Genomic DNA, 72,089 nt, shown 5'->3' with positions numbered 1-72,089 from the left:
TCCAAAGTGCTCAGAATTCATCCCCTTCCAGGGGCGGCAAGGGAAAGAGAGTAGAAAGCATTATGCCCATTTCTCACTTGATAATCCCGAGTTTCAGAACATGAGAGGAAGTAAGGGGCATGGTACAGTGGAATCTGGAGTCAGGGGATCTGGGTTCCATTTCTAGTTCTACCATTTTATTGTTGTCATTCAATCATCTTTCAGTCATGTTCGACTCTTCATGACCCCATTTGGGGTTTTCTTGGCAGAGATACTGGAGCGGTTTGTCATTTCCTTCTCCAGCTCATTTTACAGATGAGGAAACTGAGGCAAAAGGGTTAAGTGACTTGCCCAGGGTCACATGGCTAGTAAGTGTCTAAGGTCAGATTTGAACTCAGGAAGATGAGTCTTCCTGACTCTAGGCCTGGTGCTCTGTCCACTGTGCCACCTAACTGCCTCTTCTATCACTTACCCTGGGTTCAATGAGTCTAGGCCTCAGTTTCCTCATTTGTAAAATGAAGAGGGTGTACTAGATGACCTCTGAGGCCCCCTCCAGTTCTAAATCTGTCAACTATGAATTTACCCAAGCCTTCAGAGCACTAGCCTGATGCCTGCTGCTTTTTGACAGGCTGTGGTGGCATTCTTGGCGGACATGGCAGATATTGTGCTAGTTACTAAGCTTTGTCCTTGCTCTTTGGCAGTTAGTACCCCCTGGTCTGGCCAGTGTTCCAAGCTCCCAGCTTAGCAGGGAGCTGTTTTCCTTCAATAGCTCACTTTATCAGGGCTCCTTGTAGCAAAGCGGGAAGGTGGGGCAGATTTCATGCATTTTCTTCCATTGAGAAAATATCCTCTAAACACATTTTGAAATCATTTCAAAACCCGTGGAAAACCCATGAGATATCCTCCTGCTTCAGTCCTGCCATAATCTATGAGAACACAGGAACCAAGAAACAGGGGTAAGGGTTCATTCACTCATTCATTCCTTTAAGTATCTACCATGTCCAGAGCCTTATGGTAGATGGTGAGAGAATATACAAATAATCACTTACGGCGACATAGTGCTTCATGGTTTGAAGAGCACTTGATGTGTACTATCTTATTTCATTCTCATAAGTACCCTGTGAAGTAGGTGCTGTTATTATCCCCCACTTTACAGAGAAGAAAACTGAGGTATTAAAGAAGGCAAGTGATTTGGCCACAGTCCCACAGCCAGTCAGTGTTTAAGGCGTGATTCCTATCCAGGTCTTCCTGGCTCTAAGGTCAACAGTGCTCCCTCCACTGGGTCACAATGCCTGTGTAGAAATAGAAAACTGAGATTACACATTGTCCTTCCCTAGTGGAGCTGGCAGATGGCTATTAGGGCCAATCATGTCAGGCATCTGAGAACTGGAAATCAAAGTGAGAGTTGAAAATCCAAGTGCAGTGTGAAAAGAGGTGGGGGAGAAGCTGGGGACCAAAACACAGGGAAGATTGTTTTCTCCGATGACTTAATCTCCTAACATATGGTTTTAGAATCTCTTGCCATCTGGAGTGGTTCACTGATTATCTTACTCATAGAATCACAGCATCTCAGAGTTGCAAGGGACCTTAGAGGCCTTCTATTCCAACTCCCTATCATGTGCAGGAATCTCCTTCACCTCATTCACGGAAGGTGCTTATGTAACCTGCTGGAACGCTCCTAGTGATGGGGAACTCATTGCCTCAAAAAGCAAAAAAAAAAAAAAAAACTTTATTTTTTCACAACTCTATGGGAAGATCCTTCCTGGTATTAAGACAGACTCTGTCTCCTAATGACTTTGCTGGAATCTTCTCCCTGAAACAAGGGCCTATCTTTTGAACAATAATACTCATCTGCAGATTCTCTATGAGTCCTGGAATATTACCATCTCTAAGGGATTGAAGTTGAATATGGACCAAAAGGCAATGGAGAGATGTATGGTCAACGTAGGCAGCTAGGTGGTACAGTAGGTGGAGTGCTGGGCCTGGAGTCAGGAAGACTCATCTTCCTGAGCTCGAACCTGGCCTCAGACACTTACTAGCGTGTGACCCTGGGCAAGTCATTTCACTGTTTGTCTCAGTTTCCTCATCTGTAAAATGAGCTGGAGAAGGAAATGTCAAACCACTCCAGTATGTTTGCAAAAAAAACCCCAAACAAACAAACCCAAATGGGGCCATTAAGTTAGACAAGACTAAGAGACAACTAAATAACAACATTGTGAATGACAGTAGGTTGCAACACTTGCAACACCCTGGTGTAAAAGATGGCACCAGAGACATATATGGTCTGATTGTATTTCCAGATCAACAGCTAACCTATGTATGGTCTACTGGAACCCCTTGCTGTTGAGGGAAATTAAGGATCTCCCTCCCCAATCCATCATGGTGGAGCCTCCCCTAGGGAGGATTTATGAAGGGACAGAAACATAAAATGACCGGGAGAAGAGGACACAGACCAGTTGTGATCTGCTTGGCTAAAGAGAGAACCCATACCTCCGAAATCACAGAAACAGTGAAATGTGGAAGTAAATAACTTCCACCCACTCGTCAAAGAAATAACTCTATGCTCTGCATTTTCCTGGCTTAACCAAGTAATTTTTATTACAAGGGAAGAACTGAATCATGGACACATAAAGTCTCACAGTCTTGTTCTTCCCCTAAGTATGGTAGGGCAGATGATTTTATGGTCTCACAAACTAGGTACAGAAGGGATAGGGACAAGATTTGTGATATCGTTGGCATAAGGAAATCCCAGGGAAGGAAACCCCCTCCACTAATGTAGGTTGACACTTCTGCAATATACAAAGGGAATTGCCCAGAGCCCTGAGAGATTAAATAATTACACCCTAGAGATAGATAGATAGATAGATAGATAGATAGATAGATGAGAGAGAGAGAAAGAAAGAGAGAGAGAGAGAGACCATTTACTATTTACCAGGCACTGTACTAAGGACTGGAAATACAAAAAGGAGCAAAAAGAAAGACATTCTAAAGAGGGTAGACAACACACAAAAGGGAGCTGAAAAGAGGGTGGGGGAGATGGAGACATGAGCTCCATCTCCAATGGAGAGAGAAGTGGTCAAAGGATATGAACAAACAGTTCTCAAAAAGAAGAATTTCAAACTATTCACAACCATATAAAAGATCTTTCCAAAACACTAATGCTAAGAGAAATACAAATTAAAGAACTCAGAGGTTTCACCTCACACCAGACAAATTGGAAAAGATTACCCCAAAATGGGGGGAGGGGCTGAAGAAAGCCAGGAATGCTGATATACCTTTAGGGAAACTGTGACTTGATCCAAACATCCTGAAAACAATTTGGAATTGGACTAAAAATGACTCAAATGTCTATTTCTCTTGGCCCAGAGATCTCATTACTTGATATACAACCCAATGAAGCCAAAGACAAACCAAGTCTTCTATCAATCAACATTTATACTATGTGCCAGCTACTGTTCTAAGTGCAGGTGTCTTCTGACTCCAAATCTTGCCTTCTTTCCACTGCACTACATTGTCTCTCCTTCTATAATTCTGATTCTATGGTTCTCAATCCTCCAATATTCTAGATGTGGTCTAATCAGGGCAGCCATCTTGCCATTCCTCATACAAAATATTCCATCTCCTCTTTCCGTGCTTTTGCGCCAGCTGTCCTCTATGCCTGGAATGTTCTACCTCTTCGGCACCGCCTCTGAGAATATCTGGTTTCCTTCAAAGTTCACCTTCTCCCTAAAGTCTTTCTGGGTCTCTTCAGCTGCCAGTGCTCTCTACAGCACCCCCTCCAATTATCTTGTACTTATGTATTTATTTTGCAAATGTCTATGGATATGTTGTCTACCTCCAATAGAAGGTACGTTCCTTGAAGGCTGGGACTATTTCATTTTTGTCTTTGATTCCCCCCACCCAGAACAGTCCTCGACACATAAAAGGCACTTCATAAATACTTAGACTATTGATTAATATTGTACAGTGGGACTATTACCTTGCTCGTTCTGAACATTATACTTCTCTAATGAAACCTCAGATTACATTAGGATTTTTTTTTTGGCAGCCACATCCCATGTTGACTCCTGTTTGGTTTTCAGTTCACCAAAAGCCTCAGGTACATTTTCCCCATAAAAAAAAAACTCCACATACCTAGCCATGTGTCCCCCACCCTCTGCTTCTACAGTTGATTTGAACCAAGGTATGGATGTTTGTACTTATTCATATTAACTTTTTTTGTTAGTTTTAACCCATCGATATCTCTCAAAATCTGACTCTTGTTATTCGACACATTATCTGCAAAACAGAGAAAATATTACTCATATTCATATGTAAGCAAAATATTCATATATAAGCAAAAAAGTGAGTCAATATAAAGTTAAGTAAAGAACAAATGAGATAATATAAGCAAAAGCATTTGTAACTATGAAGTGCTATATATATGTGTGTATATATAGTATATAGTACATATATATAGTGTATATATGTAGCAGTACATTACCCATACTACAGTATATGTGTGTATGTGTGTATATATGTATATGTGTACGGACATAGATAGATATAGATAGAGATAACCAGTGAGCATTTGGATAACATTTTGTAAGGTTTTGCCAAGTACTTTACAAATATCTCACTTGATCCTCACAATAACCCTAGACGTAAGTGCTATTATTACCCCCACGTTACAGATGAGGAAACTGAGGTAAACAGAAAGTAAGTGACTTGCCCAGGGTCACACAGCTAGTAAGAGTCTGAACCAAAATTTGAACTCAAGTCTTTCTAAGTCCAGCAGTCTCTCCACTGTGCCGCCCAGCTGCCCCACAATGGGAGCAGAATGTTGCAAATACTGTCAGACATATTCACTATATTAACTTAATTGGGATTTTTTTTGACACAAGTTATACTTCGGTGCTGGAGACAGGAGGGCAGCTGTATCTTGAAATGACTATGACGTAAAAATAGAAAGTATCCCACCAATCGAAGAATGATCAAACATGAAGGCTCAAAGAAAAGATGACTGCAAAACACTGAGCAAAGTATGCAAAAACTTACATGTACTGATGCACTGTGGGCAAGCCATTACGTGTGAGTGAAGTCAGCAGAACCATATACTGCAAAACAATATATTATACTTGGGAGTGTGCTGGTGAATGTTTAACTACAAGCTTTTGGGTGGCGGGGGCAGGGAGGGGTGGGATGTATCCACAACATCCTTTAAATTTAATCTGCATTTTTTTCTATCACTTTCTTAGGTCTAGACCAGAGGTGTCAAACCTGGAGCCTGTATGGCCACAAGCACCCACACTTCTGAGATTAAAAATGTAATTGAGAAATACTTAACAAAATAAGTGGAAAATACAACACAATGTAGATAATGTCAGTTTGTGGTTTTCTAATTCAATTGTGGTGGCAGGGATCTTTTTCTATTTGAGTTTGGCACCACTGGTCTAGACAGCCATAAATCAAGCCCTGACTTTGCCCATTTCCAAGATGTACATGCTCACTCTGAACATTTAACAATCAGCTCAGGAAAATAGGTTTAAACTGTCTCCAGCATGACCACTACAATATAAATGTAAAGAACATTTTTTTAAGCAAAGATGTACATTAATAATGACCAAGTTCGACTCTGGAGAGTTTGAGAAAAGGTACTCCCCCACCCCACCTGCTGATATACCTTTGGGGAAACTGTGAATTGATTCAAATATTCTGGAAAACAATTTGGAATTGGACTAAAATGACTAAAATGTCACCCTGCTTTTTTGCAGAGTTAGAGGAATACTGGCATAGAATGTTATGTATTCTGTCAGACATGCTTGATATGTTGCTTGGTTTTGCTAAACTGCTTTTTTCCTCTCTCTTCCTTTGTTAATCTTTGTTAAAGAATGGATCACTGGGTAGGGGAGTAGGGAGAGAAATATTCAGAAGCAAAAGTGATTTTTTTAAAAAATCAAAGCAATACAAATGAGAATAAGGTAAATACAAATGGCATCAACAAACCATTTTAAAAACAACGTGCTTGGCAGACCTAAAAAATAAAATAATAAAAAGGAAAAGGGGATGGAGGAACATCCTGGGACAGAGGCGGTGAGTTAAAAGGCTTTGATTCCCCTTTTCTCCTTGGGCTGAAATAAGAAAGTTCACTCTTCTGGCACTATGCCACAGGAAGTCTTTTTCCATGCTGAGACATCAGCGCATCAAATTATTGCCTACTGTGATGAATGATAGGGTCCCCAGAAGGAGCATTTATCTTTGAATTCCAAGCAGCTCTTTTATGGCTTACTCCTCACCTAGGGCTAATCCTTCTACCTGTGCCCTTGATGCCATCCTTCCTCACCTACTCCAATCTGGAGCTCCATCCATCAATCACCCCCTCTCCTTCATGTATGTTTCATCTCCGTCTCCACCAATTCCTTTCCATCTGGCTACACATATGCTCAGGTCTCCCCAAACCTAAAAAAATCATTCCTCAGATTCTTCCACTCTTATCTAACTCCTGTTTCATCTCTCTCTCTTCTCCTTCACTTCTAAACTCCTGAAAAAGTTGTCTACACCTAATGCTTCCATTTCTTCTCCATGCCTTACAATCTAACTTTTCCCTTGACCACTCTCCCAAAGGTCACCAGTGATCATCTGATAGCCAAATGCTACTGCCTTCTCTCAATCTTTATCTTCTCTGTACCATTTGACACTCTTTAGCCATTTAATCTCATCTTATTCCAAGTTCCTTAAGATGGTGTAACCTGGGTTTCTATCCAGACGCTCATAACCGGTGGAGGGAATGTTGAGATACTGAGGTGAAGGCCAGTCCTTTGTTATTGCCTGAGGGGCAGAAATGGCATGAGAGCTTTGGAGAGGATGGACATTGTTTATTCTTTCTTGATTCATACTTTATTCCAGACTGTCTTCAAGGAGACACACATGAAAAGAGAGAGACTTTGGAAGTAGTAAACATATAGCATAACCCAGCTCCTCAACATGTCCCTAATTTTCGAGACTTTAGGGAGTGAGATCAGTACCTCTCTCTTGGATAAGGAGAGATCTCATCTTGCTCTCAAAAGAGCTCATTTACCCTTGTGTATTTTCTGGTATTTTCTAATCTTTAGAATTCCTCTGATTTCTTGCTTGGGTAAGTTACTTGATATTCACTATTTGTGAAAGCTTTTTCGTATCACAAGCATTTGACAGGATGGGGCCAAGCCTGCAGGTCTGGGGTAACATTCCCCTACCACCACCTTTTAAGGAATAGTGGCCAGGAAGGTGGCTTTGCTCCAAACTGTTGTATGCTCACACAAGCAATATCTTGGGATGGGGGCAGTACTCTGCTCAGAGACTGTCGTATTGAGTGACCAGCCTCAAGATGCTCCCAGGCTTGCCTGATCCTCTGCCATAGCCCTTGTGTTGGCTCTCCTCTTCTCCTCAGAGGCAGTGCAGACCTCGGATCATCTCCATCCACACATCCCTAAAAGCCATGCATCTATATGTTTAAACCAGAGGTTGGAAAACTATAGCCCACCGGCCAGATCTGGCCTGCCACCTGTTTTTGTACAGCCCACAAGCCAAGAATGGTTTTTATATTTTTAAATATGATAAAATTTTATTTAAAAATGTAAAAAAAAAACATTTGTGCAGATTGAAGGCTATACAAAAACAGATGGTGGGTGGAATTTGGCCTTCGGGCCATTTGCCAACCCCTGGTTTACATAACCCATGTGTGGACCTATTTACCTTACATGGGCACACATAACTTAAAGATGGTGTCCACCAAGGTATTATCCTTGGTCTTCCTCTCTTCTATGTCTAAATGTTTTCCCTTGGTTATCATATTTAACTCAGTGATTTCAACTATAGCCTCTATGTAGATGATTCCCAAAACTTTATCTATAATTCTGGTGTCTTTTCTGAGCCTCCAGACCCATATTTCCAAATGCCTACCAGACATTTCTACTTCGGAGCCTCAAAATCAACAAGTCCCCAACCGACTTTATCTTTCTCCCTAAAAGAGCACCTTCTTTTGATTTAATTACTTCTGATTGTGCAATGGCACTGTTCACCTGATCTTTCGTTTTTGTTACCTTGAGATTATCTTTGACACCCCTCTACTTCACCTCACATATCTGATAGGTTGCCAAATTCTATTGATTTGACATTTACAGTGTCTCCTATTTCTACTCCTCATCTCTATTCCCATAGCTGCCACCTTAGTTCAGGCCCTAGTTACTATTTGCCTGGCCAATTGCAATATTCTGCTTAGAGTCTTTTCCCATTCACTCCCTTGCCCATTTCATCCTTCTTACCTTTGCCAGAAAAAAAAAAATTTGCGAATTAATCTGATCATCTCACTCCTTTATTCAAAAATCTTCATTTGCTCCCCATTAAATAATAGAATCTTAGATGTGGAAGGGTCCTGAAAAGTCATCTAGCCCAGCCCATACCTGAACAAGAATCCTTTCTGCAAAAAATGTGAAAAAAATGTTCATCTAACATTTTCTGGAAAGCTAGAAGACCTCAGTGAGGGGTAAGTTGCTACTTCCCATGGCAACCTATTGAGAGAAATGATTGTTTTTCCATTATATTAATAACTAATTATTAAATTAGGATTGAAGTTTTTCCTGTCTATTTCCTCATTCAGGAACCAGTCCCTGTAGGTCATTCAGCCAGTCTCTGAAGGACAAGCCTGGTAGATGAGATTGGCCAAATCCTCTGGATACATGCTCTGCAATCTTGGGCGGGACCCCACCTAACTAGAAGACCTTACTTCTATTTAGAGTGATCTACAGAATCTAATCTAGATATATTCCAGCCCTAAAGCACTGAGTCCATGCCCTTGCATCCCTCCATTGCAGTCTAGGGGAACTCAGCTCATGAAGGAGGAAATCAACCACAGTGGTCTGGGTAGAGATGGATTCCTTTGTCCAGATTGCTGGAGGCAGCTAAGTCTCATGATCAAGTCACATTCTCAGCAGGAGGAGCAGAAGACCGTTAACCTACCTCCTCATTAACATGTCTACCGCCTCATTAATTGTTCACCAATTAGGGTTGATTTTCACCTGCCAAGGGCACCTCCTTTTCCAAAGGTATTTAGGCATTTAGAGATCTCCATGGTTTTGTCTTTGGTTGCTGAGAGAAACCACTGAACATCAATTTATTGAGTATCAGCTAGCTTAATTAATGAGTTGATTACTAATTACCCAGAAACTCTGTCTCTCAGGCTTTTTATTCTTCTCAGTATTCCAGCTTTGGATATCTCCAATCCTCAAGAAGTTTTCCTCATATCAAACCTTACAGGTAAAAAGTTTTTTGTGGTCTGGTCTGGAATCCTAAGCCCCATTTTATGTGGTTTCTATGGGAAAATACATTACATATTAGAAATAAATTGATTTACAAGCGAACTTCTGGAGCATGACCTGTTTGTAAACTACATAGCACCTATCCAAGTAATAAAATGAATTCATGCCTCTGGATTTTCAATAATGATGGCTTTAAAAAAATTTTCTCTTTAGCCAGAAAATTCATCTCACCTAAATTCCCCAGGCCCTCAAAGCATCTGACTAATGTAGACACAGCAATAAATACATCTTCTAGAGAGGAAGCACAAAGTTGATAGGATTTAAAAAAACAATGACAAAAAATCCTTTTATAAATCACTTGAAGTTGTATGGACAATAGGTCAGCTCACTGATAGACAACTTGCCCTTTTCTGATTTTCTTTAAGAATCAAGTTGTAAATAACCTTGAGCAATTCTATTCAGATCACATCTGTAAAATGGGTATAATTACAGCAGCTAACCTGATAGGGTTGTTGTGAAGATCACAAGATATGAACTGGATAAAGGGCCTTCTAAATATTAAAGTGCCATGTAAATGTCAGCTATTATCATTATTATTTTTAGGACAGGGAGCTAGGGAGAAGAGTCAGGCTGGAGAAAAATCCATTCATTGCTTCCTAACTCATTGCCACAGCAAGGTCCATGTGATGTCCTTTGTGCCTCTAAACCCTGGTACAAAAATACCAACCACAGGATGATCTCCGGTGACAGGCGACTGAGCTCTGTCATAAAGAATAATAGGTGTAGTTCAGAGGCCAGATCTACAGGACACCTCCACATTGCCCAGATCCCATCATAGAGGTCATTCTGTGACTTAACTTACCAGCAGTAGAGGTATTTTTCATGGACCATAAAAGATTCAGGCAGGCCAGGGCCATGTGCAACACCAATGGAAGGTATTTGGGATATGATGCTAATGTAACTGGCCTTGAATTAACCTCCACACTCCCACACCCCCAACCAGAGCTGTTGTGAACCAGGATGATCTGGAGCAAAACTGTGGCAGTTTGAGTGAACTCTGCCTCAGGGCAAAACTTTGGCCTGGTACCCAGCTATGGGGCCCTTTGGGCAAAGAGGATATAGATGGCTATAGCCCTCTCGAAGGTAGCTCCTTAAAAACTGTTTTTACCATCCTGAGAATGGCTTTTACATTGAGGTCAAAGAATATATTTTTATTAAAGAAATTTCATATCTCAACCCCTAGGCTCTGAGTGGTCCATTAGACCAGATGTGGAGCCAAAAGTAGGACAGGAGGGAAAAGTCTTGATCCCCCATAGCCAAGGTTCTGCAAGCTTCTCGGAGCCTGGTCTACCAGCCACTTCCTCACCCATTCTCTCTCATTGCACTGTAATTCTTGCCCTAATATCTTTTTGAGATCAAGACCTGCCTCTTCAACTTCCATTAGCTTTTCAGTTTCAACATTTCCAAAATAGAACCAATCATCTGTTCCACCAAACCTACTTCTCCTCCACATTTCCCTATTTCTGTTGAGGGCAAAATAATCCTTACCATTACTAGGGTTGGTAACCTTGTCATCCTCAAACATTTCTATCTCTTGCCCTCAAATAGCCAATCAATTGCCAAGTCTTGATTCCATCTCTGCACTGTCAGTCATACTATTGTATCTCCCCTTCTTTTGTTGTTATTGAGGATGCTCTCTCCCTTCCCAATTTACTTTTTTTTCTATTTTTATAAGAATATTTCCTCCAGTTGAATGTAAATTCCTTGAGGGCAGGAATTGTTTTGTTTTGTTTGCTTATTACTTTTATATATTCTCAGCACTTTGCACATGATAGTCACTTAAGAAGCACTAGTTGAGTTGAATTGATTGGCAGATCTGACTAGGGTTCACTAGGACTGAAAGCGAAAGACATCTGCCTCAAACACATTCTCCTTTCCTACTAAGTATGGGTAGATTGATTCTGATTGTGATCTCTAGTGAGTGGACCAGTTGAGTTCTTCTTCCTTCACACTAATTACTAATATGCCAATGCAGAAAATTAGGTCTGCATAAAAGTCATGCATATAGTGTTTTATCTAACTCACATAATATTTGGCATCAGGTTTTTAAAGTTAAAATTCACTCTAAGATACTTAGTTTATGTTTTCCAGAACATTTGTTGTTATTTTAGTTGATATTTCTATTTCTGTACCATAATGCACCTTTTCTGTTGCCCTAGAAGGCATCTGTAAGCTTCCCATGTAGTGGTTATTTCTGGTAACAAAGTTTCTGACAACAAAGTTTGTTGCTGGAGTGCATCCTTTTCATTAATAGAAGTATTACTCGGCTGGGATCTGAGTGCCTGAGAGCCCTGACCACTTCTAATCCAGACAGCTTGCTTTGGCTCCCATAGCCTATACCATAAAATTCATGTATACCCAGAGGTAACTTACAGTATCATCTTTAGGATGACTTGCTCAATCTATTCACCACATATCTGACTCAGGGACAAGGTCTTTGCACAGGTAAAGCAGATAATTCTCCAATCTGCTTGCTATACTGTGGGCTGGATATTAGTTCAAAGAAAGCCCTAGAAATTCCCACCCAGTGAACGTTTATTTCCTATAAACTGCATATTGCCTAGCATCCTGGGAATTTGTCTGACCTATCCTATAGCAATCACCCTAGAATGCTACCCTATAAACCATTGATTCTTCCTTATTCCAAAGAGAAAATAACTGAACAAAGACCAGAGTACGGTGCTAAAGAATTAGCCCTTCTTACCTAACTATTCCCTACTCCATTGGCTAGACAGAAATGCAGGACCTCAAGTCCACATGCAGCCCTCTAAGTTCTCAAGTGCGGCCTTTTGTCTGAATCCAAACTTCACAGAACCCCTAAAATAGAGGATACATAAAGACAAGAAGACATGGTGGGAATAAGAGCACAAAAAATTTAGCTCCCCAAATAGTTCTCAAATCTCATTTTTACTACCTCCTTCAACTATTTTGCCCACTTACTTTTTTGCCAGAACTGATAATTATCATCAATGATGCTTTTAGTTTCACTGCCTTTCTCGGACCTCTCCCCTCCTTAGCACCTCCCATCCCACTGGAAATTCCAAAATGTAGTGAAATGGCCCCAGAAAGGCTACATGGTAACCTTCGGCTACTCTAGAGATGCTCACTGTGCTTGGGTTGGCCATGATTGCTTATATTGACCCCCATTCAAGAATCAGAGAGAGCATAGGTGTTTGTAGGGATAGACAAACTCTAAGGGTGGCTTCTCTGAGGTGTACTTTGTTAACCTAAGACAAAAAATATAGTGTCATTATTTTAAATTATACTCTCTCTAACTATAAATGGAAACCAGAACCATACTCATAATTCACACACACACACACACACACACACACACACAAGCGCGCGCGAGCACAAAATGTACCCATAGGACAAACGTTGTAGTAGAAAGAATTCTAGACTTAGTATCAGAAGACTTGGATATGAATTCAAGCTCTGTTCATTTCCAGTTGTATGACGTTGGGCAAGTCTCTTAACCTTTTTTGAACTTTAATTTTCTCATCCATAAATTTTGGGCGCTAGACTCAATTATCTCCAAGGTCCCTTCTAGCTCTGACATTCTATGACTCCATTGCTATGGAAAACTCTATATGACCCTCCAAATTAAATCAGCATATACTCTAATACTCAGTAACTTCCATATGAAGGAGAGAATAGGTGAAGAATATATTAAAATATAGATATCAGGAATAAGGAATGAGAGAGGTCAATGACTTGTAGACTACACAGAAGCCTCATGCTTATATATCAATAATACTTTCTTAAAGAATAAAGAGCTGACAGACATGGCAAGCACCAAAATAACTTGACACAAATTGAAATTGATTTTAACAGTCAGGAAACAACTAATTACTGATGGGGGAGTTATCCCTATATCAACTTCCTATGTATAGACTCAACTTTTGGGATGGAGAACAAAAAGAGCATAAGGCTAGAAGAAAATATAATTTAAAAAAGGTAGGATATGAAATTAAAAAATTGCACCCTTACCTATTTAAACAAATTATTGATAATGAAAAATTGGGTATGGACAAAAGAAGGGACATAGACACTGACTACATTATCATTCAGAAGTTTAACCAATATAAGTGAATTGTCAAGATAAAGGCAAAATATTCTTTAAAACCATTTCAGTCACCAAACACTTTAAATACAGGAAATAGCAGCTAAGGTCAATAATGGTTTAAGAGATAAACTCTTTTGCAAAATCTTATGAAGATTGATGGTAGATTATGAGCAATATCTTCTCATAAGACAGAGAGAAGCAGTGCAGAGTAAAACCCAATTCAATTTAAAGAAAGCTTACCGAGATAGGCAATTAAGAAAAAATCATCTCAGTGGTGAATTTAAAGATGAAAATGAGAAAAGAACAAAAAAAGAGAAGGAAGATGGAAAATATCATTCAAAAATTTTTATTACAAACTGTTTTCACCATCAAAGGCAGTAGGGTCCCTATTCTTGGACTGTAACATCATGGTTCTGTATGTGATTATAGAAGAGGTAAAACAAAAGTCACTAAAGAGGAAAAAAAGTGGGAAAAGTAGCTGGTTTATTCTTTTTGTGGTGGCAAAGAATTGTCAACTGAGGGAATGAATCAGCTGGAAAATGAATACTCCCAATCAATTAGGGAATGGCTAAACAAGTATATGGATGTGATGGAATACTATTGTACTATAAGAAATGATGGAAATTTTGAGAAAAACCTGGGAAGACTTATATGAACTGATGCAGAGTAAAGTAAGCAGAACTGGAAGAATAATTTATACAAAGACAACAATATTGTAAAGAAAAACAATTTTGAAAGATTTAGGAAATCTCATGAGCACCATGACTAATCTCAGTTCCAGAAGACTAATGATGAAACATACTACCTACAAGGTAGAGAAATAATAGAGTGAGGATTGCAGCATATTTTTTCTTTTTGGACATGGCTAATGCAGGAATTTGTTTTCCTCACCTATACACTTTTGTGAAAGGTTTTGGTTTTTTTTTTCTTTCTTTCTCAGTGGGTGGGGAAGGGAGAAAAGTTGGAACTAAAAATAAAATAAAATTGAATTTTTAAAAAAAGGAAAAAAGTGGCTGGTTTAAACTGAGAGGAGATCTGTGCTGGTAGCAACACCATTGTTAAGGGCAGTGCAGGATTGACTGACTTACAAATAAAGGAAAGAGGAAGATAACAGAGACTTGGGGGAAAAAAAGTCTTAGTCTTTATTATACAGGCAACTAGGTGGCACAGAGTGTAGAATCAGGAAGGCCTGAATTCAAATTCTACCTCAGGCACTTGCTAGCTGTGTGATGCTAGGCAAGTCACTTAACCTCTGTTTGCTTCCATTTCCTCAACTATAAAATATGGATAATAACATCACCCACTTCCCAGGGTTGTTGTGAGAGATAATATTTGTCAAGTGTTTAGCACAATTCCTGGCATATAGCAAGAGCTTAATAAATGCTTGCTTCCTTCCTTCCTTATAGTGGTTTTCAGACTTTATATAATGATACCTTCCTATTTTTTACAAGAAAAAAATCACTCCCCACACATTTTTAGAGACAATAAAAAAGTTTAATACAATTAAATTTCAGTATAATTGTTAAAATTTTCAGATGATTTTAAATGTTCTCAAGTTATTTCCATTTTTAAGTTGCAAGAAATATTTTTTAAAATTAGCTTATTATATTATTCTTACAAAAATGAAGGATGCTAAGAAATATAACAGCTATTATGAAACTTTTAACTTGCACACAAAGGTTATTTAGCTCTGAGTTTACACACCTCAGGTTCAAATACAGTAAGCAATGTGATGACAATTCATCTGTGTCACCAACTGGCAATGAGAGTATCAGATCATGCCCATTTCAGGGTTCTAACATGTACCAACTCTTGTTTGACCTTGTTTGCATGAACTGTATTTAGACAATTGCTATATTGCATTCAAGATTAGTTGGAGCCAATTCTTCATGCTAATCTCTCTTTTGTGGATTTTGATTTAAATTTTGTTTTCACTGAAAAAAGTGAGTATATTTATGCAACAACTATATTGAAAAATATCCAAAAATTTTGGCCATTGCTTCATACCATCCCAGAGGATCACATGCCCTACTTGCAGTGGTATACACCACAGTTTGCCATTCACTTAGTTCAGGGGAAAAGTCAGCACCTTAAACTTAAGAGAAAATACAAACAGGAATTACAAGCAGAAATTATACAAACAGAGCAAATACAAATAGCAAAGACCAACAGACAGGGCTTCCAACTATCTGACCAAAAACAATACATACAGAGTTACCAGAGAGAGAAGCACCAACATCTGGGTTTTTCAAAGCTGGGGGGCTCCTTAACGCCTACCCACAGTGCCATCTGGCTCCATCACATGAACACCCTTCCAATGACTGAGCCCCAAAGCAAAATGCCAACCTCAGAGTATATATACACTTCTTCAGAGTCAGAGGGCATAATCCTCGTGACCCAGGCTCATGTGACTCACGCATGCAACTTAGGCTTCCATGTGACTTAAGCAGGTCACACGGGCCTATTAATGGATGGGAAAGATCTTCCCAGTAAGCAAAAATACATTAACAACACAGGGACTTTCTCTTATATTTCTTTGTATCCCCAGAACTTAGCACAGTACCTGGCATATAGCAGACAAATAATGAAAGCTTGTTGACTGACTGACCTCTCTAATGAATGGATGGATGATGAAATAGCATTTATCAAACACCAAAAGGGATAATTTTGCATTAGATCACAATGAATCAAGATCGAAAGTGTGAATCTCTTCTAATATTAGTACTGCTCACTTAGTAAGCTGTTAATAATTGCTTCTGAATGAATGTACAATTCACATTACTTCATCTTATCCATGAGGATATCACAAGAGCCTTTATCAAATACCTTCCTGAACTCCAGGTATACCTTGTCTATGGATTTTCCCTAATCTACCAATTGTTTTCAGCCATGCAACCAAGAATATGGGGTATCCACTTGGTTCAATGTGTGAGCTGCATACCACTATCAAGTCATGTTTATACCTATAGGCAACTCCCCCACAAAGTAATATAGCAGTTAGGTAAATTCATAGCTAGCTGAACCTGAAAAATGCAGTTTCATGTGGAGACTGCTTATGGGATATATAATGTAGCCAGAGCTGAGGGCTGGCATTCATTCCACCCTAGCAAAGTTGAGTGAAAGAGAGATGGGGCTAAGGGTGTGTGTATGGTGGAGAGGGAGACAACAGCAGCAGTTACATGACGGCTCCCTCAGGAAATTTTGAAGGCTCAGGCATTTATTGTCTAGTACGTACAAGGCACTTTGCTTGGTCCTAAGTATACAAAGATGAAGAGTAAATGGTTCCTGACCTCATTGTACTGGGCCACTGCAATATGGGCATACATATATACACATAAATATAAATACATATAAATGTACACACATATGTGTATGCGTGTGTGTGTGTGTGTGTGTGTGTGTAATTTTGTAGAGCCAGGGCCAGAGTAATAATGTCTGGGTGGTTTGGGAAAAATCTCCTGTGGGAAGAGGCACCTGAGCTGGACCTTGAATGGTCAGTGTTTTAGGACGTTGGTCTTTTCCTCCTTATTATTGTGGGTGTTTTCTGTGCCTCTGGGGTGTAGATGACAGTGGGTTGCATCTGTGTCCCTGTGGACAGTAGCTATCAGGTCTTGCTACAAGTCTTATCTCTCTAAGACTGCAGATGCAATCAAGGAAACCAGTATCACAAAAGGAAATCTGCCTGTGACATAAGAGTTGCCCACTGCTTTTGCAAGCACATGCTGCCTGAGATACCCCGCTCCTTCTTAGGTAGATCCTACAGCTAATGTCCCAGGCCACCATTCTAGTCACTTCCAAATAAGAATATGAGGTTTGCTTGGCATGACTTAGGTGGCAAGGTGATATAGTGATTAGGCTTTGTGTTAGGAAGAGCTAAGTCTGAATCCTGCCTTAGACACTAGCTGTGTGAAACCTGGGTAAGTTGCTTAATCTTTTTCATCCTCAGTCTCCTTATCTGAAAATTGGGAAAAATACCAGTACCTACCTCATAGCCTTATTGTAAGGATGAAATGATATAATATATGACAAGGGATTTGCAGATCTTAAAGCGCTATATAAATGAGTTATTATTATTATGACTTTTCCATAATAAACTAGGACTGGCTTCTAGCGATCACTATTTTCTACATACTGTATTCACAGACTATTTACTATTCCATCCTTGGATTGTGTCAGGGATTGATATGAAATTCACCGATCTGTTGATGTCAGGGATTGGTATAAAACTCACCAATCTATTGATGTCAGGGATTGATATGAAATTCACCGATCTGTTGATGTCAGTGATTGATATGAAAGTCACCGATCTGTTGATGTCAGTGATTGATAAGAAATTCACTGATCTGTTGATGTCAGTGATTGATATGAAATGCACCAATCTGTTGATTCTGGAATCTAGCTTTTCCCCCTTTTAAAAATGGAAACAATTGTCTATCTACAATCTCTTGGTAATTCTTATATTCTACATTTTCTAAGAGATAAACATCAGCCATTTCCCGCTCAAACCTGCAGATTCTTGATCGTCAACTACACACAGAAACCAGATATTTGACGCCTGAATAATCCAAGCACTGGCTCTTGTGAGACCCTGGGAGCCAGTAAATAGGATGCAAGGCACTCTCAGCTTCTTGGAAGAAGGATGTTGTGTACATTCTAGTTATTATTAGCATTATTATAAAGATAGACTTCTTATTGCTGGGATATTTTAATTTCCCTAGGAAGGCTTTCTAAATTTGCTTTCACATTAGGTATATGGTTTTAGTGACCATATCACCTTGGGAACATGCTTTTAGAATTTGGAAAGAGTCCATGATAATTTCCCTTCTCCTTCCTCCTTCCTTCCTGTACTCCACCAAGGCAGCATGCCCTCCATACCCCCACCTTTTTATTATTCTTTGCTTTTCTTTTAAATCTACCTCTCTCCTAATGAGGCTGAGTGTTTAGGGAACTATTTGAGTCTGCAGGAGGCCCTGCTGTAGAGCTAAAGAGTAAAGAAAAAAGTAAGCCTTCTGCTTCGATCTTGTGGGACAGCAGCATATTGAAGCTCAGCTCCTTTTATCTTCAGGAGATGGGAGATCTAAACCAGACAGAAGGTTGAATCACCAGATGGGCCCCCTCCTAGACTCTTTTGGAAACTTGGGAGGACTTGGGAATTCGTAAGGGCTCTCTCAGTTTCTACAATCAAGAAGTCAGGGCAGTTAATCTGTGGGAGCAGGAAGGCATCAGCTTCCGTTGATGGCACCCATGAGGACACCAGCCTTTCTCCCTCTCTGATGTTATCTGTAGGCTGTTGATAAAAACAGAGAACTCTCTAGGCTAGTGTTTAGGCTGACCCATGACAATGCAATTCTGCAGCTGTATGTGTTGTAACCAATTAAAAAAACTTTTTTAGAAAACAAACTGCTGGGTGAAGAGAACTATGCTAGATATTGAAAAGAGGGAAAAATTTAGATGAACTATGGCAACCTGCCCTCAGGGAGGTTATAGTCTAGCAGAAAGATAAGGGGCGAGCATAAATAACTATGATAAAAGTACAATGTAACAAAATAAGTACATTACAGAGTAACAAAAAAAGTATAATGTAAAATCTCAAGATTTCAAAAACTTATTTCTCTGCTTTAATGCATTCATAATTTAAAATTTTTTCAATCATCAAGCATTTATTTTTTTCTCTAACCCCTGTCCCACACACATACAAAGAAAATAAAAACAAATAAGTATAATCAAGCAAAACAAATTCCCATCTTAGTCATGTCCAAAAATATATGTCTCATTCTACATATTGACTTCAAGGGGATTGTTTGTTTGTTATCAAATGAGAAGGATCAAGAAAGCAATTCAGGAAATAACAGTTGAATTGGGCTTTAAAAGATAAGTAGGAGTTTAACAAGCAAAAAAATGAGGAGGGAGGGCATTCCAGGCTATTAGAAAAAAAAAGAAAAGGAAGAGAGATATGAGAAAAGGAAGGACAAAGAGTTGTCCAATTTGGTTGGGATGTAGTTTAGGTTAAGGAAAGTAGCAAGAGATAAGGGTGCAAAGGAAGAACAGTGTTAGGTTATAGAGAGGGGCTTGACAGCCAGGAAAACTATTTTTGATAGAATCTCCCCCCCAAAAAAATAGTTTAGAGTTCAGAAGTGTGGGTAATGACACAGCTGTCACTGTGCCTTGTGATACAGTGTCTTCATCAGCCAAATCTTTTGGTTTATCTTATGCCTGAGACCTCAGCAAGCTTAAAGCACAGCCTTCTTCCAAACAACAAATTGTGGGATTTCAACCCTGGGAAGTCCAAAAAGGTGACATAGAAAATGCAGTCAGACAGAAAACATCATCTGCTATGGCCCTACTATGCTCAAAGTGATCTTCTTTCTAGATAGCCAAAGGATCAGAAAGACAAGAAGAACAATGATGCTTATTGTTAGAGGAAAATGTTATTTCCCTCATATACCTCCCCCAATATAAAAATGAGGAAACAAAATAAATCCAAATCATATGAACACACACACACACACACACACACACACACACACACACCCCTTATGTACGTTTTTGAAACAATAATTTGCATTCAGTTGTGAAATCAGGCCAACCTTACCTATAAGCCATGAAACTAAAGACCAGGCGGGAATGACCCTAGTAGATCACATTTCTCAGCCAAGTGAAATCATGTTTTCAGTTGCTCCCCAAGTGGAATGAATAGGAATTGTGAGGTTTCCAAAGAATAACCTGGGCCATCCTTTCCAACAAACCCCATAGTACCTCTACCTGGCCCTACCTGGTTTGAGCTTCATCCACCTGCAAAGTCATGTGTGTGAGGAACTTTTGGGGAATGTTCTCTGAAAAATCAGGATGGAGAGGGCAGGTAGCTGCCTCTGAAGGCAGAGGAATGACTAGAAATGATTTTCTCAACACTTAACATATGTACCAGCATATCTCAACTTGCATTCGAATCTATACAGCACTTATTTGGAAGAAAGGTCTTTCAGAACCATTATCTCATTCAATTAATTCAATTCAATAGCCATTAGCAAGTACCAATTACGAGTAAAGAATTAACAGTAATAATAATGAGAAACATATATATATACATATACATATACATATCTCACTAAAAATTTTACAAATTGCTTTTACTTAAGTTATTTCATAGATTCAACATTTGATTTGATCAATATTCAATCTTTGCTGTCATAGAGCTTACCGACCTTGTAGGAGGGAAAATCACACACACATATAATTATAACATGGAAAAATACATGAGAAATGCACAAAAGAAAGGAAAAGTATTGTGTGTGGACCCAGGAGGGAAAGGTCATTACTGCGACTGACTACAGACTCATGGAAGAGGTGGCGCTTGAGTTAGGTTTTGGAAGAGAGGCAAAAATTGAAAAGTTGGTCAAGGAAGGGGAGAGAGAATTAATTATATACTCCAGGGATTAGAAGCCATGGAAGAGAAGAAAAAGAGGAGGGAATGTCAACAAACTATGCAGAGATGGTGAATAGTCCATTTGTGCTACAGCACAGAATACATAAAGGAGAGTAAGTATATCATCTTTGCCTCATCATTCTCACCCACCCCACAAATCGAATCCATTGCCAAATCAGGTCATTTTGGCCTTCTTATCATCTATCATATATGTCTCTCCTCATCATCCTACTTCAAACCCTCATTTCCTCTCACCTGGCCTAAAGCAAGAGCCTCCCAACTGGTCTCCATTCCTCAAGTTTTTCCCCACACAAATCTGAACTCCAGCAACCAGGGTATTTTTCTAAAGCTTTGGTCTGACTATGTCTCCCCGTTCAAGAAGCACTGGTGGCTCTTTTTTTTTTTAAATCTCCAGGATCAAATATAAAGTCCTCTCAGCTTAGCATTTAAAGCTCTTTATAACCTGGCCCCTTGTTACCTTTCCAACCTTCTTACCCACTACTCTGCTACACATGTGCTATACTGCCATCCAGTCAATGAACATTTATTAAGTGCCTACTATGCACCAGACACTACTCTAAGAACTGCAGATACAAAAAAAAAGGCAAAAGATAGTCTCTTCCCTCAAAGAGATTACAATCTAATGGGGGAACACAGCACACAAAAAGGAAGCCGAAAAGGGATAGATGGGGAAGGGGGATCCAGGGCACATGTTGTTTCATGGAGTGGAAGCCAAGCTACCGTGGACTCAAACTACTTCTAAAGTCTAGTCAGCATCATAATTTACCAAAGATTCACTTTTCTCCTTTTATAACTCTGGGTTCACAAGTGATTAAACACACAAAAACTATTTATGATAGAAGCTATTTTATCTAGATTAAGCTACAGTCAAAGCTAGAGTTTAAAATAATTAAGGTTAATTAAATCAGGAATTGTGAACAAAAACAGAAAGACTTTTTTGCCCTTTCTGACAGAAAGAAATGGGGCAAAAAGCAGAAGCACTTTGTCATCTGTTATCACAACCCATTGGATACCTCTCTCACACTGGCCTTAGCTGTCCCATACAGCCTCAGTAGACAGAGGCAGTGTCTATGGTGGGGCCCATTGGCTCTCAACACCATAGATGTTCATCCCTCTTTTCTCTGTCTCTTCAGCTCTATCTCTGTCTCTGTCATGTCTTCATATCTTAATCTCATTTGGCCGACTCCAATTGAATGGTGTGTTCATTCTCTTTCTTCCCACCCCTCTGTACCCTGCTTCCATGACAGAAAACAGCAGTGACAGCCAGAGAGACTTAAGCCCCTACTTCCTTTCTAGCATCTGTCTCTCTTTTAAAAAGAAATTGTTATAATTTTATTAATATATAATCCAATCTTAAACATAAAATAAAAATAACGGAGCTCATATATTTATAGCTTATAAAAATATTAATATTAATGTCTTGGAAGGGCTCTTTTAATGCAAAATTTCTCAAAACACGTTTTATGATGTTGCTTGTCATAGTTCTTTTTTCAACAACTTGTCTTTTTTAATTTTTTTATTAATAATAACTAACAGTAATACTAGCTAGCATTTGTATAATGCTTTAAGGTTTGCAAATCACTTTATAAATATTTCATTTTATTCACATAAAAACCCTATGAAGTAGGTGCTTTTACTATCTTCATTTTACAGTTGAAGAAACTGAGGCAGGTAGTGGTTAAATGACTTGCCCAGGGTCACACAGCTAATGTCTGAGCCAGGATTTGAACTCAGGTTCACCATCACCTCAAATCCAGATCTTTTTCCACTGTACCACCTAGCTGCCTCTGCCCTTCCTTTCCCCTTCCCCATTACGTAATTTTTTAAATGAAAAATAAAACCCTCAATACAAGATTTTAAGCTTCTTGAGGGCAGGCACTGTTGCCTTCTTTTGTATCCCCATCAATTATCACAGTGGCTGATACATAGGAGGTGCCTAATAAATGTTTGTTTACTAATCGACAGATATGGATAGTTTCTCTTGTGCCCAATAGAAACTTTGTCCAAACTCAGTTTGCTTCCTCACTTTTCAGTCCCTGAAAGATCTGTTTCCTGCCTCCTTTCAGGATAAGGGTCATAACAGGCTGATACATTTCTATCCTAAGCAGCAGATCTTTTATCCCAGGGATACCCTGGTAAATGTTTAACAAAGTTTGCTGTTATTGTTAAACGTTTAACACCCTGCTCTCTGAGGAAAAAAAAAGTACCCTTGACATACTTTTAAGTTTAATCTGCATTATTAACATTTTCCCCATCATCTTCTTAAGTCTAGACAAGCAACAAAACATTAAATCAAGCCCTAATTTGTAACATTTGCTGATTTCTCAGATGCAAATGCTCACACTGAAAATTTAACCATTGTCTTTTGTGAGCCAATTTGAGCCGGCTCCAGCAGAGAGGATATGCATAAGGAAAACTAATCTGACAGCAGTACAACTCTGTCAGGTTAAGTAAATAATAAAGAATCACATACAAAATATGACATATAAATACAGTTTATATATAATATGTAAATAATACAGTATTATATATAAAATATACACAACTAACATATAATATACAAATGTTATATATTATATACAAATAATATATGATATTTAAATGTACCATATTAATAATAAAGTGTTATTATTCCCATTTACAAATGGAATAACAGAAGCCATAAACTCAGAAAGGTTAAGTGAGCTGTCTAGTCATATGTTTAGCCATAACTGTTTGATGCCAGAACTCTTTCCTTCAAAAAACTATCAGCTTTGCATCAGTTCCTTTCTTTGGGGTAGGTAATACAAGGTGAGTGTTGCAAGTGGTGTTATTCGCATTTTACAGATAAAGAAACCTAGACTTAGAAAGCTTAAGTAATTCTCCCTCAGCTGTATAACTAGAAAGTGTCAGACCAAGGCTAAAACTCAGCTGTCATTTCCACCTTCAAAATTCTAAATTAAGTGTTTTTTTCCATTGGAATACCCTGATGATTTATAATCTCTCTGAAAGTATAAATTTTAAATCTTAGGCACTGCTCCACACCAAAATTTCTAAATGAATCCCCTTCCTCTAGGTTAACTATGTCATAAATAAATTTAATAGAATTTAGGGCTGTAAGGAACCCTAGCCAAACCCCCAATGTTGCAGAGACCCCTGCAGGTGAAGCATCTTGTCTGAGGTGGCACAGCTAATAATGGATAGAACCAGGATTGAATCCAAGGTCTTAGATTCCAAATCCGGCGTCCTATCTAATGCATAGCACAGCCTCTTTTTCAGGATTGGAGGCCACATCCTGTCATCTGCCTCCCTAGGTTATGGTCCACTGCTGATATTGTTACAGTAACTCCCTTCCTTAAGAGTCAGCCTGCCCCTTTAAGTACTTATAATTTACTATTTATCAGTGAATCTAGGAGGCCAGCTAGGTGGCTCAGTGGTTAGAGTGTTGGGTTCGGAGTCAGGAAGACTCATCTTCTTGAGTTCAAATCTGGCCTCAGACATTTACTATCTGTGTGATACTGGGCAAGTCATTTAACCCTGTTTGCCTTGGTTTCTTCATCTGCAAAATGAGAAAGAAACAGCAAACCACTCCAGTATCTTCGCCAAGAAATGTCAAAATGGGGTCACGAAGTGTCGGACACAACTGAAATGACTAAACAAAAACAATGAAAAATTAGTTGGAGAAGGAAATGGCAAGCCACTCCAATTTCTTTGCCAAAAAACAAACAAACAAATCCGAGGATGATTCATGAGAAGACACAGACCTGGGCCTCCGCAAGATAACAATTCACATCATGCAGTCCTTTAAGGTTTACAAAATATTTTCCTCACAACCATCTTATAAAGTTTTATTGAAAGCATTATTATCTTCTTATTGTAGCTAATAATAAGTTAGCTTTTATATAGCACTTTAAGGTTTGCAAAGCACTTCACTCATTTGATCCTCACAACAATGTTGGGAGGTAGGTGCTCTTAAGATCTACATTTTACAAATGAGAAAACTGAGGCAGACAGAAGTTAAGTAGCTTGCCTAGGGTCACGCAGCTCAGAAGTGTTTAAGGCCAGATTTGAAGGTCTTCTTGGTTCCAAGTCTAGAGCTCCATCCGTAGTGGTTCCACATAGCTGCCAGATTTGAACTCAGTTCTTCTTGGTTCTAAGTCCAGCATTCTGTTCATACTAGTACCACCTAGCTGCCTAGACAAGTTAAGTAAGTACCTGACAGTCATAAGATTAGTAAATGCCAGAACTAGTCTTCCAAATCCACCACACAATATTAACTATGTACACACTCCTCGATTTGGAGGTGAAGGGGATCAGGAAGGGAGAGAATACTAATAGTAACAGGTATTATACTATACAGTGTGTTCTACCCTGACCTCTTCTATCTCCCTGAGCTACACCCTTGGGATGAAATGATAATCAGTCTGTCACGTATTTATAGAATTTTTACTATCATTGTGATAGGAAATAAGAGAAATCTAAACCATATCCTTAAGGTCTTACCCTCAGGAAGCTCACAATGTAGTGGAGAACATAGGTCACAAACTCATGAAACAATTAAAAAATATCAAAAGACAGTAGGGGACCAAGGGCTATGTACTGTATGGTATGGCAGAGAGTCTAAATTCAGTGGTTTGGTAGGACCAGTATCCTAACCCCTCCCTGCTGGCAAGTTAGTCTAGTTTTTCCTGAAAAGGTATTGACACCATCCTTGAGACTTAGTTGACTAAAGACTCAGACTATTAACACTATTTCCTCACATATACAGGGACAAGAGAAGCTCCAGACCCATTCCCTAATGCTTGGCTGAGCAAATTAGGAACTGGGAACTTTGCTCAAGTGAATCAACTTGAGGAATCAATGCCCATCATTGTTGTATATCCTCCTGCTATAGCTAAGTAAATCTCTTTTCGTTAACTGTCAAATGACTTGGGAGTGTTTCCCTAACTAAACTACCAGTCAAACCCAGCCCAGAACAACATCTAATGTCTTTTCCCCAAAACCAATCCCTATTCCAAACCTCTTTATTTCTACCAAGGACAACAAGCTTACTCTCACCTCACATATCAAATCCTGTCATCTATTCCTCTACCAAATTTTTCTGACCTATCTCCCTCTCTCTAGTTTAGGCCCTCTTACCTAGTCTATTGCAATAGCCTCCTAGTTTTTCTCAAGTCTTTTGCCCCAATCCAATCCATCCAAAAGCAAAGTTTGACCATGCTACTGTCCTGCCTGGTAAATTCCAATGACTTCCCATCCTCTATTCCAGCACTTCTCAAACTGTGGGTCTTGACCCCATATGGGGTCATGAAAAATTTGGCAACAGTAAAAGGTTTCTGAATGTGCAACAACCAAAAATCAATTCGAAAATCAAACACATAATGAATCTGAGGTGTTTCTGGCATTGCTTGCCTGTGTTGCATTGCACGATTTCACTGCAGCCTTGGTTTGAACACACAGCATGCGCACTTTGCACCTCACATGCCCACACTCTATGCAACACCAACAAAGGCTGCCAAAACTCAAAAACAGGTCACAAGTGGAAAAAGTTTAAGAAGCCCCACTCTATTCTAGGGAAAAATATAAATAAACCTCTTTGTCTTTTAATGCCCTTCACAACCTGGATCCCAGCTAACCTTTCCAACCTTATACGTGTGGCAAAGCTGTCTTCCTCCCTCATGTTCAGCATGAAGGTGTCATGTTGTGATTCAAAGGGAAGCAGAATCTCTAGCCTCTACTCCCCCAACCCTTCTCTAAGGGCAACTTTAATTTCTGGCAAGAGGAGAAGAAAAGGTTGGTTCCAGAAGCTTAGCTACTCTGCTCTCTGCAGAGAGAAGGGGTATGTACCAGGCTAGAAACATATCTATTTCCTCCCTTAAATATTATTAGTCTAGGAGATGTGACTTTCAGGTTCAAGCTAAACTTCTGATCATTATTCATTAACAGGAAAAGGAGGATCCAAGCTTTATATCCAAGACTCGGCTTCCTTCCATACCAGTTCCACAATGACCACACATAGGAATAGCAAAGAATTCCATTTATCCAAGTTGATAGGAAAACAGAAAGTAGAGAAGATGGTGTATATTTAGGAGAAAGCACAGAAAACAAAACAGAGTGAAGGAGCTCTCCCATTGGGAGCAAGGTAACTCTGCTCAACCAAGAGAGTCCTGAATCTCACCCAAGGGGAAATTCCCCAAAGTCTGGGGACCAGAACATGATGGAGACTGACAGCTCCTCTCACGTTGGCTTCTTCCCAGAGTCTAATTCTGCCTTTAGCAACTTGAAGTGGAGTTGGCATCATCCATCTTCTCTCTCAAGGCTGGAAGCTAGAAAGACCTGAAGAGACTGGAGAACCTGAAGAAATTAAAGAGAGTTCAAGAAACTGAAGAGATTCTAAAGCTTGAAGAAACTAAATCTCTCCTTTCTCCAGTTCTTGACAACTCCACCCCCACCCCTTGGTCGGGTGTAGGGCTTTGCTCTCAACCAATGAGAAAAGAGTCCCCTACTGATGGGCTTTGGGACTCAGGTTACAGACATCAATAATAATAGCTAATTAATAGTTAGATAAGAGCTAAATAGTAATAGCTAGCACGTACTATGCATCCAGTATGGTATTAAGCACTTTACAATTAGTATCTCATTTAATCCTCACAACAAACCTGGGAAGTAAGTGCTATTATTATCATCCCCATTTTACAGAGGAGGAATCTGAAGCGGGGTGCATTTTTTTAATGATTTGCCTAGGATTACACAGCCAATAAGGGTCTGAGGTGGGATTTGAACTCAGGTCTTCCTGACCCCAGGCCCAATGCTTCATTCAGTACACCACCTTTCCTTTGCTCTAGAGCATAGCCAAACTGTCTCTCATACACAAAACTCTTTCTCCTGTCTCTTTACCATTGCACTGACTGAATCCCATGCCCAGAAAACATTCCCACCTCACCTTAGTTTCTTACAATCCTTTGTTCCCTTCGAAACTCAGTCCAAGTTCTATCTTCTACATAGGAAGCCTTTCTTGGTCCCCTCTCACTACTCGCCCCCTCCCCAAATAGTTATTTTGCAAATAGTGATACCTTGTGTCTCCCCTGAAAGAACATAAGCTCTCTGAGGGCAGAGACAGTTTCTTTTTTGTCTTTGTATCTGCAGTGTCTAGCATATAGTAGACACTTAAACCCTCGATTGGTGGTTTATCATAGATTTAGACATGGAAGGGACCTCGGAAACCATGTAGTCCATTCTCCTGATTTTACTGAGGACCAGGGATTTTATGTGGAGCATTTATGGTTACAAATATATCAAGCTGAAGAGACAGGATTTGAACCTTGGTCTCAAGCTCCAAATCCTATGTTCCTTTGAATGCACCATTGCACCCTGCTCAGACAAAAGAGGATCAGTGCATTTGAAAGGTATCATAGCAATGGCCTTGGGGTCAGGAGAGAATTGGGTTCAAATTCTGTATCTGACAATTAGTAGTTTAGTGTGATTGTAGGCAAGTCACTTAACCTCTCTAGGGCTCAGTTTCTTCATCGGTAAAATGAAGATAACTCTAGTGTATAAAACGCTTTGCCAATCTTAAAGATCTCTACAAATATTTTTACAGAGATGCAGCACGGCATAGAGGATAAAGGGCTGGCTTTGTAATCATGAAGACTTAGGTTCTAGTACAGACTCTGATAAAAACTAGTTATGGGACCATGGGCAAGTCACTTCTCTCCATTCCCCCCTAAACAACTCTCTAAAACATAAGTTATAGACTAGGAGAGAGAGTTTCCACACTGGGAATTCCCTCTACCAAATGGACCAAATTTTTGTCACTAATAATAATAATAAATTAAGATCTTCTAAGACTGAACTGAAATGCCTTTCCATCTCATTCCATCATAACTGGTCAACCCTTTGTTGTTCAGTCATGTCTGACTCTCTGTGCCTTCATTTGGGGTTTTCTTGGCAAACATAATGGAGTGCTTTGTCATTTCCTTCTCCTGCTCATTTTACAGATGAGGAAACTGAGGCAAACAGGGTTAAATGACTTGCCCAGAGTCACACAGCTAATAAGTTTCCGAGGCTGGATTTGAACTCAGGAAGATGAGTCTTCCTAACTTAAAGCCTGAATTGAATGCAATCTCTTGATTATAAAGACCCCATTTGTTCTTAATCTGCCCCAGCTTTAATGCTTCCTGTGGAGTATAACGTGCTTGCAGGCACAAGGAAGGGCAATCCCACCAGTTTTATTTGCCATCTTCAGCCTCTTTAGCTCTCCTTCCATTTCTCTCCTACCTCCTCCACAGCTCTACTTCTCCCTCTACCACTTCTAGGAAGAGCTGCCTTCCGCAGGTCAGGCCAAGTGCCCTGCACACAGCAGGACCTTCCTCCACTCCCACACCTGATTGAGAAAATCACCAAACATGCTTCTAGCTCAGGAAACAGAATTAGAAACGGAATTCGCCTCCAACTCAAGGCCAAGGGGGAGACCAGGAAGAACAATGAATTAATATCTCTAAAACCCCAGTGCAGACAGAGACCTGGGGAAGTGCTGCAATTTAAAACAACTCTCCACACCTCCTAATCACAGATGATAGCAAGTGTTCAGGGCCTCTCCGAAGAGTGCCATTCTCCCTCCAAGTAGATTTAGATGAAGAGCCCATTAACTACCTATTGTCAAACTCGCACTAAACTGTACTTATGGGGAGGGGGTGAATAAGAATCTTGCTTTTCTTAACTCTTCCATAGAAGTGCCTCAAGCTTCACTTTGACAGCCTTCCCCCCTGCCCAGGCGATCCTGCTGGAAGGGATATAACTGAGGATTTAACTACACTGAAGATTGTTCCTTAATGAGATTATGCTGTGGCTGTTCCTCTCCTTGGGTGAGGAGGAAAAACTGTGAGACAAGCTTGTTTGTCTGGGAGTCTGTTTCCTCGGACCACTAGAGCTGAGCTCATCTGACCCACTGGTCTGAACCTCAGCCAATCAATCAATCAGCTCATGGGCCAACAACTCATAAAATTGCCTCCAACCCTGGAAATACCCACTTTGAAAATAGTCTTTGATAACCTCACCTACTTGAGTGAGGTGGAAAAAGCAGCAGGGGCCAAGGCACAAGGTCACCTAGGGACCATAGGCCACATGAGAGTAATGGCAGGGTAGAAGACGAAGATATTGGCCTCTTCTGTAGATTCACAACCATGAGGATAGAGATACACCAAAGTACCATGGACAGGAAAGTGACTGATTCTTTTTTTCCTTGATCCATAAATTCTCTCTCCTACTAGATTCTCTGAAACAAATCCAGGAAGGAAGGAAGGAAGGAAGACACCTTTATTACTTCATTTGAACCACACAACAACCCTGGGAGGTAGATGTTATTATTAGCCAATTTTACATTTGGGAAAACTGAGGCAAACAGAGATAAAATGATTTGCCCAGGGTCACATAGCTATTAAGTGGATGAACTCAGGGCTTCTGACTCCAGGCCCCATGTGCTATACACTGAGCCATTTAGTTGCCTCTGTCAATAAACATTTATTAAACTGCTAATTGTAATGCCTGGTTCTATTCTTTAAGTGAAGTTTTGACTTCCTCACTCATTATGGTAGATTGGCCTTAAAGAACATGAGACCCAGGGCCATGATGCTACCTCCATAATTCAGCCTTGAGCTTTTTGTCTCCGTGTAGTTCCTAGGTCCGTCGAACAAAGAATATCGATGTTACCTAGTCTAACACCACCTCCTAGAGGAAGCCTTCCCCAACCCCTCTTAATTCTAGTGCCTTCCCTCTGTTAATTATTTCCTGTTTCTCCTAGAAGCAGCTTGTTTGTACATATCTGTTCGCGCGTTGTTGGGCCCCCCCCCTTTAGATTGTAAGCTCCTTGACGGCAAGAACTGTTTTCCTCCTTTTGTATCCCCAGTGATTAACATGGTGCTTGACACATAGTAGGTGCTTAATAAATGTTTATCACATTGAATTGAATTTTATGGATAAAGAAACTAAGGCTTCAGGAGGTAGAGGTCCCACTAGTGATCGGTGACAGAGATAGTACTAGAATACAATTGTCTTACCAGTCCAGTTTTTTGTTCTACCGCTCCACAGTGTCTCCCCACCACCAAGTCTCTTTCCCCATTCCAACCTTCACCCCCTGATAGGTTTCTCCCCATATTCCCTCTTTTCCGGATTCTCCAAACTTCTAGCCCATTGGCAGTATTGACATAACAAGCACAAATCTGGCTCCAATAAGTCATTAATACGTTTCCTGGACTGCCAATTTCCCAGTGCTCAGCTCAATAAGCGAATCAATCAATCAAAAAACATTTATTAAGCACTTGCAATATACCAGGCATTGCACTAAGCATACGGGATACAAAGACACATTATATGTCCCATCCTCTGAGGTTTGGTTTCCCAAAATTCAGATTTTAAAAAGCAAACGTACTTTGGATATACAGTAAATAATAATGGAAGATTACCCTCAAGAGTAAAGGTGAGGTCATGGTATCACAGTTTCTAAATGCAAAGCAGAGAGAATGCAATAGATTGATCTTAAGTTGGAATGGAGAATAATTGTTTAAATAGCAAAGTAAAGCCAAGAACGTGGTCTGCATTCCATCTGAGGACAGAATGTGCTCATGCCACTCGATAAATGTCAAATAGCAACAACATAGTAAGTGATGAGGGAAGGATGTCACCGTTTCCCAGAGATTGCTATGTTGTAAAATATACCAGAACTCTTCCCAGGTGCTGGCTCCTAAAATCTGCCCTAGAATATCCTGTTCTCCCTAAACTGAGATTTAGTTGAAGTTACAGGCCAACAAGCATCTCGCTATCACAAAACCTCATCTCTTTAACATCAATATGCTTCTGGACCTGCTATATAGCTTCTACAGTGTTTATGGAATGGAAATGCAATGGAAAGATACAAGGTAGATGTGACCCTACTGTCAACAAAAAAAAAATGTGCAGGATGAACACATAAAGATATTCTTAAAGGAATATATGATGGGAAAAGGTGAGAATGAGGGATAATGATGGACCTCCTTAAGTGCTCTGCTGGTGTCCACACAGTGCCAAGAGATACTGGGGGAATCCTCCAGCACAGCACTGCGGGTAAGCTCCCTGTGGAAGATTTGCAGGAAAACAAGAACAAAAACATAGAAGGTTTGGACAAGTTATAGTCTGTGTCGCTGTAGGGAGTGCCACATGAAGGAGATTATGGGTATGTAGATAAATTGAAGCATCCTGAACTGCCTCTGAGGGTAGTAGTAATGTCTGACCAACTGATGGATCGTAAGAACTTTAGACATTTCATCACTCTTTGAATGTTCTTCCTCCTGTTAGCAGGATCCCCATTCTTATCCCACGCCTCTATCTGATTTAGGGTTAGACAATCCTCATAATTCTCATCCAATAGTCTTATGCAGACAGCTAGCTAGCACAGTGGGACCTGGAGTCAGGAAGACCTGAGTTAGAATCCTGTCTTAGATGCTAGCTGTGTAATCCTGGGCAAGTCATTTACCCTCTGTCTGTCTCAGTTCCTTATCTGTGTAATGAGGTTAATAAGAGCACCAACCTCCCAGGGTTGTTGTGAGGATAAAATGAGATATTTATAAAGCCCTTTGCAAAACTTAAGGCGTTCTATAAATGCTAGAAGAGTTGGATATGACTGAAAAACAACCGAACACCACCGCCTATCATTGAAATCCTATTTTATCAATTTAAGGGGCTCTGCCGAAGAAATCTCAAGGGAACTATGTAGGTTTGAGGCAACATGGATTTTCCTAAGTCCTCCCCCACCCCAGATCCTTTGGGTCTCCTATTCAAGTGAAGTGAAAGGGATGGGACAGACCGGGAATGAAACTGTTAGAAGAGAAACATTGGTGCCCATAGATTACTCTTTCCAACTGAGGAGCAGGAATTTTCCTTCCAAAGACCCAATCCTCTCATCTGTAAAATGGGTATAAAAATACATTATCTGTCTCATTAGGGTTGCTTTGAGGATTAAGTGAGGTGATTTCTATACAGTGCCCTAAAGCATGATGTTAAAATAAGGAGCACCTGGTTTCCCAGGTGGCCAGTCTTCCCTATTTCTCCTGTAGGAAGGAGGTAACCATGGCGGGGAGCAGCAGTGTTTGCAGGAAGGTGACTGCAAGCTGTGATGGGGTGGACAATAGGGTCCCAGGGTTTAAGATGATACAGCCCATCCTGACATGGAATTTGCTCCCTTTTAAGAGATAAAGAATGATTTTGGGCTTAAGACAGAAAGCTGGTAAGAAAAGGGAAAAATAAACAATAGCTTATTTCTCCCTCTAGCATAGGACTGGGCTAAGCATTTGTAGGAGTAGACAAGGGAAAGGATTTGTGATTCACAGATGCCAGACCCCCTGGCCCATGGGAATTTTCCTGCCAGAAAAACAGAAAAGTCCAACTGTCTGGTTACCCATGGTCACAGATCCCCCTTGCTTTCAGAAAAGCTTCAGGGTAATTTACTGCCCTCTCCAGCTGCCCTCTCTGGTGTCTCCAACAGCCAAGGTGACACCAGAAACCTTTGGCTAACCATTTAGAAGTCATTATCTTAGAGTCATTTCTGTCCCTGCTTCACATTTATGAAGTAAAAAATAATTACTTATATTATTAAATGTATCAGTTTAACTTTGCTGAAAATTTTATCCAATTGCCACGCTAAATTGGTAATTTACATCTATGTTGAACAATAATTCAGTGAGACAGTATCTATCAAGCACCTACTATGTGCTGTGCCAGGCAATGGAAATAGAAAGACTAGAAATTCAACAGTCTCTTCCCTCAAGAGCTTTACATTGTGCTCTTCATAGACTGTTGCCTATGTAGAATATATGATCACTCATAGCTGTTAAAAGTAGAGGGAATATTCAGGTTACTCACCTGAAATGTTCGGGAGCCACAGGAAGAGGGAAATGGCTCTCCACATCACTTAGGGTCTTTTATTAGCGACAAGCAGATCTGACTATATTCTGCTCTTAACCAGCAGCAGTTTGCAAAGCATGTTAAAGGGCTTACATAATCTTCAAGGAGTATTGGAGGTTTGCAGTAAACCTGTTCCCCTTCTCCTTCCTCACCCTTGGGGCTTCAAGACATAGCAAAGTTTTGTACTCACCAAAATACAGGACAAAACCCAAATGACTTTTTTGTTGTTATTTGTTACAGAAAGATGTAATTAATAAAGGCAGAAATGTAGACCAGAAGGGTAGAGCCCAACAATCTTGCCTTCTTTCCTTAACTTTCATTCTTGTCTAATTTCATTTGCATTTTACAATCATCATCTCATTTGATCCTCATAACAACTCTGGGAGGTAGGTGCCTATTATGTTCTCCAGTTTACAGTTTAGGAAACTGAGGCAGACAGGGGTTAATTGACTCCAAAAGGATTTGGGGGGGAGGAGTTGCCTTCATCACCCCAGCCTCTACACAGCTCCTGTGAATTTTTTTTGACAGAGATCCTAAAATTATTTTGAAGGCATAAGATCCCCATCAGGTATTACATAGGAGTTACAAGGAAGTTCTATCATAAGTCATATAGTTTCTAGAACCACAGTTTTCAAATTAGTACCAAATTAGTATAAGGAGTCAAAACATAGATTTAATCTTAGGTTGGGGCATGTTGGCTGGCTCTTGTTGGCTGCCCTTAGTTAAACATAGAAGCTCATGGTCCAAACATCCATGAATTAATAGACCTTATCTTGCTTTGTCAAAGAAAGGCTTTCTGACCATCACACTTTAGTGGGTAAAAGTAGAGAATCAGTAAATAACCCTGAAAGCCTAAAATCAAATAGATGGTAGCGGAGAACAGCTCAGAAAAATGATGCCCAGAGAGAAAACATAGTAATCAACAAAAAAACAGAGATGTGATGCCCATCAAGGATACCATGCCTACCAGTGGAGAGTAGGGGTGTGATGTCTAGGAGAAAGCATCACAATAACATAACCAAAGAACGTCAGCAACTCTGCAGCATCAGAGATGAGTTTCCCTAGATAAGATAATATCCTAGAAACACATCTAGAGGCAGCTAGGTGAAGCAGTGAATGGAGCACCCAGCCTGAAGACCTGACTTGAAGTCTGGCCTCATACATTTACTAGCTGTGTGACCCTGGGCAACTCAATTAACCCCTGTCTGCCTCAGTTTCCTAAACTATAAATTGGAGATCACAATAGGCACCCACCTCCCAAAGTTGTTGTGAGAATCAAATGAGATGATAATCATAAAATGCTTGGCACTGTGCCTGGCACATAGTAAATACTATGTGAATGATATTATTATACATGTATTCCCTACATAAAGGCCTTCCATAAATGTATCCTGACCACATAGATTTCTGATATATACCCTTTCCCTCATATTTCTTACCCACACCTGTGCCCTACATGTGGGATCTCCATTCCTGTGCCCTGGTATTCTGTGTGTGTTTTGTTCCCTTACTGGTGGTATGGTGATCCATGAAATAGATGTGAGCAAGTGTTGGGAGAGTGAGGGAGGGAGGAGGAATGTTGTTCTTTTGTCGTAGTTCTTTTTTTAATCACTTTTTGATTAAATGTATTTTGCTGGTTAATTAAGGCTTGAAACACTGCTTAACTCTTTATTCCTAAAGGTTTTTTCATGAAGTTTTTTGTTACCCTTCATTAGTGCTATTAATGAGAATCCAACTATATAAAAAGCTTTATCTTATTGATTTTATTTTAATTTAGATCCAACTATATAAAAAAGCTTGATTTTCTTTATTTAGATTTTATTTATTTACTTTATTTAAAAGCATGAGTGAAGGGGTGCAGAAAATGATTAGTGGTTCAAAATGGATCTAGCTATTGTTATTATCATCATTATTATTTTTATTTATTTGCTTATTTGTTGTTTTCAACATTCACTTTTATAAGATTTTGAGATCTAAATTTTCTCCCTCCCCAAGATGGCATGCAATCTGATATAGGCTATATGTATCATTATTATTATTTGCCCTCAGACATTGCTAAATAAGACAGCCCTACTCTTCCAAAGACAAAAGACAAGAAAATCTGTTTTTTAACATGAAAGGGAATTTCATATGGAGAGTAAAATGGTCTATATCTTCATAGTTCCAAAGAAAATATCTAAAAATGAAATCATTCCTTCATGATTGTGCAAACCCCGAAGAATCCCATGGAAAATAAATATTTCCAAAATAAACATTAAAATTTTAAAAGAGAGGCACACAAACTATTTCCCAGTGCAGAAAGAAATGTTCTAAACTGGATAGCTATTTACTTGTCACTTAACATATAGTACCTTTTTTTTAAGAAAAATTTTTTAATGCATCTATTCTGCCCTCACAACTAGAATAGAAGCTTCTTGAAGGCAGAGATCATCTTTTTATTCATCTTTGTACCCCAGGTACCTTGTATATTATCTCATACAGAGCTGATGCTCAAGAAGTATTGGCTGATTATAATCAAATTTGAAGGGACAATGATAACATTAATTACTCTGCTGTCACATCTCAAATGAACAGTAGAGGATGACAAGAGTAGTTTGTGAATAGACTGCTCTACTTGAAGTCAGGAAGAGCTGTGTCTTGAGGTTGGAGATTGGGCCTCAGTTTCCTCATCTGTAAAATGAGGGAATTGAACTAAATAACTTGTAAGTTCCCTTCTAGCTCTAAATCTATGCTCTTAGGAAATTCTGCTTCTGAAACTGAGCTATGTGACCATGGGCAAGTCAGTCAAATTCTCTGAGCTCTGGCAACTCTCCCATATATTTAAGTCATAGACGGTCATCCTTGAAATAGGTGGATGTAATCGACTCAGGACAGAACCTTCTCGGTCTGTTCCTATCTCCTCTTGTTCTCCTTTCTTTCCTTCGTTTTTCTGACTCCATCTATATATGTCTTTTCGTCTCGTCCCCTGATACCATGTCCTTCCATTTTCCCTTTGATTTTTTCCTTAACCCCTTTGAACTCTCATTTCCATACCCAAGCCCCTATACAAAGACCCCCTGCAGGCAGTCTTCTTGGTACATGGTTTGCTCAGAAAAGTGGATGGAAAATTAGAGCAGGAGCAAGGAAGTTTCCAACATTCATGCGACAAGAATAACTTTTTGCCTTCTAGTGTGTCCCTCTGATTCTGGTCCCTTTGCAGGCATAATGAAATGTGGGCTATTTGTCTCCTGGGAATAACTTCCTCAAGCCAAAAGAGAAAGAATAAATTTGCTGGTTTCCTTCCAGTTTTCATACAGGACTTAACATGTTACTATTCTCTAATACATTGGAATATTCTACCCTACCATAAACCCTTTTTCTCCAAGACTTAACTGGGTCCGAAGAGAGAGATCCTCTTGAGACAGGGATTATCCTACTTTAAGCATTAATGAGAGTATGTCTTCCATTTTTACAAACATTTCTACTTGTTCATCTCCTGGGTCTGAACCCAGGGGAGTACATAGCAACGAGAACACCAGGTCCAATGACCTTCTAGGTCCAGAGAACATTCTGAAGAACTTCTAGGGAATGTGAGACTTTTGAAGGTAAACCTTCTGGGAATGGAGTTTATAGGGATTGGGAATGTTATATATGGTGATCATAGAGGTAGGACAGATCAGGACCCTTTTCCCCAGAGGAAGGATTAGGGACGTTGAGATAGAAACAGCTAGAATAACTGACCAATTCATGAGTGTATCCCCTAATAACAAAAGAATTCTCCCAACCCTTGAGTTTACCTTCATCTGGCCTACTTATGATTGGTGTATTCAAAGATGTCTGGGTCTATTAATCACTCTAGATACATTTAAAATTCACCATACTCTAGAACTTTTGAAAAAGGTCCCAGTTCCCTTTGTTGGCCTCAGCATATAATCACACAGCCCCTAAGGGTTTGTCTATAGTCTGGACAGAACCAGTTGCCAGGGTAATGTTTATATGTGCAGTATAATTTCCCACAGCCACACCAGGAAGGAAGGCTAGGATTGCAGCTGAGACAGAAGCGTATGTCTCCGTGTATCCTTTTGGGTGAATGTTTGAGCAGTGGTTTATCCGCCTAGTAAACCATGTGGTTAGGCTAGACATGGGTATAACTGTGTTTCTGTTCTGTGAGATTCAAAACCAGATTAACTCAAGTCTCCTGTATCTCCTTCCCATAATCCTCATTGAAAAGTCCAGGCTGCCATTATAGATCTATGAACATCCTCTGAGGCATAGATATAAGCATGAATTATGGGCTATTGACAAGATGGACCTTTCATCTTGATGCCGGGGCTCTTCTGGTACTTGAGTATTATTTCTCTCCTTCCTGTGTTATTATTTCCTTAATCCTGCTCAGTACAAATTTTTAAGGAGTTACACACACAAACATATATGCTTCATCATCATCATCATCATCATCATCATCATCATCATCATCATCACCATCAGATTTAAAACTGAGCTTAGAAACCATCTAGCATAACCTCTTTATACAGGTACATACTCATAGACATGCACACATATATTTGATTTCATGATTCATGACATTAAAAAACTACAATTTGCTTTTCTTTTTATTATTATAAAACAATCAGTCTTATGCTGTATGTATTTATTGATTTATATTTAAATTAACTTATTTTTACTTATATATAGATATATTTATATATTTAAATTTATATTAAAATATTTACGTATTTATGTATATATACTATATATATGTTTATATAGTATACACAAATATTCCAATATACAACAAAGAACAAAAATACTGCATATGTGAGCTTCTATTATGTACAGATTATTTTTAAGTTGTTTTGCATATTAAATTAAATGAGGTTGTAACAAAGATCCCCATGGTATACACTTCTGAACTCATTTTTTATTTATTCTGTTTATTTTTTTTTTGTCCTGTTGATGGTCTTTTCTTGATTGTCTGCATCTGTTACTTCCCATTAATTCATTCCCACCATGAACGTCTTTCATTCTGAACTTACATTTGACCTTGCTATTCTGTAACTCTAGGCTTGTTGATTCTAAAAATGGTGTTTGACGGTTGATGTTTTTAATTTTTTTAACGGATAGACATGGATGCTAACAATCTATAATAATAGGCTACTTTGCTAGCTTCTCCATTTCTTCCAGACAGGGTACCAGATAAAAAAAAACTTTTTTAAAAAAAGAATTTTATTTAACAAGACTGGCCTTTAAGAAATAACAATTGCTCACACTGAGTGTTTGTAGAGTATTTTGTGTGTGTGTGTTATTTCATTTGATCCTTACTAATAAGGCTTTGTTTTTTTTTTTGAGGGGGGAAGGCAAGGCAATTGGGGTTAAGTGACTCACTCAAGGTCGTACAGCTAGTAAGTGTGTCAAGTGTCTGAGGCTGGATTTTCAAGTGTCTGAGGCTGGATTTGAACTCAGGTCCTCCTGACTCTGGGGCCAGTGCCCTACTCACTGCACCACCTAGCTGCCCCTACTAATAACACTTTGAAGTAGGTGTTATTAGTATCTTCATTTTGCAGAGGAGGAAATAAGGCTTATAAAGGTTTCATGATTTGACCAAGGTCACACAGCTAGCAAGTGTCTGCCTCTCTCTCCTCTCTATCTACCTCTCTGAATTTGCCATTTGCAGTCCTCTGTTCTGGGGGGGAAGAGGCCAACATAGCAGCTCTACCTTCGGCTCCCTATCCACAGCACCATGCTACCTCTTGGAAGGAATAACTAGCACAATGCTGGGGTAGTTACTCCTTAAGCCTTCTGCTACTGCTCAGGGAGGTGGTGGAAGGGATAGATCACTGGATTTGGAGTCAGGAAGAACAGAGTTCAAAACCAGCCTCAGACATTTGCTGGGTATGTGACCCCAGGCAAGTCACTTAAACCTCCGCCTGCCTCAGTTTCCTCAGTCAGTAAAGTGGGAGAAATAATAGCGCCTACCTCCCAGGGCTGTGGTGAGGATAAACTAAGATCATAATTATAAAGAGCTTGGCAAACCTTAAAGCTAAATGCTAAAAAATAAAAATGAATGCTAGCTAACTCAAGACAGCGGGAGAGCATAGGACTTAAGGTCAGAAGACCTGAGTTGGAGTCTACGGGCTGCCATCCTACCTGTGACCAAAGGAAATTCACCCCTCTTCTGAGAGTCGATTTCCTGACCTATAAAATGGGGGTAATCATCATACCCACTCTAGGTTGTCCAGAGGATGCAGAAGGGCTTCCAACACAGTTATGAGCAGTTGTTACTGGGGATATTATTACTTGATTCTCTCTCGGCATTGAGATAATTAGATCCACTGGTAACATACAATAGTCTGGCAGCAGTTTGTCTTCATTATTCCTAGTTACAATGAGGTTGAAAGTGTTTGCTGGCCAAAATTTGGCATCAAAGCAATGAGCGTTTGCTGGAGATATAAAAAAGGTAGGAATACGTGCTAGGTGGGTGGAGAACAAGGACCTTGCCTACTTACCTCACCTTTTGTTCTAGCTACAGTTCATTTGCATGCTAAGCCAGAGAGCACCTTGGGAATGTACAACCCCCAAGTCAATTTGTTATCTGGAGCAGAGGGTTCCAACCTCCACCAAACAGAAAATACTCAGTTTTAACCTAACTGTACTTTGCCTGGCTTTTTGTAAGTGGGGTAGGGTGGCTATGAAGAGAAACTGTTAACTTGCCCTTATCAGGGAAAAGTTCCAGCTACTGCACCCTAGCAAATTGGAGTGGAGACAGACAGTAAATGGCCCTGAAGAGATGGAACCAGAAGCTGGTAATTGGGAGTAACACCCAGGAGAAACAATGTGCCCAGTAGGGACCAGTAGTGTGAATCTACACTAGCAGGGAGATGTCAGTGGAAATGTCAGTTCCCATGGGGAGCAAGCCTAGTGTCATTGGCATCTCCATATGCATATCTTGGCTCCCTATATGTATGCCCCTCATAGATGATCCCTATGAGTGCGCACTGCCTCGGTGATGTGTGCATATTTATGGGGGAGTATGCCCTATGGGGGAGGGAGGCCAGGAGGAGCAAAGGTCATCTTTAATGCAACTTTCCTTACTCAGCTACTTCATTAAATGGCTTTATTTTGAACTGTTTGTGTCCCTTGACTTGCTACAGAAAAATTAAACATCTCAGTGGGGCCTCATGAACTATTGTTTTGAGTGGGTGTGGACCCATAGAATTCTCTGAATCTGGGGGGCTTCATGTGCCACACCTTGACCTTGTTCTATTTTAAAAGCTAGGCCAGAGTTGGCGAACTACAGCCCACAGGCCCAACCCAGCCTACCTCCCACAAGCTAAAAATTGTTTATTTATAAATGTAGAACATCATCCTTAGCTCACATGCTGTCCAAGAATAGATGGTAAGCCAGATTTGGTCTTTGTCACATACTTTGTCACAGAGGATTGAGTGATATCCTTTGACTTCTCTTACTTCCTTTTGTTTTACATGATTTTTCTGACTTTGTGATTTATGCCTACAGACGAACACCACAGAAGCCCTGTGTACAGATCAATCAACACAACACGTACACGTGTGTATGTGATATGTGTGTGTACTTTGCATATATATACACATATATTCACACATACCTATCCACATACATGCACATATATGCATGTATGATTATATCTACATCTACCTAAATATATGCATATAATGTATGTATTGTGTATGTGCCTGCATGTGTACATTGTATTACAAATGCAAGAAGTTTGCATATGTATATGCATCCACATAATCTGCACAATACACATGCACAATAAATACAGGCATGTGTGTACAATGCACATGCATTATATGCATTATCTAATACATGTTTACTTAAGTAAACACATTTATACTTGCAAGCACATATAAATATATAATGTGCAATCTTATAAAATATAGGCACATATATACATATGTAACATTATACTATGTGTGTGTGCATACATATATAAACAAATATACAATAAAAACCTAGATAAAATAGAATCAAATGCCCGTATACATACATACTGTGCATGCATTTTCTTTACATATGCATTGTATTGTGCACACATGTGCATTTGTGTGTGATAAGTGTGTTTGTATGCATGTGCATTGGGGGTACACGTGTATGTGTATATAATATGAGAGCATTATAGGCAGTACACTTGTATATTTATGTGTTTGTCTAGGTATATGCATGTGCTTCTAGGTGTGTATGCCTGTATGCATGTGTACATATATGTATGTATGTGTGTTAAAATTGTATCTTGCTCTGGTTCCCCTGATTACCTGCCCCATTAGTACAGTAAGTTTATAAGTAGTCAATATAAAGGGTCAATAGTAGGAAATAAGATTGCAAAGTAGAACCTGGAAGTTACATACAAACCACTCCAAAGATCAAAGGATCGTAATTTGCAAAATGAGTCATAAATTAACCTTCCCCTGTTCCCATTACATATATATATGCACACGTGTGTAACTGTTATGACATATATACGTATATGTACACATATATGCATACACGAACACACACATATATAAAATTCAGGTGTGGAAATTGCCCCCTCCACAACTAAAACTTAAAATGTTGGAGAGTTAACTTAGGTTAAGTCCCATAAGCAGTACGTGTGAGAGTCAGTACTTGGATTTTGGTCTTCCTGACTTCAGCCTCATCGTTCCACAGTGATGAACAACATAATTGCTGTCATGAAGGCCCAAGATCTTCAGAGCCTGGGTAGTTATAATGATTTTGCATATGCCTTTACTCAGAAACAGAAAACACAGTGGAGCTATAAATCTTACAGCTCATAGTAAGAGCTCACCCTGCCACCACATTCTGAGTTTTTCACTCATCCCCGCTGTCTCTCTCTCTGCTCTGTCTACCTCTCTGAATTTGCCATTTGCAGTCTTCTGTTCTGAGGGGGAAGAGGCCAACATGGCAGCTCTACCTTCCTGAGAAGCATGAGACAATCTGTGAACAATAATTCAGAGAGAAACATTGGCATCACCAGTTCCTAGCAGATCTTTAATTAGTGCCAATGTTCCTAATTAAAGACCCAAGCTGCTCCTTAAGTGGGTTTTCCTTGCACATGGATTAACCAGCTGCCTTGAAAGATTTGCACTTGCAACCTCCTTATATATTAGCTTACTGAAAATTCTTCCAGATTCAGCAATTCAAGATCCGTGGTTTTAAATATTGGATTGCCATGTAACAATCCAACGTGAATTCAGTTGCTTCTTGCATCAATCCCAGTTCTCACCTCTACCCCCTTGATGCCAGCAGGCACTTTGATTATAAATAAACCCTTCTATTGGACAGAAAGATTAGCAGCTCTCTGTAGCTAGAGAAAATCAGAAACTCAAAACCAAAGATTTCTTTTTTTTTTTTGGAGGCAATCAGGGTTAAGTGACATGGCAGTAAGTGTCTGAGTCTGAATTTGAACTCAGATCCTCCTGACTCCAGAGCTAGTGCTCTATCTACCTACCTGCCTCCAAACTAAGAATTCTTAACCTGTATCTGTAGATAGATCAGGTCCATAAACCTGTATAGGGAAATAAAAAATTACATCTTTATTTTCCTTAACCTCTAACTCAAAATTAGCATTTGCTTCAATTATAAGTGCAAGTAACAAACATTCTGATAAGGGGTCCACAGACTTCATTAGACTTCCAAAAGGATTCATGACACACAAAAGATAATAACTTCTGAGTCTAATGTGCTAAATACAATGTTAAAGACATAATAGCACATAATAGAGACTTTCTGATTGATTAAATCAGGAAAAAATGAGAGAGCTTTAGGGCAGTTATATAAAGTGGTTTGTGTTGGGAACAAAGGATTTTTGTTTTCCAAGATCTCTAGAACCTGTCCCTCTAGAAAGTGGAGAGGGTCATCTGCATTAGAGAGAGACATGTTAACAATTATAATAGTAACTGTTATGATAAAAAGTTCTTTCACATTTTTCAACCATAAGAAGCACAATGATTACAAGGAATTAATGTTTCATGTGTTCTGGAGACTGGCCAGTAAGAGCCCGGTCCTTAAGACCATGCATAGCAGGCTTCTTCTGATGAAACTCCCTTCTCCCACCTCCACCCACCTCCCCAGAGGATGCTTCATGAGCCTGCTGCTAGGCATGCATAATGAAGCCTCTGATTTCTACTTTGGAGAATAAGTGCAACATCTAGACTTCTTATAGATGGTACAATGCGAGCTAGTACTTGTTGACTGACTGACGGATCAGATTTCTCCCACCAACTTTAAATACACACAGAGATCACCCAGCAGGAGGCAAGAAGATCAGATTATCCATCAGTCCCACAGATGGAAGAAAGCTCATGCTCAACAAAGAACACTAAAAATAAAAACCAGCAGAAACCCAACACACAATTAGCAACCACCCTATGTTGAAGCTAGAGAAAGTTGGTAAATGGGCTAGAATTCAATGAAGGTAATAAAGCCTAAAACTAATCACCATTGTGATTTAGCAGAGGACACTCAGTGAGGACTGAAACTATTTGTTGTTGTTCAGTCATGTCCATTTCTTTGTGACCCCATTTGGGGTTTTCTCGGCAGAGATAGTGAAGTGGTTTGCCATTGGCTTCTCCAGCTCATTTTACAGATGAGGAAACTGAGGCAAACAGGGTTAAGGGACTTGCTTACGTAGCTAGTAAGTGTCTGAGGCCAGATTTGAACTTATGAAGATGAGTCTTCCTGGTTCCCTGCCCAGTGCTCTATCCACTCCACCACCTAGCTAGCTATGTGTGTCTCCTGGAGGCTTCTGAGTGAATATGCCTCCAGCAGACAGAAGAATTCCAAATTCTGAATATGGATCTGGAATGAACCAGCCTTTTGCTTTCAGCCATGGGTCTTGACTGGCTTCTAGGAAAGGCAGCGTAGCTGGGAACCCAGAACAGGGAAACTATCTAGCTAATAGATGTGCTGTCATTAGCAATGTCTTGGGACAGCATTTACCTAGGCTCAGGAGGATAGATGGTGAGTGCTGGTGTAGAATTGTCCACCACCCTGTTGACTTTGGAAGGATTTCACTGAATCTAGAATGCCTGAGCACCCAAGCAAGCCTCTCCTCTTCAAGAAGGGTGTGCTATATAGTATCTGTCTCCCAGGAAACTTCTCTTACACGAACATTTCTCCGGGTTTCCCCAGTGTGCCATTCCAAGGGGAGGCACCTGGGAAACAAAGTGTGTTGTGTCTGTATCTTCTTCCCCAGAGAATCTTGCATGCTGTGGCTATGCTCAGTACCTCCTCTAAGAGACCCAACCCAAGAGTGTGAGGTGAAGCGGGGAGGACACTCCTATAGGGAGCACTATAATAGAGTAACAGAGAAATCACTTTACTCTTCCTGGTTTCAACTCCACAGAACAAGATCCCATCCCCCACCCCCCTTCTCCCACCCCTTTCCACCTCTTTTTGTGTATTGTCTCTGCACATTTTATTGTAAGCTCCTTGAAGAAAAGGGCTGTCTTTTTTTTAATTATTGATTGTGTCCTCAACATTTAGTACAGTGCCTTGCACATAGTAGGTCCTGTTTATTGGAATGTATTGCATTGGAGTAATCAGAGGAACCCCTAGATCTGCTGGACTGGAGCACCTCCCATGGAGCCGGGCATGTACTTGTTAATTCTGTAGGATTAGATGCATGCTTTGGTCCTTTACTAAAGGGCATGCATGACCAGCAGCTGGTAGGTGGTCCTCAAGGGTCTCTATGACTATGACTGTGTGAACGATGGTTGACTATAAGAGCAACTGAAGAGAAACAACTTCCTGTCTTTTGAGTGTCTCGCTTGGGTCTTCGCCAATTATTCTCACTTAGCCTAGCACATCCTTTAGCAAAAGACCAGAGCAAGAGACTATCCCAGGGAGCTAGAGTATGAATGCCCAGCTCCAAAGATGGTGCCCCAGCCCACAAGATCATGGGGTTCCCTTGACCATCCCCATTATACCACTTATTGGCTAGTTTGGGGAGGTCTTTGACTCAATCAGAGTCTGGTAGGAGCACTGAGAACACCATCCTACTTGACTGTCTAGAGAACATGTAAGTCTTGGGATGGGGCATAGGAACTGGTCCAATGGTTTCATTGGTATAGGAAACTCCCAGCTAAGGACAGTCCCTCCTCCCAGTGCAAGTTGGCACTTTCTCTGCAGCTTATAGTCTCAGAGAGTTGCCTAGAGCACTGAGGTTAAGTCACTTGCCCAAGGTTGGCATATGGCTAATAAATGTCAGAGGTAGAATTTGAATCCAGGTGTTCCTGGCTTTGAGGTTGGTGCTGTCTTCCTGTCTGCAGCTAACCTAACATTTGCTTTAATCCTAACTTGCACATCAATTTCAGTTGAAAGTTTCTTAGAAATAGAAATATTTCCATTGGTTCTATGAGGAGGTAAGGACACCCACTTAGTACAGAGGTCAAATGGAATAATATATAGGAAAATTCATTGTCAATCGTAAAGTGCTCTAGGTACACTTGAATTCTTCTTCTTATTATTTTTTGAGCCCCTCCAGGTGACCCATATTTCCAGCTAGAAACACAGGCTTATAAAAAGGCCCTGGAGGAAATACTGCCTTGTTGTATTTTATTTTCATCTCTAAAAATTATGGACTTGACAGACACTAACAAATATGATCACTTCCATATACAAAGAGTTTAAAAAGAGAATTGTACGTGAAACGATGAATCAAAATATATGTATGTATGTATACATGTATATACATACAAAAATAAATAAAGATATGTGTGTATGTATAAATATGCATACGTATGTGTGTGTATGTTAAGTACTTTAACTCTGCCTCTGCAACATTCTGACTTCCTATGGGTGAGTTTTCACATTTTCTTGCCTAGAACCAGACCTGTGTTTTATTTCACAGCCACCATTTCTAAATCATGTGACCTCTGCCAGCTTACACACACACACACACACACACACACACACACACACACTTCCTAAAGTATATATTAAATATGGCATCATGATGTAATACCTTTCTGTTTGTCTATGTCTCTTTATGAATTTCCTTCTCTTGTTGGTGTTATTTTATAAATGTTTCTTTATTTTTTTCTTTTCTTCTTTTTTTGGCATAGCTATTACTCCACCTTCCTCCCTAATAATTCTCCTCCTCTCCAAACAAATGCCAAAAACAAAAACCCTCTCATAATAAATAAGGACAGTCCATCAAAACACATCCACACATTGTGTCAGAAAAAGTATATTGCATTCTTCACCTCTTGTCTATCACCCCTCTGCCTAGAGGTGGGAAGTGTGATTCATGACCAGCTTTCTGGAGTTGTGATCGGTCATTTCATTGATCCAAGTTCCTAAGTCTTTTAAAGCTGTTTTCCTTTACAATGTTGTAGCAATTGTATAAATTATTTCTCTCATTCTACTTCTCTGTGTATCAGTTCACACAAGTTCTTCTGGGTTTCTCTGAAACCATCCCTTTTGTAGTTTCTTAATGGTACAATAATATTCCAATATATTCATATATTCCAATTTGTTCAGCCATTCTGCAGCTAATAGGAACCATCTTTATTTCCAATTCTTTGCTACAACAAAAAGTGCTACTAGAAATATTTTTATACTTATGGCTCTTTTCTGTCTTTGATCTCTTTGGAATGTAAGTCTCATAATAGTATATCAGGGTTAAAGGTATGAAAGTTTAGTCACTTTTGAGTATAGTTTCAAATTGCTTTTCAGAGCAGGTACACCAATTCATAACTCCACGAACAGTATATTAGTGTACCTGTCCTTCCACAGCCCCTCCAACGACTGTCATTTTCAATTTTTTTCATTTTTGCCAAACCGTGTTATTTTAAGGGGTTAGATAGGTATGTGTACTAAATCACTGCCCTCTTACTTCTCAATTAACCATTCAGTTAATCAACAGGTATTTATTGAGATAGTCTAGATTCTATGGAGGATAACAAAAATAAATGACATTCTTTTCCCTCAATCAACCAATAATATAACTTGGTAGCTAAATATCCAAATATGAAACGTTAACCCAAGGAATGATAAATCCCTACTAGTCTTTGTGACCCTGCCTCTTAAAAAGTGTGAGTTAGCTGTAATCAATTCAGTGATCTTTAAGAGGAAAAATTCTATTCTTGATTGAGTACTAGGTCAGCCTTAAGTTCCCCAATGCAGCCAAGCAAAGAATTCCTTCACAAAATGGATGGTTTGGCCCAAACCAGAAATATCAGCCCACACCAGCTATAACCAACAAGGTCTCCCTACTGCTCACCAGATTATATGTATGCCTGACATTCTAACTTAATCCCATCCAACAAGCATTTATTAAGCATCCATCATTTACAAGACTGTTTCCCGGGCTTACACAACAAGGTTATCTCCATACAGGGGTTCTGGGGATACAGAGACAAAAATAAAAAACCACCACTGCCTTGAAGGAATTTATACTCTACTGTGGCAAGGGGTGGGGTGGGGGCAACCCATAAAATGATACATATTTATAAGTGACAATCTGAAGGGAGGGGTAAGAGAAGAGAGAGAGAGAGAGAGAGAGAGAGAGAGAGAGAGAGAGAGAGAGAGAGAAAGGCAGGGGAAGAGATTGCTCCAGCAATCAGGGGGATTGATAAAGACTTCCCACAGGAGGTGTCATATGAGCCAAGGGATTCTGAAAGGAAGAGATGAGGAGGGCATGCATTCCAGGAATGATGGATAATCTATGCATGAGCCCAATGGCAGGAGATGGAATGCTAAGTTTACCAAATGGCCGAAATAGAGAGTACAAGAAGAGGAGTCATATAGAATGAGCCAGGAAAGGTGGCCTGGTGTCAGATTGTTGGGGAAACTTTCCAGACCACCCTGCCCCTCCTCCAACTAAGCAAGCTCTCCATCTTTATCCCTCATACTCCTCAACACGGCCCCTCTGCTCTTCTGTTATTGTTGAGTCATTTCAGTTATGCACGATTCTTTGTGACACCATTTGGGGGTTTCACGGTTGGCAGAGATACTGGAATGGCTTGACATTTCCTTCTCTAGCTCATTTTATACATGAGGAAATTGAAGCAATGGGGTAAGTGACTTGCCCAGGGTCACACAGCTAGTAAGTGTCTGAAGCTGGATTTGAGCTCAGGTCTTCCTTACTCCAGGCCAAGAGCTGTACCCCACTGCACCATCCGGGTGCCTATGCTCTAACCCAGCCAAAACATTCAGACTCATGTGACTGCAGATATTTAAGTGACAAAAAGTGCATATTTTACATGCTATTTGCAGCAAGGTAGCCAAGCAAATGGGGCACTGGACTTGGAATCAGGAAAACCTAAGTTCAAATCCTGACTCAAACACTAACTGTGTGACCCTTTATCTGTAAAATGGATAATAATCACGCATATACCAGGGTTGTTGTGAGGATCAAATGAGACTCTATTAGTAAAGTGCTTTGCAAACTTTAAAGCACAATATAAATATAAGTCGCTATTATTATTATTATGAGGGACAGGTCATGGGTGGCGGGGATAGAGTGATCAGGGTGGGCTCCACGGAGAAAGCAGTATTCTGAAAGGCAGAGGGGAGGAGGTGGAGGTACAATATGGAGCAAGGCTCAGAGGTGGAAGTCAATCAGTCAACAAGTATTTATTAAGTACTTACTGTAAGCAAGCACTTTGGAGAGGATAGGAAGTAGACCAGCCTAGATGGAATGGAGAGTTCGTGAAAGTGAATAATGACAAATATAATAAGTGTAATATAAAGTCGGCAAGGTAGGCTTGGGCCAGATTATGGAGAGTCAACCTAAGAAAGTAAGTGAAGGAAAATGAGCTTCAAAGGGACCTTTAATTTTTACAGGTAGTTGTTATATTGATTCCAAGTGACCAGGATAAAAGACAGTTGTGATTTGCAGTATAATTTACAGACAAAGAGACCCAGACTCTAGAGCCTGGCTCGATTTGGATTTACTCCATCTCCAGTGTAAGCTCCTGTCTTGCATTAATTGGAGACTAATTCTTGTCTCTGAGGAGCAGTTTCTGTGGCTTCCACATGGATTGAAATTCGTGCCAGTGAGACAGTAAAAAAAAAACAAAAAAAAAACATGAGAAGGCCTGGCTTTACCTAATGATATAAATAGGCCCGTCAAAAGTCACGAGCACGTCTCTACCTAGACTAGTCTTCACTAGATGGCTTCTGGGCTGGGTTAATGAACAAAAGCAAAATCTAGCCCAGCCTGGCTCTGAGAATTGTTTACAGCAGGAGCGCCATATTCAAATACTGTATGCTCAGATCCCTATAGCAGCATATTGATTTAGAAAGCCATATAGTAACATTATCTATGTTTTGTTGTTCAGTCATTTCAGTCACATCCTATCCTTTGGGATGCCATTCGGGCTTTTCTTGGCAAAGGTACTGGAGTGGTTTGCCATTTCCTGCTCCAGTTCATTTTACAGATGAAGAAACTGAGGCAAACAGAATTAAGTGACTTGCCCAGGGTCATACAGCTAGTAAGTGTCTGAGGCCAGATTTGAACCCAGGTCTTCCTGATTCCAGGCCCTATCCACTGTGCCACCTAATTGGCCTTATGTTTTACTGTCTTTTTATTTATTTTTTTAAGATATTTCCCAATTGCATTTTGGAAGCCTATATTGTATATACATTTGGGAGGTCTGTATTTGATACCTCTGTCCCACAGCAGAGATGTCAAACACACAGCTTGCTCCATGCAGCAGTCTCCCATGACTGGGGAACAAAATTAAAATGGAAATTTGGATGTATTTAACAAAATAAAAATACCATAAAATCTAGATCATATTGCATTTTCAAACTGAGTCAATGCACAGCCTCCAAGGATCTTTATGTATGGGATTAGTGGCCCCCATTTCTGTTTGCATTTGACATCCAACTAAATACCAAACAGTTCAATAGAGTTCTCTGGGATATCAGAAGCCATCACAGCCCAAATGGAGACAGGGACACTTGCCCCTCTCTTGTTTTCCTGTTTACACTCTCAATCCTCTTTATACAGAGGGGGAAACAAAATATAAGGGTGAGGTTGAAACCACCCCACCTTATGTTAGCCCTGAAACCATAATTAGATGAGAATATCTCAATCAATAAATTACAGGCTTTAGACCAAGTCCTTCCAAGAGAAGGCCTGCATAAGAATCTTTTTAAGCCCATGGAAACTCTGGATTCCACATCCTTACCTACAAGGTTTTGTGGGGCTTATGCCCCATGCCTGGAATTCACTCCCTCCTTACCTCTGCCTCACAGAATACCCACCTTCCTTCAAGATGCAGCTCAAGCATTATGTTCTATACAATGCTTTTCTGAACTTCACAGTGGCTTAGTGCCCTACCTCACTAACTTCCTTATATTTTTATTATTATATAATATTATATATACTATAGATATAATTATAATATATAATATGATATATATGTCATAACATGATAGTATGTTACATTTATATGAATCTGCATATTTTTATTCTGTACATACTTATATGCATATATATTATATATACATACAATAAACATATAATCTATAAAAGAAAGCTATTATGCTATAATAAATATTGTTGTTCAGTTGTGTCCAACTCTATGTTGGACTTTGTCCATGGGGTTTTCTTGGCAAAGATACTAGAATGGTTTGCCGTTTCCTCCCCAGCTCATTTTACAGATAAGAAACTGGGGCAAACAGGGTTAAGTGACTTGCCCAGTGGCACACAGCTAGTAAATGTCTTCAGCTCAGATCTTCCTGATTCCAGGCCTGGTACTCTATCCTAGCTGCCCCTATAATAGCCACTATAGATATGTAATCTATGACAGATAGAAAGTAAGAAGGCATTTGCCTATGTTCCTTCATCGTAGGATTGTAGGATGATGGGTCTAGAGTCAGTCAGCAAATAAGCATTTATTGATCATTTACTGCTAGGCATAGGGATAATCACTGATAATACAAGAGATACACTCCCAGCTCTCGAGGAGCTCACTTTCTAATGGTGGGGAAGGGAAGAACAAAAATGCAGACAAACTATGTTCATACACACACAAAGTGTCTCTGGTATAAGTAGAAGGTAATCTCAGGAAGCAAGGTACTAGGAGTAGAAAGGTCTCCTTCAAAAGGCAGGGTTTGAGCTAACTCATAAAGGCAGCCAGGAGACAGGGATAAAGAGGGACAGGGTTCCAGGCATAGGGGAAAGCCAATGTAAAGGCATAGAATTGGGAGATGGAGAATCATCTGTGAGGAACAAGGCCAGTGTTGCTAGTCATAGAGTAGATGGAGGGGAACAAAGCAGAAAGTTAGAAAAATAGTGAGGGCCCAAGCGGTAATGGGATTTGGATTGCAAACAGAATTTGTACACATGATTCTAGATGAGGTAATAGGTGTGAAGAGAATTTTGATACCCCTACTCAATTTAATCAGGACTTACTCAGTTCATGGTTATTTATGGCTATCAGTGATCATATATAAGTTAGATAAATAGGATAGAATTAATTTGATTTAGTTAACACTGTTAGGATAGAAATTATTTAAGTTAGGATTAATTAATCCACTATGTATTGATGATTGCATTGCTTTTAAATGATCTATAGGATAGATTTACACTGTAGTGGTTAGGCCTGTTGTAAAGATTTATATTGCATATTAATCTTGCCCTATCTCACTCCTATGAATGTAGTATGAGGGCTGTATTCCAAAAAACCGCAGTTTCCTCATTTTCTCTGTTCTTTCACACCTAATGTTTCTGACTGCATGTGGACAGTCTCAAAGCCTTGGTGACTAAATAGAAACTAAACACTGGTGATTAATGGACATGTCCCTTGGCCAGTAATAGAGTTTCCCCTGCTTCTCAAATGATCAGTCACGTATTATACCATCGCATCCTCTTTTTAATGATCTTGCATTCTCTAGAAAAGCAAGCGGCACTCAAGCAGAGACATCCCTGACTGTGAAGAGAGTCTTGGATCCGGTTGCTTAGGGACTGCTAGTCTCCCTAATAAGTTAAAAATGTATTGGGAACTCTGCCTCAGTTGCTTTTTACTGCAGATTGGAATTTTGTGGCCCATATAGGGAGACATTGGAGTACTGAATAGGGGCATAACATGATCAGATTTGTGGAAGATGGCCTGAAGTGGAAGAGACTCGAAGCAAGAAAACCAACTGGAAGGCTATTGCATTGTTCTGGGTGTAAGATGTTTAGGGACTGACCAAAGCAGTGGCTGTGTAAGAGCAGAGAAGAGGAACACAGGAGAAATGTTGTAGAAGTAGAGATGACAAGACTTGGCAACAAATTGGATATGTGGAAGAGAGCAGTGTCACCAAAAAACAGAGAGGGCAAGAGTTACTAGGTGATCCACCATATCAAATGTTGAAGAGGGTGAATTTTAATTAATTTAATTTAATTCTTAATTAGGATTAAGAAAAGTCCATTAGATTTGGTGTTTAAGTGGACATTGGTAACTTTGAAGAAGGTAGTTTCAGTTGAATGAGGAGATCAGAGCTAGATTGCAAGAGAGGAAGTCAAGGCACCAATGAAAGATGGTTTTCTCAAAAACTTTAGCCACAAAGGAAAGGAGAAATATTGAATAGTAGCTAGTAGAAATGGTAAGGTCAAGTGAGTTTCTTTTAAGGAAACACGAGTGTGTTTGTAGGCATCAGAGAAGCAGCCAGTACCTAGACAGAGATTGAAAATTAGTGAGAGAAGGGGGATATGATGGGGGCAATCTGCTAAAGAAGATGGGATGATTTGAGATCAAGGGTATATATGTAGAGGGGTTTGCCTTGACAGAGAGAAGGGTAACTTTTTCATTTTAGACATGGGTAAAGGGGGAGATAATAAGGAAAGATAAGTGATATAAGATGGGAAAGTGGGAAAAAGAGGAAGCTCCTATTGGATCACCTCAATTTTTTCAGTGAAGTATGAGGCCAGATCCTCAGCTGAGAGGGTGAGAGCAGGGACCCCCACTAGAGGCTTGAGGAAGGACACAGGTTTAGAATGGCCGCTATGATGAGTGAAATAACATTGATTAGGGAGGTGTCAAAAATATTCCCTTATTGTAATGAGGGTCCAGTTGAGATTATGCAATGTGAATTTGTAGTGGACCAGGCAGTACAATTTCATGACTTTCTCCAGTTCTGTTCAGCAGCATGTGAACCAGCAAAGGTGGTGGCAGATGGTTCGAAGGCTGGGGTTGGCAGGGCATGATCAGTGTTAGGACAAAATGGTAAGAGACTGGAGCATACAGGATAAGTTAGTGCTTAACTGTTTCCCCAAGTTATCAAAATAGGGAAGGGAGGCAAGTGTAGCTAGTGCAAGGACAAAGGTCTGGGGAAGAACTTACAAATGAAGGTATTGAAAGTCACAATGAGCATGAAGAACAGGGTTAGAGGTTGTAAGGTGGAGGGAAAGATGGAATCATGAAAGATTATGATAAGATAAAGGAATCTCATATTTCATGAACATTTGTAGGTGATGGAATGATCAAGGGTGTGACCATCTTTGTGTGTAGCTGAGGTAGCGTGTAAGAGTAGATTGTGGGAATTGGGTAGATTGAAAAATTAAGAAGTTGGGGGATATCATATATTGAAGTCCCCTAATATAAAGGCAGGAGTTTTATGGGGAAGATGTGAGTCATGCACCTAACTCATAGAGGAAGGAAGGACAATGTCCTGGTGGTCCATAGATAACAGCCACCAGAATCTGGATTAGGTGATGAATTTGGATATCATAAACCTTAAAGGAGAAGAGGTTGCTGAGTGATGATAGGGGAGAGGGAGGGAGAGAGAGAGAGAGAGAGAGAGAGAGAGAGAGAGAGACAGACAGACAGACAGACTGACAGAGACAGACAGAGAGAAAGAGAGAGAGAGAAAGAGAGAGAGAGAGAGAGAGAGAGAGAGAGAGAGAGAGAGTGAGAGAGACAGACTGACAGAAAGAGACAGACAGAGAGAAAGAGAGAGAGAGAGAGAGAGACAGAGAGAGAGACAGAGAGAGACAGAGAGAGAGACAGAGAGAGAGAGAGAATCTGATCTGGAAATGGCCATGGGAAGCAAAGCTTATTCCAATTCCACCTCCACAACCAGTAACTAGGGAGGTGGGGGGGGGGGGGGAATGTGTGGTAATGAATGAAGATGCAAAGATGCATTTAGTACGGGAAAAGATGGCTAAGTCTCAATTAAAACCAAAACACAGGGGACAGCTAGGTGGTACAGTGAGTAGAGCACTGGCACTGGAATCAGGAGGACCTGAGTTCAAGTGTGACCTCAGACACTTGACACACTTTCTAGCTGCGTGACCTTAGACAAGTCACTTAACTCCAATTGCCCTGCCTTCCCCCCTGCAAAAAGAAAAAAAAAGAATTGAAAAAAAACAAAAGACAGAAATATCAAGGAAAGTTGAAGAGGAGAGTATTTTTAGAGCTTTTTTTATAAAATTAATATTTTTTAATTAACTAAAAACTATTTTCTCCCCCTCTCATATCCTCCATCTCTACTGAAAAAAAAATGGAAATGAAAAACCCTGTAACAAATACACATAGTCAAGCAAAACAAATTTCCTCACTGGCCAGTCCAAAAAATATATGTCTCATTCTGTATCCTGAGTCTATCCTGAGTACATCCTCTCTAGGTTAAGAGTCAGGTAGAATGTTTCCTTATTGGTCCTCTGGAATCATGGTTGGTCCTTAAGTCTTTCAAAGTTGTCTTTACAATGTTATTACGGCATCAGGGCCAGAATGGCACACTCGGAGAGTCTAGTCTGTCCTCTTCGTCTTGGTTGCCTCTTTGAAGAGACATTGTTATTCTGTACCCAATTCAGCCCCAAATAAACTTCAATGAGAAAAATGGCTTTAGAACTATCCAAGTAAGAGGGGCTCCAGTTCATTGGTGAAAGTACTGTCTGGGGAAAGCCAGCCATTCTGGATGGTTATAGTATATCCATGGCCAGGCTCTCAGGAAAAATAGCAAGGACTCTCTTGCTCACACAGAAAAGCATAGAAACTTCTATGGCTTTCCTATCTATTTTCTGGCTTCCATTCCCTTCTCTCTTCTCAAAGCTGGAAGACTATGGACCAAGTATTTTAAACATAGAAGGTTTCTCTTTACCAGAGGCCTCAAAGGAGGAATCTTCACATATGTCCTCCTCTAGGCTTTCTTTTACAGTATGGTGCACGTCTACTAAAAATTGATAGGGAATCAGAGTGGGTGGATTACTGCTGGAAATTAACAATATGTAGATGATTAGGTTTTTAAAGTGAATCTACTGCTTGTGTTTTGAATATTATTAGTAACTTATATATGAAAATGAATCTTTGGTAACATTTTGAAGATTAAATCAAATGTGAAAACCAAAATAGTTGTGGAGCAGGCATTATAGGGCTCACAGCAGAAGGAGTCAGGTAGACCTGGAGAGGGACATTACAGGAGAAGGAATGAGGGGGGTGAGAGTGAGGGAGTAGGTAATGGGGGTAGGGAACAGTTGGCACACCAATGGTTCCAGAATCACTAGAGTGAGGAGAATATAACATGGTGGGTGAATGCTAGCCCCTGAGAAATGAATCTAGGCAGAGTATCAGTGGTTGGAGAGAGGTCTATTGAGGAAGCAAGGAAGTGATTAGACTGCTTGAGGCCCACCCTCAAGGTCCAACTTTGGGGCAGGTGACAAGGTTTTGTCTTGTGAGGCCTTGGAACACCCCTCTCAGTCAGACTAGGCAGGAGCAGGTAGAGAGAGGTAGGACCTGAGAGAATCCAGTCAGGAAGCAGGACCCAGCAGTGGGAGCGGGACTAGAGGAGGATGATCTCCAGAGCACTTTTTCAACAGGAAAGCCCTGTAGTGAAGAGGATGAAAGACAGATAGAGCTGGAAGTGACCTCAAAAACCATCTAGTCCAACCCCTTCATTTTACAGATGAGGAACTGAAGCCAATGGAAGTTGAGTGTCTTGCCCAAGGTCACACAGGCAGTAAGTCTCGGGGTGGAATTTAAACCAAAGTCTTTTGACTTCAGGGCCTATTTTCTTCCCATTGAATTTAAGAACAGAGATTGTTTCATTTTTGTCTTTGTAGCTCAGAGCCTGGCACATTAACCGGCACACAGTAGGCATTTAACAAATGCTTGTTGATCGATCGATGGATTGATTAGCCCAAACAACCAGAAATATCACCCCTCCCCACTACCCATAGAGCTAATCAGGTCAGATCTAAGCCCCTTTCACCAGATAATAAAAGCTCTAGTTAACTCCTGCTCCCCTAACTATATACCTCTCCAGCAGTTAATGAAAAAGAATATTGGACATGAAGCAAGAGTCATAGAATTTGAATTCCTGACTGATCACCAACTAATTGTGTGACCACTCAGCTTCATCTCCCCAACTAAATAAAAAAAAATCCCAAAAGACCCTTAAAATCATTACAAGCCGTTAAAGACAGGCACTGCGTCATCTTTGGCTCTAGCATGACCTTAGAGATGATCCAGCATTGAGCACGGTGCCTGGCACATAGTAGGTGTTTAATAAATGCTTATTGAATTGAATCATTGGATCTAGCCCAAATCCTTCATTGTATAGATAATAAAACAGAGTCCCACCATGGCTCAGTGACTTTCTGGGCAGTCACTGGGCAAGCCAGGAACTGAGCCCAGGTCCTTTGACTCCAAATTTTCTGCACTTTCTGCAACACAGTGCCTCCATTTCCCACACACACACACACATCCATCCTGCATAGCAAGGCAGCATGGAACGGTGGATAGAGGGACATCCCTGAAGCCAAGAGGACTTGGGTTCAAGTCCTGCCTCAGGCACATACTGGCTGTGTGACTCCTGAGCAAATGGTTAAACCTCTGAGAAGTTCCCCAATGCCAGGTGTACTCTCTATCCAGCTCTTAAAGGAAGTTGTGACATATACAGTAGGAGCTCAGTAAATGTTTAGTGAATGAATGAGTGCCCCAAGGCCAATGCGGAAGATAGAATGGCTCAGATGGAGAAAGCTAAACCTCCCCCCATGCTGACCCCCCCTATAATTGGCAGGGAGAGAAGTGCTCTGCTCTTCATCAAAGCAGCCCCACCTTAGAAGCCTGCTCATCCCTTCCAGGGGTTACAAATGCTGTACAGCAGCCAAAAGTCGTCTTGCCAAAGCAGGAACAAGGGAATATTTCTGGCCCAATTAAACTTTATTGCTTGTCAAGTAGGAAGCACAGCCTTCACCTCTTTAAATTACTGCGAGAAACATATGGGCTTCGTGAGCATCTGTCTCACTGTGTGTGTCTCTCTCTCTATGCACAATGCACAATATATAGATATTCATAAATATATCCACAGACATGGACATACAGTAAGCATAATGAGAATAGCTCCCATTTCTATAGTCCATTAAAGACTACCAAGGACTCTCCCCACCACAATCCTTTGGAGGATGCAGTGCAAGCACTGCGCCCCCTTGTTATAGATGGGGAAAATGGAAGCTCAGACCTGCCCACGATCCTCGTGTCAGAGCTGAGATTTAAACCAGGGTCTCCTGGCCCCCGACTTCATCTACTTCTCTACGCTGCCTGTCTCTCTATTGAGAACCACTATTCATTTTTCCATGTGTTGTCTTTTGTTCTGTGATATAGAAGAAAGAATGCTAGATCTGGAGAAAGGAAAACTTGGGTCCAAATCAATCAATATACATTTATTAAGTGTCTGCTACATACCAGACACTGTAGCAGGTCTGGAAGTACAAAGACAGAAATGAGACATCCCTTCCTTCAAGGAGTTTAGGTTCTAACTGGGGGCTCATTGTTTAGCTTTCGATGGCTTAGAAATGAGTATAAATAATGATTGTTTTCTGTTCCAGTCAGAAACTGAGGGTCTTCCCCTCCCAGACTCATACTTTTGTGATGGTAAACTGGGCCATCTTTTACATCAATTCTTACCTAGCCCTTAGTCATTGAATGGGTGTTGCCTCAGACAAACTGAGGCCTGGAAGAGACCTAATTTAGAAAGACCGAGACTACCCACTGCATCTTGGGCCATCCCCAGTCATCTTGACTTTTGTCTTGCCGCTGGATTCTCATGAGTGGAAGACAGACTCAGGCTGATGACTTGGAGCAGCTCTGCCTCACTGAAATCCAATTCACTTGCAAGTCAAGACATCACCCTATTGATGTCGTTGGTCTTCTTTGGGAATGAAGGACAATCAACAATCTAACTGGGGGAGAAAACAGAATAGTCACTGCCAGGAAAGGGAGCTTTGGTCTAAGGAGTCACTGGAGTGAAGGGAAGAGCCATAAGGTTGACTGTCATATCCTTCCCAGAAGCAATGGTCAGGTTGATTTGATTATTATCCCCTGAGTAAGAAGTAAGTGGAAATCTGGGTATAGACAGGGAGTCTCTCTCTCTCTGTCTCTCTCTCTCTGTCTGTCTCTCTCTCTCTCATTCTCTCTCCCTCTCATTCTCTCTTGTTCTCTCTCTTTCTCTCTCTCCCTCTCTCTTTCTCTCTGTCTCTCATTCTCTCTGTCTCCCTCCTCTCTTTCTCTCTCTCTTCTTTTCTCTCTGTCTTTCTCATCTGTCTCTCTCTGTCTCTGTCTCTGTCTCTCTCTCCCCCCCCTCTCTCTCTCATACACACACACACACACACACACACACACACACACACACACACATGCCAAGAAGATAATCACAATAACACTTAGCATTTATACGGCCCTTTAAGGTTTGAAAGTGCTTTACATATGTTAACTCATGGAATCCTCACAACACCCCTGGCAGGTAGGTGCTACTACTATCTGTTTTCCAGATGAGGAAACTGAGGCACAGAAAAGTTACACAACTTGCCCAGGGTCACACAAGTAGGGAATATCTGATCTGAACTCAGATCTCCTTGATTGCTGGTCCTAAGCATTGTCCTGTCATCGTCCTATGATCTGCCTATAGTCCAGTGAAGCTGACGGACCCCTTCTCAGAATAATGCTTTTAGATGCTCTATCCCTGGGTCGGGTAAGCCCTACTATCTTGGTAGAGGGGATAAATTGTCCTGAGTGCACGTACATAAGTAAGTGAAAGAGTGAGTGAAAACTCACCTAATTCACTCTCTTTGGCTGGCCTCAGACCATGCTTCATCTACCAGGGTGCCAGAGCCAGTGCAGCGGAACAGAGGTATCCTGTCACCTGCCTTGGTTCCACCTCCTCCATACTCGGAACAGGGACGCTGTGACCCTGACCTCCAGAAGTCATGCCATGCCGTGCCATGCCTGCCAGCCCGGCCCTGGGGCATTTTTCACTCTACCCTGGGGTTGTGTGGTCCTAATTCTGGGAATAGGGGAAGGGAATGGAGGTGGTTCTTGAGTGCCAATTCATCTACCCCACCAAATTCTACAATGAGTGTGGGTAGCCACAGTTCTCCATGACTGCCTAGAACAAAACTCCCTCCCCTACCTTTTTCTTCTTGTTGTTTCACTCGTGTCTGATTCTCTGTGATGCCATTTTGGGCTTTTTTTGACAAAGATACTGGAGTGGTTTGCTATTTCCTTCTCCAGTTCATTTACAGATGAGGAAACTGAGGCAAACAAGGTTACATGACCTACCCAGGGTCACACATTAGTAAGTGTCTGAGGCCTGATTTGAACTCAGGCCTTCCTGACTTCAGACCCAACACTATCCACTGCACCACATAGCTCCTCTGGCTACCGCTACTCTATATATGTTACAGCCCTTTACTAGTATGTAAGTTCCTTGAGGTCAAGATCTATATCACTTTTATACTCTATTTTACCAGAGATCATAGGGTCATCTCACACTGGACTGGTTGCTCTATGTAATTATAAACTTTAGGATCTTGAGAAATTGGCTTACTGCCTGGCATATAGTGGGCACTTAATAAATGTTTGCTGGCTTGAATCTGAGGTGACATTTGAGCTGGGCATTGAAACATTAATAGGATTTCATCAGGCAAAGATGGTTATGGCTCCATTTTCCTCATCATTGATTTCTCTTCTACCATGAAAGCAGTTGCTTTTTAAGGAAAGGGTCAGGGCCCAGGACTAGGGTCTTACAGTAAGAATGGGATGCTACTTAGAAAGAACTCTGAAATGCGGGTCTGAAAAACTGCAGAATTTGTTGGTCTTTGCCTTCAGCTGAGTCAGTATGGTTATTGTAGATCAGGGTTCTTAACATTTTTTGGATCATGGACCCAGAGGCATGTTGTAAAATGTTTATATCAACTAGCTCTCCAAAAAAAAATGTACACACTCACACTTCTAAGTTTAATCTGTATTGTTATTGCTTTCTTCATCACTTTCTTAAGTCTAGACAGTCAACAAAATAATAAATTCCGCTCTGACTTATAGCATTCGCTTACCTCCAAGGTGTAAATTCTCACACTGAAAATTCAGCACACCCCTCCATGGAATCCTTCGACAATCTGGGAATGTTTTTAAATGCATTAAAAAAAATATACGATTCCAAAGGGAACCAAGTATATTGAAATAATTGTCAAAATATTTTTTAAATAAGTTTATAGACCCCAGGTTAATTGAAGAAGGCAGGGGAGAGTCAGAGACAGAGACAAAGGCAGAGGCAGACAGACAAACAGATAAAGACAGAGAGAGTGCTTACTTATTAATGCTTACTATATACCAGGTGCTATGATAAACCCTAATTGTTCAAGTACAAGCAAAGAAGACAACCCCTGCCCTCAGGGAGCTTATATTCCAAAGGGAGAAGATAGTACCTAAAAATGGTCCTTGGAAAATGGACCCATGACTGAGGCCCCTTAAGAAATAGTAATCAGGGTTAGGGACTTAAGAATCATAAAGGGGTGGGGGGCCTGGGTAGAGTTGTCTTGCCCGGTGTGGAAGGCTACGTGTGGGGAGATGGAAAAAAATGCAGAGAGGAGTCGAGTCAGGAGTGAAGTTAACACGGTTGAGGGTTGAGACCCCTCACAATGCACTGGCCCACTCTGCATTGTGCTTCCTCCCCTGCCTTCTCTTTTTCCTGAAAGCATCCCTGACTTAGCCTGAGTTTCTCCCAACACACTGCTCCAAGTCAAAATAAGATCAGGGAGCCAGGAGACATAAAAATGATAAAGTCCTCCAGATTCCAAACAGGTTCCCTAGGCGGCCATTTGGCTTCGTGACCTCATATTATATTAGTGTGCAGCTCAATGGATTTTTTATTACATTTGGAATTAAATAACCCAAAGACGATTCCGGCGGGCTGAGGGAAAACAGAAGTTTAATCGAAGGAAATAACAGAATGCATCTGATTCTCAAATTGCAGGATGTTCTGAGTTACCCAATGGAGCCTGATGATTCAGAGTCTCTCCATCCCTGTCTCTGTCTCTGTCTGATTGTCTGCCTCTCTGTCTCTGTTTGTCTCTATCTCTCTGTCTCTGTGGCTTTCTCTGACTCTGTCTCTCTGTCTCTGTCTATGTACCTGTGTCTCTGTTTTTCCATCTATTTCTCTTTTTTTGTTCCCCAAAACCTTCTCCCTTCTCTAGCTCTATGTGGTTGTATCAGATGTGATTCACCATTGACCCACAGGTAAAATCTGAGCTTCCTGGATGTTTCCCCAGAGGTTCCTTCCTCTTCAGCACCACTCTCAGCAACCTCTGGGCCAGAAACATGCCCCTAATGTAAAAACAGACGCCATTCTACTCCAACTCCTGGAAGGGGCTGTTGGAAAGGATGGTGGGTTTTGCCTGCTCTGAGGCTGGTATTATGGCTTGGTGTCAGAGGGATGTGGGTGGTAACAGTACAATGTGGGCTGAGGACGAGATTAGGGAGCCAGAGCAGGAAGATGAGATGTACGGCAAGGCAGAAGGAGGGCTGACGAAGACTGAGTCAGATGGGCCCAGGATGAGGTCCAGGAAGGTCACCTACTGAGAGGTTCAGGAACTCAGAAGGAAAGACTGGGAACATAGAATAAGAGAATCAGGCAGTGAAGCTTTAGGGGCTAGGATGTGGGGGCTTGTGGGAAGAACAGAAGTGCCCATCTTCAAATGGAGGAGAGGCAAAAATGGAAAAAATGGAGCATTTTTCTCTCCCTGGCTCCAAATCCGCAGTTTCCAGCTGCAGAGAACAAGGTGAGGAGACCCTGGGCCGCATCGCTTCGTCAGGTTCTTGGCAGAATAAAAGCCACTGGGAATGGCACAAGCCTTATATCATTTTTCTCTGTCTGATTATAGAGTCTGAGCTCCTGTGAGGGAGGCACTGTGGTAACATTTATCTCTTACCAGGCTCCTGCAAAGGCTCCTGGGTCACTCTTCTGCTCTCAGGCAACGGACAATAACTGTCTCCAGAAGGATCAGAGGCCTGACCATGACCATGGTTATAGTTCAAGTCTTCTTGGCTATGCTGGGCCTTCTGGGACATCCACTATAGCCCTATGGCAGATGAAGAGCCTAAATAGGAAGGGAATGCACATTTATTAAGCACCTACTATGTGCCAGGCATTATGCCGAGCACTTTGCACATATTGTCTCACTCAGTCCTTATAAGAACACTGAGAGGTAGGTGCTATTACTACACCCACTTTATAGACAGAGATTAAATGTGCCCAGGTCACACAACTAGTCAGTTTCTGAGGTCACATTTGAACTCAGATCTTCCAGGGCCAGCACTCTAACCACTGCGCCACCTAAATGCTAACAGGTTGGTTGAATTGAATTGGATTTGACTGTTGCTTCTACTACCGATTATGGAGTAGGAAATGGGTGGCAGAGGCAAATAGGGCTGAAAGGAGAGAGTTCTGGAAGATGAGTGCAAAGCAAAGACATAGTTAAACACCTACTGAAAAATGAAAATTTCAGGTCCCAGTGTCTTTGAACTAACTGAAAAGTTTACTGCACCAGAAGTGTTAAACATGGGGCTCACTGGCTGCACAGGGTGAATGGGGCCCAAACTAGATTAAAATGTAATTGGGAAATATTTAACGAAATAAATAAAAGCAAAATAGAACACAGACAATTTGAATGTGTGGTTTTCTAAGTCAGTGTGTGGGTTAGTGGCCCCTGCTTAATTTGAGTTTGATACCACTGATCTTCACTGTGCAGAGGCACCGTCTTCTACGTGAAAACTTTCCGGATCCCCTGAATGCTAGTTCCCTGTTTGCCAAACTACTTTGTATTTAACCACTTTGTAAAAGTGAGCATTTATTCACTTTTCGTTTCTTATAGGCTTGTCTCTGCCATTAGAATATGAGCTCATCGGGCGGCTAGGTGGCGCAGTGAGTAGAGCACCGGCCCTGGAGTCAAGAGGACCTGAGTTCAAATGCGGCCTCAGACATTTGATACATGTACTAGCTGTGTGACCTTGGACAAGTCACTTAACCCCAATTGCACTGCCCAAAAAAAAGCAAAAAAAAAAAAAAAAGAATATGAGCTCATTGTGAGTAGGAATTGTTTCATTCTTGTGCTCCCCACAAGACCATATTTGCAAAGCACTTAGCACGGTAGGCATTTAATAAATGCTTATTGATTGAGTAACATGTACCTCAGGCAACTCCTCAGAATCTTTAAATCCTTGTAGGGATTGGAAATGAAATGACGGATGCTATGTGTGCTAGCATATATGAAAGGCACTGAGCTAGGCACTAGGAACACAATGATAGGTTTGCTATTGACGCTGATCTGTAGGGTTAGTTAAGCAGTTCAGTAGATAAAAGTGGTGGGCCTGGAGCCAGGAAGACCTGAGTTCAGATCTGACCTCAGATACCTTGTAACCCCGGGCAAGTCACTTAATCTGCTTGCCTCCGTTTCCTCATCTGCAAAATGGGGATAAAAATAAGACTTATCGAATGAATTCAGGTTCCCCAAAGATGGCAGCTGGAAAGCAGGGACTAGCGTGAGCTCCCTGCCGAGCCCCTCCAAAAACCTATAAAAAATGGCTCTTAACCAATTCCAGAACTGCAGAACCCACAAAACAGCAGAGGGAAGCAGGGCTCCAGCCCAGGACACCCTGGATGGTCTCTGGGTGAGGTCTATCCCACACGGAGCTGGGAGCTGGGAATGGAGCGGAGCAGAGCCCAGCATGGGCAGCGTGGACCAACCAGACCAGGAGCCGGGCGGAATGTGCCCTACCACCCTGAATCAGTGAGCTGCAGCAGTTACCAGACTTCTCAACCCACAAACACCAAAGACAACAGAGAAGGTTAGTGGGAAAAGCTGCAGGAGTAGAAGGAGTTCGCAGTTCAGCTACCGCCCCAGGGGCAGCAGAGGTGGGTCAGATACAGAACTAAAGCTGCAATTGCTTCCGGCCCCAGGCCCACCTGGTGGGAGGAATTAAGTGGAGGATCAGAGCAGGAGTGCACAGCCTGCTGAAGATCTAAGTCCAGTCTGGGTTGGGGGTTCTTGGGGAAGGAGGAGTACTGGTGTGGCAGAGCTGGTGCATCCCCCCAAGCTTGGAACATAGTTCTCTAAACTCTACAAGCAGTCATACCCCACTGAATAACTCAAGGGTCAAGTTAGTTGGCTGGGAATATGGCTAGGCAGCGAAAACACACCCAGATTCGGTCTCAGACTTTGAATTCTTTCTTTGGTGACAAGAAGACCAAAACATACAGACAGAAGAAGTTAACAAAGTCAAAGAGCCTACAACAAAAGACTCCAAGAAAAACATGAACTGGTCCCAGGCCATGGAAGAGCTCAAAAAGGAGTTGGAAAAGCAAGTTAGAGAAATAGAGGAAAAATTGGAAAGAGAAATGAGAAGGATGCAAGAAAACCATGAAAAACAAGTCAATGACTTGCTAAAGGAGCCCCAGAAAAATACTGAAAAATATACTGAAGAAAACAACACCTTAAAAAATAGACTAACTCAAATGGCAAAAGAGCTCCAAAAAGCCAATGAGGAGAAGAATGCCTTGAAAGGCAGAATTAGCCAAATGGAAAAGGAGGTCCAAAAGACCACTGAAGAAAATACTACCTTAAAAATTAGACTGGAGCAAGTGGAAGCTAGTGACTTTATGAGAAATCAAGACATTATAAAACAGAACCAAAGGAATGAAAAAATGGAAGACAATGTGAAATATCTCATTGGAAAAAAAACACTGACCTGGAAAATAGATCCAGGAGAGATAATTTAAAAATTATTGGACTACCTGAAAGCCATGATCAAAAAAAGAGCCTAGACATCATCTTTCAAGAAATTATCAAGGAGAACTGCCCTGATATTCTAGAGCCACAGGGCAAAATAGAAATTGAAAGAATCCATCGATCACCTCCTCAAATAGATCCCAAAAAGAAATCTCCTAGGAATATTGTCACCAAATTCCAGAGCTCCCAGATCAAGGAGAAAATACTGCAAGCAGCCAGAAAGAAACAAGTTGAGTATTGTAGAAACCCAATCAGAATAACCCAAGATCTGGCAGCTTCTACATTAAGAGATCAAAGGGCTTGGAATACGACATTCCAGAGGTCAATGGAGCTAGGATTAAAACCTAGAATCACCTACCCAGCAAAACTGAGTATCATGCTCCAAGGCAAAATATGGATTTTCAATAAAATAGAGGACTTTCAAGCTTTCTCAGTGGAAAGACCAGAGCTGAATAGATAATCTGACTTTCAAACACAAGAATCAAGAGAAGCATGAGAAGGTAATCAAGAAAAAGAACAAGAAACGGAAATTGCAAGGGACTTACTAAAGTTGAACTGTTTTGTTTACATTCCTACATGGAAAAAAAATAACACTTATCTCCCAGAGTTCTTGTGAGAATTAAATGAGATAATAATTGTAAAGCATTTAGGAGAGTGCCTGGCACATAGCAAGTGCTATATAAATGTTAGTGATAAGTTATCATCATTCTTAAAGAACTTAATATATAATATGCTAGAAAGGTGTATGCAGAAATAACTTTAAGGCAAGGGAAAGTGAGAGCAGTGAGAAGGAATTGTCCAGAAATTTGAAGGAGTGATCGCTTTCAGGTAGATAAACAGCTATATTGTTGTTTAGTCTGACTCTTCATGATCCTATTTGGGGTTTTCTTGGCAGAGACGCTGGAGTGGTATGCCATTTCCTTCTCCATCTCATTTTACAGATGAGAAAACTGAGGCAAACAGGGTTGAGTGACTTGCCCAGGGTCATACAGCTAGTTAAGTGTCTGAGGTCAGATTAACTCAGGAAGATGAGTCTTCCTGACTCCAGGCCATTCACAATGCCAGCTAGCTGCCCTAGATAAACAGAAGATGGAGTCAAATAAAAGCTGCTTAGAGTAGGTGGTATATAGGTCAGGCCTTAGGAAAAAAAGAGAGGGGCTTTAATATATGGAGATTGGGACTGTGGGAATATATTCCATTCATAGTGAATGGTCTATTCAAAGGCATAGTGATAAGAACTAGAAAGACAAAGAATCTTTTTTGGCTACAACTTGAAGCAGGATTTTTAACCTGGAGTCCACAGATTTTCACTTATCCCAGGTCCTTAGATAGATTTCAGGGCATCTGTGAACTAAGATGAGAAAAAAAAATGTCTGTGTGCATGTGTGTGTGTGTGTGTGTGTGTGTGTGTGTGTGTGTCTGTATGTATATATGTATACGTATATGCATATATATGTGTATGTAAAATCTTTATTTTTATTAACTTCCAAATTCAATTTGGCATTTCCTTCAATTATTTAAAAACATTATTCCAAGAAGATATCTATAAAGCCCTTAGTACAGTGCCCAGCGCATAGTAGGCACTTAACAAATGCTTGTTCCCTCCCCTGTCCCTCCCTTTTCTTTCACTACATTACCAAATGGATCCATGACACCCAAGAGGTAAAGAGCCCCTGACATACAGTGTCGGGGGTGGGAAACAATAGGATTCGGGAGAGGTAGGATGGAGCCAGATTGTAGGGGAACACGGAACAGAAGTTTATGCTTTATTCAGAAGGCAATGGAGAAAGTTTTAAGAAGAGGGATGGTACGATCTTGGCACCAGGATAAAGCATAGTTGGGATGGAAGGGAATGAGAGATCAATTAGGAAGCTATTATAACAGTCTCGGCAACAGGAGATAAAAAGCTGACCCAGGGTAACTGTAGCAGGAGCAACAAGGATATGGATGAGAGAGATTATAGAGGTTGAAATAAAAAGTCTTGGGAACTAACTGGACATGTAGGGTTGACTAAGAGCTTGGCCAGACTAGACCCGTTTATTGAATATTTGTTGAAATGAATTGTTGAATTCACTATGCAAAACTGGAACGTCCATTTTTCATGGAAGACACTGAAAGAGACAGGAAGGTGCAACATTCATGGGATAATAAGATCTTCCCCACCCATTAATAGGACTTACATGAAGCCCATTAAGGGAAGCTTGCTTAGGGGAAATTTGCTTGTGGGAAGTCTTTCACACCCATTGGTACTAAGCTAATTAGGCACTGAGTCATGGTTCTGATGCCTTCTGGCTCTGAGCCTATTAGCCAGAAGTATATATATATATATATATGTATATATATATATATATATATATATATATATATATATACACGCAAATATATATGTATATATGTATGTATGTATGTATATGTATGTGTGTGTGTGTATACATACTCTGAGTTGGTATTTTTGCTTTGGGGGTTTGCTTATGAGAAGGATCTTTTGATTTCCTGGTCGAGACTCTGAGTAGCCATATATTCAGACCCTGACTGCTCAGATGTAAAGGCTCTCTCGATCCAGTGATGTATGTAAAGTGTATAGCAATATTGCTTTGATTCAGGCAGTTAAGAGCCCCGTCTGTTGGTCTTTATGCTAATTTCTCTGCTTGTATTTTCCTCTGATGTTCAGGGAACTAACTTTTCCCCTGAACTAGTGAATGTAATTAAAGAAGATTATTGACCCCTTTAAGGTTGCTTTCCTTTAAAAGCAGATTAAAGAACCTGTGCTAGCAGACCATCCAGGGTATGCTAGGGTGCTTGCTGCTACAGAAGGCAAATGGAAGACCAAGGCACATGCATTCATACAAATCAGACGAGGAGTCATGTGGCCATTGATGTTAGTATATGTACTTTTTGTTGTAGAATGTATTAAGTACAAAATAGCTCTTAACATCTTCTATCCCCCAACTCATGCCTCCAGTTCTGGGCATCCTCGACCACTAAAGAGTTTTTTCAGAGACACTGATTTTTTTTTTCTTGAGGTAGAACACGTGCCGGTGCCTATCAATAGAACATGTCAGAAGAGCGATGGAGGTAACAGATTGCAAGGGGGTGGTTGTAACTGATTTTCTGCCATGGTTTTGGCTGCTTGATGAGAAGCTCTGCTCTCCTCGCCTTCGTCTCTCCTTCCCTTCATCCCACTTGAATTAAAGTTCTTTTTCATTCAGAAATTGCTTCTAAATTTTCCCAGCACTCTTCAAGGAGCCTGAGCCAAACTCTGGGAAATGGAACCAGAGATCAAACCTTGTGTTTCTTTGATCTCCACTGAGTCCTTTCCTTCTCTCTCAGGGGAGGGTCATGGATAGCATTGTGGATAGAGCGATGGAATCAAGAAGGCCTGAGTTCAAATCCTGTTTCTGACACTTAATAGCTGTGCTACCATGGGTAAGTTACTTGACCTCTCTGAGGCTGAAGGGCCTCAGCTTTGAAATGGGGAGGATACAGTTTCAATAACTGGGCTTCAGGTTAAAAGGTTTTATACAGGAGAAGGAAGTAACAGAATTATTTATATAACCCCTGTGAGAAAAGAAGACTCAGGGTGGGAATGATAGTTGTCTCCAAGAATTTGGAGGCCGTCGTACAGAAGATAGGTTAAATCTGTTCTGCTTATTTGGAGAGGGCAGAACCAGGAGTGAAGGGTGAAAATTTCGAAGGGGCAGATCCTTTTTCAGGTGTGGGTTGGACTAGATTGCCACTGAAATTCTATGCTTTTCCCGAGGGGAGAATGCTGACTGTCAAGCAGATGGATAATGAAGGAATACTGGCTAGAAAATGTTACAGCTCTTTCATACTCCCAGGGCCAGAATGCCTTCCTGCTACTTGACACTTCCCACCTTTTTCATATTTAGAATTTAAAGTGCCTGTAAGATCATTTCTGCCCCAGAGCTCCCACCTCATCAGTACTGGCCCCAGGGCCCCTCTCTAATTGGAGAGAGTAGAAACGCAGAGGTCCTCTTAGAACCTTGGCTTAATGAGATCGCTCAGGCCAGCCATCTCTCCATTTCCCATCTGACTACACACTACTTCTGCTTTGCCATCATGTTGATTCCTCCCTCCTCCCCAAAATGGAAACCTCTCCCTTTTTCGGATTCCTTTTGAGTGTTATCCCCCACCCACCCACCCCTCAAGGGCAGGGATTGTCTTTCTTTTTCATCTATTTTCTTGTACCCCCAGTCCTTAGCATAGTACCTGGCATACAGTAGGTGATTGATAAATGTTTATTGACTGGCAAATGGTCTTTTTTTTCCTTATAGTAGCTAGGTGGCACAGTGGATAGAGCACCAGCCCTGTAGTGAGCAGGACCTAAGTTCAAATGAGGGTTCAGATTCTTACTAACTGTGTGACAACCCCAATTACTGAAATAAAGAAAAAAAAACAAAATTACTGGTCACTAACTTGGATGATTTCACCCTGGTTTATGGCAAGCACTCTGTGCTTCCTAATTTTAATCTCTCAAGGATAGATAATACCTGACAGTCATTTTTGTTGCTGTTACTCATTAATTTCAGTCTGAATTCTTTGCGACCCCATTTGGGGCTTTCTTGGCAGAAACACTGGAGTGTTTTGCCATTTCCTTCTCCAGCTCACTTTACAGATAAGGAAACTGAGGTAAACAGGGTTAAGCGACTTGCCCAGGGTCACATGGTTAGTAAGTGTCTGAGGATGGATTTGAACCCAGGAAGATGAGCGTTCCAAATTCCAGACCCTGCACTAGCTGCCCATATTTGTCATCCATAGGAGGATTGTTTGCCCAGTAACTACCAAGTAGCTATAAAGATTAGGATTCCTCAGTTTTTTTCCAGTCCAAACCCCTTCCACTCTTCCTAGTAGTGAATAAAATGAATGAGTAGGGAGAAAGGGATAGAAACAAAGCTAAGCCTGGTGCACTGAATCTTTGTCTCTCCTTAGGGTCCAGCTGTTGTCCTGACCTTTCATATGCATATGCAGCCAGCCTGAGCCTAAAGAGGCTTTGAGCTCACCTTCCATCTCTTAGGACCAGAAGACCTTTTAGGTCTGTATCTTCCCATCCTGAGAGTCTAAGTCTCTAGAACAGGTTATCACTTTTTTGAAGACCTGGGTTCAAGTCCTAAGTCTGACTTCTTAGCTTTGTGACCAAGGACCTGTGTTTCCTCATCTATGAAGCAGGGGCATTAATGTTTATTCTACCTGACGCCCAGGGTTGTTGTAAAGAGAGTCCTTTGGAAACCTTACAGTATTAGACAAATATGAGATGTTTTCCTTTTTTATCCGAATGGCATCCTGGAGCAAGGGAGGCAGGAATGAAGCTGAGGATATGAAATTGCTGTTGTAGAGTGCCAGGAAGCCCCTTGGCTAAAGAACTAAGAAATATCCTTTCCTTGCCTGATGTGATCAAATTGGAATTTTTTTTTTGACCTCTGAAACTCAAACAGGAGAATTGTAAAGCTAAAACCCAACAACCAGATGACCTGTGTCTCCCATTTACCCTTACATTAGGTACCAAACTCCAGGTCAAATGAAATCATAAATAACAATAATTTGTGTGTGTACATATATATACACACATTTATACAACATTTATATAGAGCATATATATAACATTTATGTAGAGTATGTATAAAGCTTTATAAAGCATTTATGAATATATGTTATATATAACACCCTTCGTATTACATCATATATTTGTATAATGTATTTATATAACATGTAGCACATATTAACATATCATACCTGGCAATGCATTATGTAATAATTATAATAACTCAGATGCTATTATCTCTGTTTTACAGATGAGAAAACTGAGGCTGAGAGAGAGTAAGTGACTTGCCCAGGGTCACACAGCTAAGTAATATCTAGGGCAGGATTTGAACTCAGGTCTTTCTGACTCCAAACCCAGAGCTCTACCATGCTGCCTACCTAAAAGAATAGGTGGAGCTTGTTACTTCGAAGCCATATAGAGTGGACATTCAAGAAAGCCTCAGAAGAGCTCGTACCCATTCAAAGGGAGAGGATTCTTCAGTTTTTTAAGGATCTGTTAGTAGGGTTCACCTCTTGAGAAATGCAGATTGTGATCATAGAGGGAGCACTAGACCTGGAATCAGGAGACCTAGGTTGGAATCCCATCTCAGAAGATTACCAGTTGTATGACCCCAGTGTCACAAGTGAAATCTGAAATAAAAGCTTCTGAGAAATCTATTTGTTAAGCATTGCATGCCAATTGCATAATAAATCGGGACCAGGACTCCTCGGCTTGGCACTGGACTCTAAAAACAGGAGGAGACAGATTTTTATACATTAAAAGAAAACAAAAG

The sequence above is a fragment of the Trichosurus vulpecula genome, chromosome 4 (genome assembly GCF_011100635.1).
Source record: "Trichosurus vulpecula isolate mTriVul1 chromosome 4, mTriVul1.pri, whole genome shotgun sequence".
Taxonomy (NCBI): domain Eukaryota; kingdom Metazoa; phylum Chordata; class Mammalia; order Diprotodontia; family Phalangeridae; genus Trichosurus; species Trichosurus vulpecula.
The sequence above is the reverse complement of the archived record's forward strand: the minus strand, read 5'-3'. Positions refer to the sequence as shown.